Source organism: Pleurodeles waltl, chromosome 12, assembly GCF_031143425.1.
Source record: "Pleurodeles waltl isolate 20211129_DDA chromosome 12, aPleWal1.hap1.20221129, whole genome shotgun sequence".
NCBI lineage: Eukaryota > Metazoa > Chordata > Amphibia > Caudata > Salamandridae > Pleurodeles > Pleurodeles waltl.
Window position 1 is genome coordinate 4,991,853 of NC_090451.1, and position 56,829 is coordinate 5,048,681.

General features: G+C 46.4%; 1 protein-coding gene and 1 long non-coding RNA gene across 3 annotated transcripts; one reads left to right on the top strand and one right to left on the bottom strand.

Annotated features, from left to right (window-relative positions):
• Positions 1-8,786: 8,786 nt before the first annotated feature.
• LOC138268373 (uncharacterized) lies at positions 8,787-49,153 on the top strand. Its single transcript, XR_011199987.1, has 3 exons — positions 8,787-8,871; positions 13,251-13,465; positions 48,754-49,153. It is a non-coding gene; the product is annotated as an uncharacterized lncRNA (long non-coding RNA).
• On the bottom strand, positions 27,441-32,447 carry LOC138268115 (uncharacterized). 2 transcript variants are annotated; one of them, XM_069217506.1, is made up of 3 exons: positions 30,747-32,447; positions 30,489-30,658; positions 27,441-27,821 (listed from the first exon to the last, which is right to left on the bottom strand). In XM_069217506.1, the coding sequence occupies exons 1-3, from the start codon at positions 30,871-30,873 to the stop codon at positions 27,624-27,626; spliced, it is 495 nt and encodes a 164-aa protein (XP_069073607.1). In that variant the 5' UTR covers positions 30,874-32,447; the 3' UTR covers positions 27,441-27,623. The 2 variants fall into 2 exon arrangements, with proteins under 2 accessions (XP_069073607.1, XP_069073606.1); XM_069217505.1 differs by having other exon boundaries at positions 27,441-30,658.
• Positions 49,154-56,829: the final 7,676 nt, after the last annotated feature.

The following is a 56,829-nucleotide window of genomic DNA, read 5'->3' on the forward strand; positions in this document are numbered from 1 at the left end:
ATGGCGGTAGCTAGGGACACTAGTTTGGCGTGTTGCACGATTAGTGTAAAAAATTTTGATGCTAACCCTGCAAAGCACATTGAGGTCCATTGAAAACAATGACGTGCCTCCTTTTAACGCCTGCTCTGTGCAGGCATTAAAAATGCTGCAAAAACTGGTGCAAAGAAATCTTTTAGATATCATTTCGCTATTTTTTCGGCCCCCCCTAACGGGGAAATGCCCCGTGAATACATTATGCCTGGCGCAGGCAGAATGTGGCGCAAGGGGTTACAAAGTGGCGCATTACATGCACTGTGCCACTTTGTAAATATGGCGCAGCAATTCTGGCCTCGTTGGACCTCATTAGCGTACAATAAATGACGCTAATGTGGCGCAAGGCCCTCTTAACTCTGGGCTCACGTTCCTCGCACCTTTTCCTCGCCTGACTTAAACATTAGCACAACCCTCGCAGTGGAGATCTTGGCCACTGGGGCAGTCCGGGCGGGTACCTGGTGCCCTCATGCAAGCAAGGGAAACGCATCCATGTCCTCTAACTAAGTAACAAATGACAACAGCTATTGGGTGTTGTGGACCTCACAAACCCACCGATCCGGGTACCACTGCACCTGCTGCACTATTAACAGGTACCACTAATCAAGTGACAGGGAAACAGGGCGATCACCCCAAAGAAGTTACTAGTATTGGTGGTCCGGGAGGCGGAGCTCTGCCCGGGTGCCTTCGAGGCACCTTCGAGGCGGGTGACTTTTTAACAGAAAGTTTGACCGCTGAGGTTGTGGGATTTCGCCTGACTTTAGTGACAAATGCCTGATCTTGCACTTGCGCTGACACATGAACTGTTTCTTTTTTACAGTCTGTATCACACTTGGCAGCGTCATAAACCAGCCTTGGCAGCGGTAAAGCAAGATTATGGGTGTCACGAAAAGTCCGAAGTGCCTGGAAACAGGAGTGTGGATTACCCTGCTCGCCGGAAGGAGCTGTACTCGAAAGTATGAATTATTTAATGATTTTTACATTAGCAACAGCTGCGTGTGGGTCACAGTAAAGAATACTTTCTTCCATCATTTTTCAAGAGCAAAACATCGCCTTCGCCACAACGTTGCATGCCTGGTCTTGGTACTCACTTTCAATCCATTGTGAAAGTCCTTGCACAGCTGACCTCGTGGCGCAACGGTAGCGCGCCTGACTCCAGATCAGAAGGTTGCGTGTTCAAATCACGTCGGGGTCAGGAGCGAATGTATTTTAGTCTTCTAAAATTAAAATCTTGTAGGTCGAACTACTTCCGAAACCAAAGTAGGAATTATTTTTAGCAAACACTCCTTTTATCTAAAAATAAACGTTGTATAATTATCTAAAAATAAATGCGGATTCATTTGCTAAGGATTTAAATGGAACAAATCTCCTACTTACCAAATGCTCCGGGTACCTAGAAGCCATGCATCAGTTACATTGGTTTTATACCTCTTTAATTTTCAAGAGTTTAAGATGCACTAGGCAACCAAAATAAAAAGCCTGAGATGCACCGAACAACCAAAATACACAATTCTGTATGATATTAACAGGTAATCAAGAGCGTAGGAGATAATACTTTCCTTGGGGGGGGGGGGCCTTGTGGATGTTTCAATCGACCCCATACAAATCGCCGGTTGTTTGCGAACTGCAAACTCCGATAAATGGACACAAGCATATAGATAGGGCGTGAAATAGGGAGAAAGGAAGGCATGTTCTCACAGTCTGAAAGTAGCTTTTATTGTTATTTACATTCATAAAGTAATTGCTCATATGTGAGAATAACATTAATTTGCCATGCGCACCAAGCAAATAAAGGTAGGAAGGTAAAAAGGAAGAACATATTCTTTGTGCCCAACACCCACCATGCCCCTCGCCTCATGCCAATTAGAACCGCAGCGGAGATATCAAAAGTGATCAGGTACAACAATTCTAAACTGTGCTCTGAAACCATAGTTCTAATAACATTTCTACTCCTTTGTGTGATCTTGGGCAGCTCAACTCCACACAGTAAAAACTGGGAGCATTTACACTGAAGAAGCTCTCAGAGTTACAGGCTATAAAAAAACAAGGGATTCTGTAATCCCTGTATAAACGGCAGTCATTAATTTATTTGGAATCGGCTATTTGTGATGCACCCCTTCAATGATTATAAAGAAAAAACATTCACTGATTATAAAGAAAAGACTTCACAAAATGGCTAATATAAGGTTATTAGAGTTCAGTTCTGACATCACAATGCCTTCTGCCAGAGCTAGCAGCAGATCAGATCACAGAGCATAATTAATGCAGCTGTTTAAAGCAACAAATGAAATGTTTTCTTTCTTCTGCTCTGTTTTAGTAGCTTATAGTGACAGAAGCTATGCACTAAGGGTTTAAGTGGTTTGTGGGAATATTGATGGTGTAACCATGTATTATGTGGGATAAAATACCCCCTGGCATACATGATAAGGATATTGCAAGTCACCTCAGAGTTCCATAACTTATAAACAGACATTGGCAAAACCAATAGGTCTCACGTATGCAAGAGATGTTGGCTTTGCCAATGTGGTTTAGCCATGTGTGCACTAGCGTGGCTACTGTTCAGCATGGTTAAAAGTAAATGACATAAAGGAGAATGGTGTACCATGTAATGTCATTGTTTGGTGTAATGTAGAGTGTCATAGCGTATGTGGAGTGTCGCAGAGTGGAGTAGTGTCATAGAGAAGAGTGTCATAGAGTGGAGTGGCAAAGTGGAAAGGCATAAAGAAGATTGTAGTGGCGTAGAGTGGACTAAAGTAATGTGGAGTGGCGTAGAGAGAGTTGAATAGAGTGTCACTGAGCATAGTACATTGTCGTATAGTGGACGTAAAGTGTCTTAGAGTGGAGTAGCATAGAGTGGAGTAGAGTATCGTAGATTGAAGTGGCATAGATGGGAGTGGCATAGAGTGGAGTAGTGTGCCATTAGAATAGAGTGGAGTAAAGTGGCACTGAGTGGCTTAGAGGGAGTTGTGGAGAGAGTCATAGAGTGGAGTAAAGTGGCATTGAGTGGCTTAGAGGGAGTTGTGGAGAGAGTCATAGAGTGGAGTGAAGTGTTGTACAGTGGCACAGAGTGGAGTAGAGTTTAGTTGAGTAGAGTGTCAGAGTGGAGTATCATGAAGTGTTGTAGAGTGGAGTGGTCTAGAGTGAAGTGGAGTGGAGTACAGTGGTGCAGGCTAGATTGACTTAGAGTGCAGTGGCACAGAGTACATTGTTGTAGAGTGAAGTGGTGTAGAGTGCATTGGTGTACAATGCACTGGTCTAGAGTAGAGTGGCGAAGTGCAGAGTGGAGTGGTACTGCATAGATTGCAGTGGCGTAGAGTGCTGTCGCCTAGAATAGTACAGAGTGGAGGAGAGTGGCATACAGTGCAGTTTTGTAGAGTAGATTGCTGCAGAGTAGAGTGAAGTGGCATAGAGTGGAGTGGTGCAGGGTAAAGTGTAGTGGCATAGAGTAGAGTGGTGTAGAGTACAGGGGTGCAGTGATGTAGAGTAGATTTGAGTGGTGCAGAGTGCATTGGCATAGAGTGCACTGGGATAGAGTGGAGTGGTACAGAGTAGAGTGCATTAACACAGAGTACAGTGGCCAAGTGCAGTGTTGTGAATTGGAGTGGCATGGAGTGGAGTGGTGCAGAGCAGGGTGGAGTGACTTAGACTGGAATGAGGTACGTTGCATTGGCATAGAGTTGAGTAGTACAAAGTAGATTAGAGAGGTGTAGAATGGAGTGATGCAGAGTAGAGTGGGGTGGAGTGGCGTAAAGTAGCACATGCATGGTGTGGTAGCGCACTGCCATCACAGACTACACATCTTACATTGAATTGACCATTACATTTGCACAGACATGCAGTTTTACTGAGAAAAGTAATAGATTTTCCAAGTAAATTATGAAAGAAAGTCTTAATTTTATTAAAGACATGGAGGCGAGTATTATGCTTATCTTTTCTTGCTTTATTTAAGTAGTAGCTGCAGTCACTAACACTAAACCAATCCCAAAAGGCAAGTGAACAAGAAGCCAATGGGAAAAACAGATCATGTAGTGCACCAATCAGATATAGGCAGTAATGTATGGTATACCTATCTTGACAGCAACCAGCCCTCTTTTCTTAAGTGAGAATAGTCATGAGAAAGTATTAAACATTGATAAAATACATGCAATAATGCCAACAACTGAAACTAATGAGACAAAGTCTTGAATCCAGTCCAAGTGGAAATCTTTAACATTTCTATCTGGAATTTGAAGACAAGGGTGACTGGAAGAAACCATCGCCGTGAGGAAACCCCAGCCCAAAGAAGGGTTGCAATGAAGTTTGTTAGGTGGAAGATGATGTTGTATTTTCTGAAACTAAAGGAGGGAAAGAGAGAAATAAGCACAGTTAATGAAATCATGAGGTAGGATAAAACTGGACTCCGTGTCTTTAATAAAATTACTTTCCTTCACAATTTACTTGGAAAATCTACATTTTATGACAAGACCAGAGGCTCATATTATGCTTGTTTAAAGCATATCAATATTCACAGACAATGCTGTATTAATAGGTTTGCATTAAAAGGTGCGAAATATAGAATCATTAGACCAATCAGCCGATCTCAGAATGTCCTCTAAGCATGAACCTGCCCAAAAGGCTTTGGAAGCCATTGCCCCCGGGACGAATGGGCTCCCAATTTAGAGGTATCGATACCGGCTAGGGTCATAACCCCATTAACCCATCAAGCTAGAGTGGGAGGCGAAACAGGTTTGTGTTTTATTTTTAAGGAGATGAGGAATTGGGTAACAGAGGACGTTCTGAGATGGAAAGTTCTACGTTCATACGATTTTAGGCAGTTTCCATCACATAGTTTAGGTTGATTGGGGAAAAAAAGATAAAAGACAGAAGAAATGTTGGTTTTGGTGTGTCTTGTAACATTGAAAAGAATACCATTAGGAGTGAAATGAAGGGGCAAAATATCTAAAAGCCTTTACATCTGAAACTCGTTTCCTAGAAATTAAACATAATAACATTGTTAATTTAGCAGAAAGCATTTTGAGAGATAATGAATCATTATCCGTCCAGGACAAAAACAACTGTAAAATAAGATTAACATCCCATAATTTGCTGTATTTAGGAATGGGGGATTAGAAAATGTTACCCCCATTAACAGACGGCATATAAGATGGTGTTCACTGACAGGCTTGCTGTTAATGAAAGGATGATTTATAGAAATAGCTGAACAATAGAGGTTGATTGTTCTATAAGATTTGCTTGAACCAGCGTGAGAAGCCAGGAAGTTGGCAATTAGAGAGATATCTGCTGAAAAAGGGATTGCAAGATTTTCCCAAACACCAGCTAGACCAAATGCACCAGGCTGATTTAAATGCCTTCGTTGTGCCTGGTGCCCATGACTTGCTGATATAGTTTGACGTTTCAGCTGAAATTCCTGGATAAGAGAGCAGAGACCTGTTATCTTCCAGGCTGAAAGATAAAGTGTGTTGTCGAGGACCAGGTCGTGAGGAAGACCCTGAAGGTTGAGGAGGAGCTCGGGAAAGGAAGGGAGAAGAATTGGGAAATCCATTACTAGTTTTAGGAGGGGAGGATACCAAACCTGTGATTTCCAGAAGGCAACCACCAACACTAAGTTGGCTTTTTGTCATCGCACCTGGGCGAGTACTCTGTTGGTCATCAGAAAGGGAGGGACAGCATAGTTTGTTGACAGGGACCAATCCTGAACAAAGGCGACTGTTGCTGAGGCCAGAGGATCCGTCTCCAACTGAAGAAGTGAGGAAGTTGGGAATTTAGGCTAGACGCAAAGAGATCTATGTGTAGTTGACCCTATTTCTGTGAAAGGGAATGGAAGACAGATGGATGAAGTTTCCAATCGCTGACGTTGCGCAGTTGGAGAGAATACCAATCTGCTACTGAATTGAATTCTCCTGGTAAGTATTCGGCTTGAACTGATATTTTGTTCTGGAGGCAGAACTCCCAGAAACCTTTTGCTAGCTCTGCTAACGGTTCCGATTTGGTAACGCCAAGACGATTGATGTACCTGACGGCAGATAGATTGTCCATCCGTAGAAGGATAGAACACTGAACCTTGTTCTTTGCAAATCTTTTTGATCACAATGGAGCCTGCAAGCATCTCTAAAAAACTGATGTGCAATGAAGACTCCTGTGGATACCATGTACCTCCAGTTGATACTTGACCACACCTTGCGCCCCAACCTGTTAGGCTTGCATCGGATTCTAACACAAGATCTGGGGCTGACGCAAAGATAGTTTTGCCGTTCCAAGCGTCCAGGTGATCTAGCCACCACTGAAGTTCTATACGGATTCTTGATCCAGGGGGATGGAATCTGAATAAGCAAGACCCTTGCGGAGGTGGCAAATTTTCAGTCTCTGAAGGGCCCGATAGTGGGGAGGACCTGGAAAAACTGCCTGAATTGAAGAAGAAAGCAGACCTACAGTCCTTGCAAGAGACCTGAGGGAGAGAGAAGGAAGGCGTAAAGATCGGGTTATCTCTGATTTTATAGCATTTACTTTTGACTCGGGCAGATGAAGAGTAGCTTCTGTGGAACTTACCAGAAAACTGAGGAATTCCATGACTTGAGATGGAGTCAGAATAGAGTTTTCGCTTATTATGAAGCCTAGGTTTGATAGAAGAGAAACAGTATATTGGATTTGTTTGTGAAGAGTCTGAATATTTTGACTCATTAAAAGGATATCGTCCAGATAGATTATTAGTCTGATGCCCTGGGCTTTGAGATGAGCCACCACAGGTTTCATTATTTTGGTAAAGCACCATGGGGCTAAGGAAAGATCAAATGGAAGGCAAGAGAGTTGATAAGTTTGATTTTGCCACCAAAATGGTAAAAATTTCCTGTGTTGGTGGTGAAGAAGAATAGTCAGGTAAGCGTCTTGAAGTTCGAGAAGTACCATCCAATCGTTCTGAAGTAAAGCATCCCTGAGATGCACAATAGTCTCCATTTTGAAGTGTCGATAGACCACAAATTGGTTGAATTGTTTTAAGTTTATGATTGGCCTCATTTTTTTGTTTTTCTTTTGAAACAGAAAGATGGAACTTAAAATCCCCGTTGGATGTCGATGGGTGATTTGAATTGCATGTATGCGAAGGAGAATTTGAATTTTTGGTGAAATTAGAGAGGACATATTAATGGATAAAGTTAGGGGTGGGGGCAGAGACATTTGAAAAGGTTTTTTGTAGCGTTCTATGGAATAGCCCTGAACCACACTTAAAACCCGAGGATCTGAAGTGATGTTTTCCCATCTGTGAAGAAAAAATGTTTAAACGACACCCTACGGAAAGATGGCCAAAATGGACACTTACTTGTGGGATAATGAGATCTGAAGTTCCACTGATTCCAACCTCTGAAGCCTCTTGTTCTTTGGGGGTAGAATTATGGACAGTATTCTTGTTGAGAAATAATGGAGGAGCCTCTGTAGCCTTGAGATCTGGCAAAGCTGGCGGTAAAGGAACTCCTTCCTCTACCGGCACTGACAAAAACACAATTGCTGTATACTTTTTTAAGAGACTGTTGAGCCTCATCCAGGGATGCAAACATTGTGATGTACTTGCTGGGTTCCTTGATGATGGAATCCCCGAACAATATACCACCAGATTTTGGCCCTGGATCAATAACAGCTATATTAGCTAATTTCGAATCCAGCTTAAGAAGTAACCCTTTGCGTCTCTCTTGTGTTATAACTGAGTTTGCATTTCCTAAAAGACAGAAGGCTCGCTTAACTCATCATGATAATTCCTCTGGGTCAATAGCGTAACTCTCCAGTCTTGCTAGCTCTGCCATGTCAAAAATGCAGGATAAAGGACCCACAATATCCAACATTTTATCTTGGCAGACGGACCAAGCTCTGTCCACCCCTTTACGAGGGTCTTTGCCGAATATGGTAAAGAAAGTAATCACATACGGGTCGATCACTGGAGTAGAGGTTAAATGTAGAGGTAAAGAAGGTCTGAGGCATTCGGAACAGAGCTTGGATCTGACTTGCATGTCCAACGGCAAGTGTAATTTTGCAGTAATATAATCTCACACATGGTCATGAGGGAAGCCACTCCGTGGAGTTAGGGTGGTGGATCAATTTGGGGTCAAACATGGGATTGCACTCTGAGTCCAGAACAGTTTTAGAATCAAAAGGGTCAACAGAGGGAGAAAAATGTTGTTTTTTAGAAACAGGTCGAGACCAGAAATCGGAGTGGTGCGTGTCATCTGCATCATCATTATCATCTGAATCGGGATCAACCAGGTCGTCATCCGTATCTTTGATAGTAGAAATCACAATCTTTTGTGCAGGAGATAGTAAGTGTTTGGTTTTGGACTTACTTTTGATGCCTGAAGTTTTCCCCTCCTGATTAGAAGGCCTGTGAGGAACTTCATCCTCTATCATTTGTGAGGCAGACTCACCATCCAAAAGCACAGAATTAGATTTAGATTGGGTATTTTGAGAAGCCACCATGGCTTTGTGCTTTCTGCTTTACCCCATAGATAGGGCCAGGTTAGATTGTGACATAAATGATGAAACAGTATTCGCAAATTGTTTGGAAACCTTGTTCATTGAGGATGACACCGCCTTAGCGACAGCGGAGTGAATACATTTATTCAAATTGCTTCTAAACTCCTCTTCGCTGTCATTGTTTTCACTGAAAAATGAACTAAAATCCATTTTGGTAAAGAAAGGGTTAACAACTAAAGGAAGTGTAATGGGAGAAGATTTGAGTCAGGGAAGGGTGAGAAAAAACGAATGCAGTCGATGGAGAGGGGTTTAACAGGCCGAAACAATCTGCGCCCTCAAAGGAAGGAAATGCGGTGCCGGAGCACACAAGTCAAGAGAGCCTACATGGTAAATAAAGGCTCTGAAAGCCTGGGCTCCCGAGAGCTGTAGAAACAACTGAGGAAGGAGTGAGAAGGCAGCACGAAGCCGACGTGTGTTTGAGGCAATAAGGAAAGGAGGCACTGCGTCGCTGAAGAGACGCTTGTGGTAACCGGGAGCCATTAGGGCAGACACCAAAGGTAACGGGAGGTACCGGGAGAGCCTGAAAACTCAGTATAACTTTGCAGATGCAACGAGAAATAAACTAATAATTGACTAAAATTCACCTTGCACAAGAGAAAACACACGTTTAAAGATAACATTTTAGAGTGTAACGGAAAATATACTTATCTTGACTGCGTGCAGCAAGAAAAGAGGGCTGTTTGCAGTCAAGATAGGTATACCTTACATTACTGCCTATGTCTGATTGGTGCACTAAATAATCTGTTTTTTTCCCATTGGCTGCTTGTTCACTTGCCTTTTGGGACAGGTTTAGTGTTCTTGACTGCAGCTACTATTCAAAGAAAGCAAGAAAAGATAAGCATAATATGAGTCTCCGGTCTTTGTCAGAAAATTAGTGCACAACTGTTATTGTGCGGAAATGTCATTACTTAGTTTATTGGTTTATTTTCACCATATTAAAATATTTGTTTCTACCATACATATTCTTAAACACCTGCACATTTCGTTTACACACATTTACATTTTTTTGTGTGGTAGAAAAAAATAACATCTACCAACCTTCCTCCAGCACACTCCCAGCAGCCAGCATGATTGTCATATACATCTTCTCACTTTGAAGCCAGAGTAGAAAAGATAAACACAAAACTCCATGGAACGACAAAGCTTGTCATTTGACCTTGGTCTTTGAAAGCACAGATAAGCACAGACAAGATATGAACAAGATGTAGATCCTGTTTACAGAAATCAAGCACTGGTGGAAGGATACAGTATACAGTAAAAAAGAAATGCTATACCAGAGGGACGAAATCAAGCTGGACAGCCTAAAACAGATACAGCTAGCAAACAGAAACAAAGTAAATGTGAGTTACAAACCAAAAGCTAATATTAAGCAATTGGCAGAATGCATTATCAGGGAAGCTTTCCAAATGTCCTTGAAATGTCGTAAGCAAACCACAAACCATACAGCTACATGCAGTGGTACGTTTCGACCTAATGAACTCATCCTTCAGCCTTGTTCTTCTATATGGTTATAGAACGTTTTATAATGTACGGCAGGGGGTACTTTATCCCTTATAGTAAGAACAGTGTACTGAAAGTTCTATCCGCATGCATGGCTGGGTGAAACTGCACTCTGACCTTCAAACCCCCATCTCCCGGACCTGTGCACCATCTGCCACCCTTACATCACTGGGAGGGGCGCTGTGTGAAATGGAATATTCATGATGAATCAATTATGATACACTTCAGAAGATTGGCTGAGAGACCTTGCCCTCTGTAACGCATAATAAAATATATGCAGCACTACCACTCCCTCCTTTGAGACTCAAAGATCCAACGATATCTGAGGACTGCTCTGAACCTTTTTATTCCACTCTGCTGAAGACGACGATGGTGAGCCATCGACCTCCTCTAGCCTAACCCACACATCATAGTAAGGATTCTATGCCCATGAAATTCTGCCACTATTCAGAGATGTGACAGATTAGAATCAATCAATCAATCAGGAATTTGTAAAGCGCACTACTCACCTGTGAGGGTCTCCATGTGCTGGATACAATATGACATCTAACCACTGCAACAATCAAACTGTGTCTTGCTAGGTAGGGCCTTTTACATGTGCTCTTATGGGCATGGGCTGCATTCACTGTATCTTTCTCTAATGTGACGTGTGCAGATTTATGCCCATGCACTGATGCAAACATTTTATTGCAGATGCCTTCGTCGGCTATCAACAGGGCCACTGGAACTATGTGTGTGTACGCTGCAGTGTATTTCACATAATTATGGATTTGCCGCATTTGCCACAAAATCCACCACCTGCTGCATAATCTGCAGATTTAATCAAATAAAAAATTCATATGGTTCAACAAATTACTAAAAACACAGTAAAACGTGTTTCAGCATTGTGATAGGCCCTTTTGGAAAAAGTTAACTGGTAACCTTTTTTGCTTGTTGCTATATTTAGGTGTTAAACTGCTACTAATGAGGTGCAACCTAATCCCACAGAGTGCTAAGAAGTGCAAAAATGACAAAATAATAAAATATTTTGATATACTACATCATTTGTCTCTTCTTGTCAAATAATTTAGTCAATCCTGTGACAAAATGTGGCCCTCTCCTACTGCATAATTCCAGTGGCTCTATCACCATTTTATCCACATGAAACTGTTTTTCTTTATTTGCCAATTGCTTCTGTCTGCACCCATGAAAATTTAAAATTAATAAAAAAATGATAATACAAAACAGAAAAAATAGTACACTTCAATATATTTCAATATGCTTAAGTATGTAACAAGAACAACATAAATAATAACGCTAGGCAAAACTGCCCAAAATGAAATGTGGTTTCTCCCCGTTTCCCATGCTCCAATCTATCCCTTCATTACAAAGATAAAAAACATCAAGCCTAGAAATAGAAACCCATCTAGCAGCTAAATTGTGTAGTGTAAAAATGTAAAATCTCGGCTCAATCCCACCTTCCCTGTTTCACCAAATGGTGTGATCTTAGGCAAATACTGTATTTCACAGTCTCCTTTCTAGCCTTCAGGCATCAGGCTAAATGAGAGCTGAGGCTCCCTCTTTATATCTTCCTCATTGTCCTGCAGGGCTTGTCTTCAAGATGGCAGGTGGGAGTAGGGCCGAGGATGGCATCAACATGCAAACACTGTTGTCTCCTCGACTCTCCCTTTGTTTTCACAGTTGCTTAAAGGGAGAAACTGTAAGCAGCAAAAATAGAAGGGCAGAGGGTGTAGTGGCCTCCCGACTCACCTTCATTCTGTGACCATCATATTGGTCACTGAAAACCAGAGGCAGTCAGCAGTTCAAGTGCAGGGCCATTACAAGTAGCGCTTTTGCGAGCTAATGGCCCTGCAAATCATAAAAGTTAAAGGGGTAATTATTTTGTCGCCTTGTCCCCCCACCCTCGTCCCCTGTGTCCTACACACTCCAAAATCTGGGGTGGGGGATACATCCCCTTTGTCCCCCACACTTCCTACACTCATGCAGGAAATATTAGGGTCAGACAAGGGCAGAAAATAAGCCCAGGCACCACAATAAAAGTGGCCCATGTTAGCGAATCAGATAGACAAATAACTGGGCTATGTTTGCAAATTGGTGCAGTTTTGAACTTGTTAGAACATGCAGCATATGTGTTTCCGAAGACTGCATGGATTTGTGGTTGTCGCAGGCAATCCATCAGTGGCAGCTGCCATATATAGATTGGTGGGGGGGCATTATTATAATAATAATTTAAAAAGTCACTTACCTTCTTTAGTTGCCAAGACGTCTTCCTCACTCCTGCATCTTCTGTCTTCAAAGCTGCAGCCCCAGGAAACTGCACTACCCAATCTGGCGCTGCTCTCATGCTGTTAAACAGCATAAGAGAAGCATCAAGATTGTAGGGAGTGGCCTCTCTCAACACTCTTAAGAGCACTGGAGGCCTGTGCTTTCTCTAACTTAGCTGTCCTTAGACAGCTGGGTTAGAGAAGTTTAAAGTGTGCATGTCAGGCTGGCCATCCAAAGATGGCCAGCCGAAAGGTCATGCACACTTTAAACATAATGCACAGCTCCCTGCTGCCACTCAGCAGCAATTGCCCTGCACGATCTTGACACTTGGTTCAGGATGGGTTGCTGAAAAATAAATTGGTAATAAATAAACTTTATTACCATTTTAGTTTTCAGCTGCTCTGGCCATTTTTCCAGGGGACAAAGCTCCTCCGCTCTCATGGAGGAGCCGCTCCTGCAATCTTTATTTTAAAATTATAGAAACTGTTAGAAATGGGGTCTGTAGTTGGCAGTCAGTTAACACCCTGACCAAGTAGCAAACCTCACTCTAGTCAGCATAAGAGAGATACACAGCTCAGATAACCCCTGCTCACCCTCTTGGTAGCTTGGCAGAAACAGTCAAGCTTATCTCAGAGACAATGTGTAAAGTATGTTTAAAACACTACAAAAAGAAACCACACCACTTTAGAAAAAAGGCAATATATATCTGAATCAAACTAGACCAAAACAACAAAGTCCTAAAAAATACACAAGTAAAGATATCAAATTTTAAAGTAAAAAGGGTCTTCATCCATAAGAATCAATGGGTGCCTTGTTTTAGCACAAAGTACCTGGTGTGCATAAAAAATAAAGCCACAGTGGCATGTGTGTGTTGGAAAAGCAAGCGATGCGTTGATTCCTTACTTGCAAGTGAGGCTGTGCTTTGATTCTTTCTCTGCCAGGTAAGCGATGAATCAATGCTTTCCTCGCAGGGAAGGGATGCATTGATTTCTGGACAAGAAGCCTAGGGTCTGTGCGGTGATGTTGAAGATTTTGACGCCCAGGGATGTTGCTATGAAAATCCGGACACACTGCAATGGCGAAGTCACGCTGAGTTTGTGATGTGTCGATTTCTGCATCCATGAGGCAGGCGCTGCAGTGATTTTACAGCCGCAAGGTAGGTAATGCGGCAATGTTTCTGCTGCTTGGCTGCAGTTTGTGGATCTTTACTCTGTTTCTGCCAGCGTTTCCTTCCAGGGGGCCAGGGACTGGATGTAGCACCTCTTGGCAAGTCAGGGGGTCTCAGCAAGAGAGCCCATGTGCTGGCAGATTAAGGGGGTTATTACAACTTTGGAGGAGGTGTTAATCCGTCCCAAAAGTGACGGTAAAGTGGCGGATATACCACCAGCCGTATTACGAGTTCCATAGGATATAATGGACTCGTAATACGGCTGGTGGTACATCCGTCACTTTACCGTCACTTTTGGGACGGATTAACACCTCCTCCAAAGTTGTAATAACCCCCTAAGTCTTTGATGGCCCTTAGACTTCTTGACAGGAGGCAAGCTCAGTCCAAGCACTTATAGAAACTTCACAAGCATGAAACACAGCAAAATCCAGTCTTTGTTCTCTTTCAGGCAGAAGCAGCAAGTGCAGCCCAACCCAGCAAAGCACAGACAGCAAAAGGGCTGTGCTCCTCCTCACAGCTCTTCAGCTCTTCTCTTTGGCAGAGGTTCCTCTTGATCCAGAAGTGTTCTAAAAGTCTGGGGTTTTGGGTCCACTACTTACACTTGTAGGAGGCTGGCCTGGCTTATAGTGGGTACCCTGTGGTTCTTACACCCTGTACCAGGTCCAGTTATCCCTTATTAGTAGAATATAGGTGTTTCTAGCAGCTTAGGCTGATAGAAGGTATCTATGGCAAAGCAGCTTAGGCTGAACTAGGAGATATGCAAAGCTCCTACTATACCACTTATATCATATGCACAATATCATAAGAAACACAATATTCAGAGTTACTCAAAATAAAGGTACTTTAGTTTTATGACAATATGCCACAAGTATCTCAGTGAGTACCCTCAGAGAGAAGGTAAGTAATATACACAAGTTATATATACACAAACCCAAAACAGGTAAGTAAGAGTAAGAAAAGTAATGCAAACAGTGTAGAATTACAACAGGATGCAATAGGTGAACATAGGCCTAGGGGCAACACAAACCATACACTCCAAAAGTGGGATGCGAATCACGAATGGACCCCATACCTATGGGAGCTTGTAGAGGGTTGCTGGGACTGTAAGAAAACAGTCAGGGAGTCCAAGATACCCCACTCCAAGACCCTGAAAAGTAGGAGTAAAGTACACCTACTACCCCAAAAGGACACAATAGTCATGATAGGGGGATTCTGCAAGAACCACAAACACCAGCAAAGCACTGAAGACGGATTCCTGGACCTGAGGACCTGCAAAGCAAGGGGACCAAGTCCAAGAGTCGCGATAGTGTCCAGGGGGCAGGAGCCCAGAAAACCCCGGATGAAGATGCAAGGAAGCTGCCTCCGGATGGAAGAAGCTTTGGATTCTGCAACAACGAAGAGAGCTAGGAAGTTCTCCTTTGGTTGAAAGATGTCCCACGTCGTGATGAAGGTTACAGATGTGATCCCATGCAGAAATACCGCAAACATGCCTTGCTAGCTGCAAGGGTCGTGGTAGAGGTTTTTGGGTGATGCTGGGGACCACGAAGGACCAGGATGTCGCCCCTTGGAGGAGGAGACAGAGGGGGCGCTCAGCAACTCAGAGAGCCCCCACAGAAGCAGGCAGCACCCGCAAAAGTACCCAAACAGGCATTTAGAAGATTTGTGAACCAGAGCTGGTTCAGAGTCACAAAGGAGGGTCCCACGATGCCAGAGGCCAACTCAGAGGGTTGAGCACTGCAGGACGGAGTGCTGGGGGCTCAGGCTAGGCTGTGCACAAAGGAAATCCTGGAAGAGTGCACAGGAGCCGGAGCAGCTGCAAATCACACAGTACATGGGTTTGCAGTCTAGCGTGGGGAGACAAGGACTTACCTCCACCAAACTTGGACTGAAGGATCACTGGACTGTGGGAGTCACTTGGATAGAGTTCCTGTGTTCCAGGTACCACGCTCGTCAGGATGAGAGGGGACCCAGAGGACGGGTGATGCAGTCTTTTGGTGCCTGTGTTCGCAGGGGGAAGATTCCGTCGACCCACAGGATATTTCTCCTTGGCTTCCAGTGCAGGGTGAAGGCAGGTGACCCCCAGAGCATGGACCACCAGGAAACAGTCGAGAAAGCCGGCAGGATGAGGCGCTACAATGTTGCTGGTAGTCGTCTTGCTACTTTGTTGCGGTTTCATAGGCGTCCTGGAGCAGTCAGCTGTCGATCCTTGGCAGAAGTCGAAGAGGGAAGTGCAGAGGAACTCTGGTGAGCTCTTGCATACGTTATCTGAAGAATTCCCCAGAGGAGAGACCCTAAATAGCCAAAAAAGGAGGTTTGGCTACCAAGAAAGGAGGATTGGCTACCAAGAGAGGTAAGAGCCTATCAGAGGGGGTCTCTGACGTCACCTGCTGGCACTGGCCACTCAGAACAGTCCAGTTTGCCCCCAACACCTCTGTTTCCAAGATGGCAGAGGTCCGGGACACATTGGAGAAGCTCTGGGCACCTTCCCTGGGAGGTACTGGTCAGGGGACTGGTCCCTCCCCTTTCCTTTGTCCAGTTTCGCGCCAGAGCAGGGCTGGGGGATCCCTTAACCGGTGTAGACTGGCTTATGCAGAGATGGGCACCATCTGTGCCCATCAAAGCATTTCCAGAGGCTGGGGGAGGCTACTCCTCCCCAGCCCTTCAAACCTATTTCCACAGGGAGAGGGTGTAACACCCTCTGTCAGAGGAAATCCTTTGTTCTGCCTTGCTGGGCCAAGGCTGCCTGGACCCCAGGAGGGCAGAAACCTGCCTGAGGGGTTGGCAGCAGCAGCAGCTGCAGTGGAAACCCCGGAAAGGCAGTTTGGCAGCACCCTCGTTCTGTGCTAGAGACCCGGGGGATAATGGAATTGTCTCGGGTGACAATTCCATGATCTTAGACATGTTACATGGCCATGTCCGGAGTTACCATTGTGACGCTATACATAGGTAGTGACCTATGTATAGTGCACGCGTGTAATGGTGTCCCCGCACTCACAAAGTCCGGGGAATTTGCCCTGAATGATGTGGGGGCTCCTTGGCTAGTGCCAGGGTGCCCACACACTAAGTAACTTGGCACCTAACCTTCACCAGGTGAAGGTTAGACATATAGGTGACTTATAAGTTACTTATGTGCAGTGAAAAATGGCTGTGAAATAACGTTATTTCACTCAGGCTGCAGTGGCAGGCCTGTGTAAGAATTGTCTGAGCTTCCCTATGGGTGGCAAAAGAAATGCTGCAGCCCATAGGGATCTCCTGGAACCCCAATACCCTGGGTACCTAAGTACCATGTACAAGGGAATTATATGGGTGTACCAGTGTGCCAATGAGAATTGGTAAATTTAGTCACTAGCCTGCAGTGACAACTTCAGAAAGCAGAGAGAGCATAAACACTGAGGTTCTGGTTAGCAGAGCCTCAGTGATACAGTTAGGTAACACACAGGTAACACATGCAGGGCACATACTATGAGCACATACTATGAGCACTGGGGTCCTGCCTAGCTTGATCCCAGTGACACAGGGGATAAAACATACATACATACAGTGAAAATGGGGGTAACATGCCAGGCAAGATGGTACTTTCCTACACAACCCCCCTCCCCCAAACGAAGGACAATAAGACTAGCCTTGTCCTGATGAGTCTTCATTGTCTAAGTGGAAATATCTGGAGAGTCCATCTGCATTGGAGTGGGTACTCCCAGGTCTATGTTCCACTGTATAGTCCATTCCCTGTAGAGATATGGACCACCTCAACAATTTAGGATTTTCACCTTTCATTTGTTTTAGCCAAAGTAGAGGTTTGTGGTCTGTCTGAACAATAAAGTGAGTGCCAAACAGGTATGGCCTCAACTTTTGCAGTGCCCAAACCACAGCAAAGGCCTCCCTCTCTATGGTAGACCAACGCTTTTCTCTAGGGGTCAACCTTCTGCTGATAAAAGCAACTGGTTGATCCTGGCCCTCAGAATTCAGTTGTGATAAGACTGCCCCAACCCCTAATTCAGATGCATCAGTTTGAACAATGAATTTCTTGGAGTAACATGGGCTTTTTAGGACAGGTGCAGAGCACATGGCCTGTTTGAGCTCCTCAAAAGCTTTCTGACAGCTAGCTGTCCATAACACCTTCTTAGGCATTTTCTTGCTTGTGAGATCATTAAGAGGGGCTGCTATGGAACCATAATTCTTGATGAATCTCCTGTAGTACCCTGTGAGGCCTAAAAAGGCTCTAACCTGGGTTTGAGATGTAGGGGGAACCCAATCCATGATTTTGCCCTGTAGTGGTGCAATCTGTTCTCCACCAACCAGGTGGCCCAGATAAACCACTTTCCCCTGCCCTATCTGGCACTTTGAGGCCTTGATTGTGAGGCCTGCCTTATGCAGGGCCTCCAAAGCTTTCCAAAGGTGGACCAGGTGCTCATCCCAGGTTGAGCTAAAGACAGCAATAACATCAAGATATGCTGCACTGAAAGCTTCCAACCCTTGCAGGACTGTGTTCACCAACCTCTGAAAAGTGGCAGGTGCATTTTTTAAACCAAAGGGCATTACTGTGAATTGGTAGTGCCCTCCTATGGTAGAAAATGCAGTCTTTGGTTTAGCATCTTCTGCCAATCTGATCTGCCAATACCCTGCAGTCAGATCAAAAGTGCTAAGATACTTGGCAGAAGCCAATGTGTCAGTGAGCTCATCTGCCCTGGGTATAGGGTGAGCATCAGTTTCTGTTACCTGATTGAGCCCTCTGTAATCTACACAAAACCTAATCTCCCTCTTTCCATCTTTGGTGTGAGGTCTTGGTACAAGCACCCCTGGGCTAGCCCATGGGCTTTCAGAAGGTTCAATCACCCCCAAATCCAACATTGTCTGCACCTCTTGTTTAATGTAGTCTCTGACATGGTCAGGCTGCCTATACATTTTAGTTTTGAAAGGCAGGCTGTCACCAGTGTCAATAGTGTGTTCACACCAGGATGTGTTACCTGGTACAAGTGAAAGAGGTCTGAACATTGGCTTAGGAGATTGTCTAACTGCAGAACAGAAAGACAACTGCATCAATCTGCTAAAACTACTCCCTCCACTAAGGCATCTGCTTCAGTGGTGGAGAAGAGATCAGGGAGTGGGTCACTCTCTTCTTCATGTCCCTCATCTGTTGCCATGAGCAGGGTGAGATCAGCCCTGTCATAGTAGGGTTTCAGGCGGTTGACATGAATCACCCTATGGGGACTCCTGGCAGTGCCCAGGTCTACCAAATAGGTAACCTCACCCTTTTTCTCAACAATTAGATGGGGTCCAATCCATTTGTCTTGGAGTGCTCTTGGTGCCACAGGCTCCAATACCCACACCTTCTGCCCTGGTTGGTACTGGATCAGAACAGCCTTCTGGCCATGCCATTGCTTTTTCAGCTCCTGGCTAGCCTGAAGGTTTTTACTGGCCTTTTTCATGTACTCAGCCATTCTGGTTCTTAAGCCAAGTACATAATCCACTATGTCCTGTTTAGGAGCTTTTAAAGGTTGTTCCCAACCCTCCTTCACAAGAGTAAGTGGACCTCTTACAGGGTGCCCATAGAGGAGTTAAAAGGGGCTGAAGCCCACTCCTTTTTGGGGTACCTCCCTGTAAGCAAAAAGGAGGCAAGGTAACAGGACATCCCATCTCCTCCTGAGTTTTTCAGGGTGTCCCATTATCATTCCTTTGAGAGTTTTATTAAACCTCTCAACCAGACCATTTGTTTGTGGATGGTAAGGGGTGGTGAACTTGTAGGTAACACCACACTCCTTCCACATTGCTCTTAAGTATGCAGACATGAAGTTGCCAACTCTGTCTGATACTACCTCTTTAGGAAAACCCACCCTAGAAAAGATTCCCAGGAGGGCCTTTGCCACTGCAGGAGCTGCAATGGTCCTTAAAGGTATGGCTTCAGGATACCTTGCAGCAAGGTCCACTACCACCAAGATAAATCTATTGCCTGAAGCAGTAGGAGGGTCAAGGGGGCAAACTATGTCAACACCTACCCTTTCAAATGGCACCCCAACCACTGGAAGTGGAATTAGAGGGGCCTTTGGAGTGCCACCAGTCTTGTCACTGGCTTGGCAGGTCACACGGGACTTACAAAAGTCTTTGGTGTCCTCTGAGATATGAGGCCATTGAAACAAGGGGACAAGTCTTTCCCAAGTTTTCGTCTGGCCCAAATGCCCAGCCAAAGGAATGTCATGTGCTAGAGTGAGAAGAAACTCTCTGTACTGCAGGGGAATGACCAATCTCCTGGCTGTTCCAGGTTTTGGGTCCCTTGACTCTGTGTACAAGAGGTTATCTTCCCAGTATACTCTATGACTGTCACTGACATCCCCATTTTGCTGCTTGACAGCTTGCTGTCTGAGACCCTCTAAAGTAGGACTGGTATGCTGTGCCACACTCAGCTTGTCCCTGGCAGGCCCCCCTCCACCCAAAAGCTCAGCAGTGTCTGCTGCCAGCTCCTCTGGTGTAGGTTCTGCACAAGGAGGAAATTCCTCTTCCTCAGAAGGGGAATCATCTGTAGAGGGAGGGATAATGGGTAGGGATTTACCCTTTGTACCCCTAGCTGTAGGGAGCACTTGGTCCATTGTTCCAGGATCCAACTTACCCTGTCCTTTTTGCTTTTTGGCCTTAGCCCTGGTTAAAGCAAAAATATGCCCAGGAATGACCAGCATTGCTGCATGGGCCTCCAACTCCACTTATGCCCAAGCTGATGTCTCCAAATCATTCCCTAGTAGACAGTCTACAGGTAAATCTGTGGCTACCACAACTTTCTTTGGACCAGTAACCCCCCCCACCCCCCCCCCCCCAGTTGAGATTCACAACAGGCATGGGGTGGCTAAGAGTGTTGTTATGAGCGTCTGTCACTTGGTACTGCTGACCAAGTAGGTGTTGCTCAGGGTGGACCAGTTTTTCTATCACCATAGTGACACTGGCTCCTGTGTCCCTGTAGGCCTGAACCTCAACACCATTTATTAGGGGAAGTTGCTTGTACTTATCCATATTAAGGGGAGAAGCAACCAAGGTGGCAAAATCAATGCAACCATCAGAGACTAAAACAGCCTCTGTGGTCTCCCTTACAAGACCAACCCCAACTACATTGCCAATAGTGAGCCCAGCTACACCCTTGGATTGGCTATAAGTAGTAGATTTCCCACCACCACTGCTATTACTAGGGGCACTAGAATTTGCAGCAGGGGTTGTGGTGGTGGGAGGTTTGGTGTTTTTCTTTGGGCAGCTGGAATCAGTTGCCCAATGGCCTTTGACTTTACACAAATAACACCAAGGCTTTTTAGGTTGATTATTAGAAGAGGATTTGGACCCACCACCCCCAGAGGATTTTTGTGGGCCTGATGAAGACTCAAAATGTTTACTTTTGTCCCACCCTTCTCAGAAGACTTACCATCCTTCTTCTTGCCATTCTTGTCACCCCCTGTATGAACTTTTCTGTTCACCATTGTTCTGACCCACTTGTCTGCCTTCTTTCCCAATTCTTGGGGAGAGGTCAGATCCGAGTCCACTAGGTATTGGTGCAACAAGTCAGACACACTGTTGTTCAGAATATGCTCTCTCAGGATAAGATTGTACAGGCTTTCATAGTCAGATACCTTACTGCCATGTAACCACCCCTCCAAGGCCTTCACTGAACAGTCCACAAAATCTGTCCAGTCTTAAGAAGACTCTTTTCTGGTGTCTCTGAACTTAATCCTGTATTGTTAAGCCAAATGCATCCAAGAGTGCATCTTTCAAAACTTTGTAGTTGTTGGCTTCCCTTTCTCTAACAGTAATGAGCCTATCCCTACCCTTTCCATTGAAAGATAGTGACAAAATAGCAGCCCACTGCCTTTGAGGGACCAACTGTACCATACAGGCCCTCTCAAGTGCAGCAAACCACTTATTAATGTCATCCCCCTCCTTGTTAGGGGGGACTATCTTGTGCAGATTCCTGGAAACTTGCTCTCTAACAGGATTGCTATCAGGAATACTGCTGCTACCACCATGGTGAACTAACCCCAACCTCTGTCTTTCCTTCTCTATGTCTAGGGATTCCCTAAGGCCAGCTGCTGCTGTTTAAGCTTCAGTATGGTCTCTTCAACCCTCAACTTTTTGAGTTCCCTTTCTAACAAGTTATCCTCAGGGTGGGTGGGTTGGGAATGCTTTGACACAGATGAAATTTGGGAAGTTTCAGAGGGGGACCTGTCCCTAACTGTCTGGACCCTGGTAACCTGGCCTCTAGGGATAAAGGATGCCCTACTGTTATGGGAACATCTATCACTGCCAGCATCACTAGGTGCCCTGTTAGGGGGCAGTCCCTTGTCAGAACCCTCCCCAGCTTCTCCAGGGGACTCCTCTGAATCAGACTGGGAAGCTTCTCCCTTTTCTAACCTCTCATTTGATGGTCCAGACTGGTTCTGGTCATCTACAACAAGCATATTAAAGAGAAACTCTTTTGTAGGGTTCTTTCCTATACTCAAACCTCTATCCAGGCAGAGACCCCTCAAACTTTTATAGTTCAGGCTATCATATGTTGCATTAACAGTCTTGAGAGTGGACTCTACAACAGACATGATACTAAAGGTTTAAGGATAGTGAGAAAAGAAAAAAGTTTTAGAACTTTTGAAAGCACAGAAAAAAACCTTTTTCTAACTTTGAGAAAACTTTTAGATGTTTTAAGAAACTTTTCAGAACTTTGTAAAAAGTTTTAGAGTAGAAAAGTAAACTTTTTTGGTTAAGTGTACATATACTGAACTGTTTGGTATATGATTCTCTTATGAAAAGTACAAAATGACAAAGTGGTAAAGCAGTTGCACGTACTTATCCCACTGCTGCACCACCAATGTAGGAGGCTGGCCTGGCTTATAGTGGGTACCCTGTGGTTCTTACACCCTGTACCAGGTCCGGTTATCCCTTATTAGTAGAATATAGGTGTTTCTAGCAGCTTAGGCTGATAAAAGGTAGCTATGGCAAAGCAGCTTAGGCTGAACTAGGAGATATGCAAAGCTCCTACTATACCACTTATATCATATGCACAATATCATAAGAAAACACAATATTCAGAGTTACTAAAAATAAAGGTACTTTAGTTTTATGACAATATGCCACAAGTATCTCAGTGAGTACCCTCAGAGAGAAGATAAGTAATATACACAAGTTATATGTACACAAACCCAAAACAGGTAAGTAAGAGTAAGAAAAGTAATGCAAACAGTGTAGAATTACAACAGGATGCAATAGGTGAACATAGGCCTAGGGGCAACACAAACCATACACTCCAAAAGTGGGATGCGAATCACAAATGGACCCCATACCTATGGGAGCTTGTAGAGGGTCGCTGGGACTGTAAGAAAACAGGCAGGGAGTCCAAGATACCCCACCCCAAGACCCTGAAAAGTAGGAGTAAAGTACACCTACTACCCCAAAAGGACACAATAGTCATGATAGGGGGATTCTGCAAGAACCACAAACACCAGCAAAGCACTGAAGACGGATTCCTGGACCTGAGGACCTGCAAAGCAAGGGGACCAAGTCCAAGAGTCGCGATAGTGTCCGGGGGGCAGGAGCCCAGAAAACCCCGGATGAAGGTGCAAGGAAGCTGCCTCCGGATGGAAGAAGCTTTGGATTCTGCAACAACGAAGAGAGCTAGGAAGTTCTCCTTTGGTTGAAAGATGTCCCACGTCTTGATGAAGGTTACAGATGTGATCCCATGCAGAAATACCGCAAACATGCCTTGCTAGCTGCAAGGGTCGTGGTAGAGGTTTTTGGGTGATGCTGGGGACCACGAAGGACCAGGATGTCGCCCCTTGGAGAAGGAGACAGAGGGGGCGCTCAGCAACTCAGAGAGCCCCCACAGAAGCAGGCAGCACCCGCAGAAGTACCCAAACAGGCATTTAGAAGATTTGTGAACCAGAGCTTGTTCAGAGTCACAAAGGAGGGTCCCACGACGCCAGAGGCCAACTCAGAGGGTTGAACACTGCAGGACAGAGTGCTGGGGGCCCAGGCTAGGCTGTGCACAAAGGAAATCCTGGAAGAGTGCACAGGAGCCGGAGCAGCTGCAAATCACACAGTACACGGGTTTGCAGTCTAGCGTGGGGAGGCAAGGACTTACCTCCACCAAACTTGGACTGAAGGATCACTGGACTGTGGGAGTCACTTGGATAGAGTTCCTGTGTTCCAGGTACCACGCTTATCAGGATGAGAGGGGACCCAGAGGACGGGTGATGCAGTCTTTTGGTGCCTGTGTTCGCAGGGGGAAGATTCCGTCGACCCACGGGATATTTCTCCTTGGCTTCCAGTGCAGGGTGAAGGCAGGTGACCCCCAGAGCATGGACCACCAGGAAACAATCGAGAAAACCGGCAGGATGAGGCGCTACAATGTTGCTGGTAGTCGTCTTGCTACTTTGTTGCGGTTTTGTAGGCGTCCTGGAGCAGTCAGCTGTCGATCCTTGGCAGACGTCGAAGAGGGAAGTGCAGAGGAACTCTGGTGAGCTCTTGCATTCGTTATCTGAAGAATTCCCCAGAGGAGAGACCCTAAATAGCCAAAAAAGGAGGTTTGGCTACCAAGAAAGGAGGATTGGCTACCAAGAGAGGTAAGAGCCTATCAGAGGGGGTCTCTGACGTCACCTGCTGGCACTGGCCACTCAGAACAGTCCAGTGTGCCCCCAACACCTCTGTTTCCAAGATGGCAGAGGTCTGGGACACATTGGAGAAGCTCTGGGCACCTCCCCTGGGAGGTGCAGGTCAGGGGAGTGGCCACTCCCGTTTCCTTTGTCCAGTTTCGCACCAGAGCAGGGATGGGGGATCCCTTAACCGGTGTAGACTGGCTTATGCAGAGATGGGCACCATCTGTGCCCATCAAAGCATTTCCAGAGGCTGGGGGAGGCTACTCCTCCCGAGCCCTTAAAACCTATTTCCAAAGGGAGAGGGTGTAACACCCTCTCTCAGAGGAAATCCTTTGTTCTGCCTTGCTGGGCCAGGGCTGCCTGGACCCCAGGAGGGCAGAAACCTGCCTGAGGGGTTGGCAGCAGCAGCAGCAGCAGCTGCAGTGGAAACCCCGGAAAGGCAGTTTGGCAGCACCCTGGTTCTGTGCTAGAGACCCGGGGGATAATGGAATTGTCTCAGGTGACAATTCCATGATCTTAGACATGTTACATGGCCATGTCCGGAGTTACCATTGTGACACTATACATAGGTAGTGACCTATGTATAGTGCACGCGTGTAATGGTGTCCCCGCACAAACAAAGTCCGGGGAATTTGCCCTGAATGATGTGGGGGCTCCTTGGCTAGTGCCAGGCTGCCCACACACTAAGTAACGTGGCACCTAACCTTCACCAGGTGAAGGTTAGACATATAGGTGACTTATAAGTTACTTATGTGCAGTGAAAAATGGCTGTGAAATAACGTGGACGTTATTTCACTCAGGCTGCAGTGGCAGGCCTGTGTAAGAATTGTCTGAGCTTCCCTATGGGTGGCAAAAGAAATGCTGCAGCCCATAGGGATCTCCTGGAACCCCAATACCCTGGGTACCTAAGTACCATGTACAAGGGAATTATATGGGTGTACCAGTGTGCCAATGAGAATTGGTAAATTTAGTCACTAGCCTGCATTGACAAATTTAGAAAGCAGAGAGAGCATAAACACTGAGGTTGTGGTTAGCAGAGCCTCAGTGATACAGTTAGGCACCACACAGGGAACACATACAGGGCACATACTATGAGCACTGGGGTCCTGCCTAGCAGGATCCCAGTGAAACAGGGGCTAAAACATACATACATACAGTGAAAATGGGGGTAACATGCCAGGCAAGATGGTACTTTCCTACAACACTCATTTCTGCCTTTGAAGTAGGCAAACTTCAATGGGAAGTCTTTGCAGTGCACAATACCTTGCCTCTTCCTTGCCCTGCCCTAGTCACACTCTAGGAGGTTGGAGACTGTACTGTGCGGGGACAGGAACAGCCCTTTCGAGTGCAAGTATCATCTCTTCCCTCCCACCTTAGCCCAAGAAGACTTATCAGGATATCAGTACACACCTAGGCTCTCTTTGTGTCACAGTCTAGAGTGAATTCACAAATAGCCCAACTGTCAGTCTGACCCAGACATAGATTCAGGAGCCAAGCAGAGGCACAGAATGGTCAAGCAAGAAAATGACCACTTTCTAAAAGTGGCATTTTCAAACAGACAATCTAGAAACCAACTATCCCAAAAGATGTATTTTGAAATTGTGAGTTCAGAGCCCCCAAACTCCACATCTCTATCTGCTCCCAATGGGAAACTGCATTGAAAAGGTATTTAAAGACAATCCCTGTGTTAACTAATGGAAATATATGCCTTGCAATAGTGGAAACCGAATTTGGCAGTATTTCAATCAATCAATCAGCATTTACAAAGCATGACTTACCACCTGGGGGTCTCAAGGCGCTAGCTGGTGGTCGCGGACCAGTCGAAGGGGCATGTCTTGAGGTCCTTCCTGAACTGAGTCAGCGAGGGGGACTACCTGAGGTGGAGCAGCATCATGTTCCATGTCTGTGCAGCGAGGTAGAAGAAGGATCTTCCTCCAGCCATGTTCTTCCGGATCCCTTTGATGGTGGCGAGGGCCAGTTGAGCAGAGCAGATTTTCCTGGAGAGTGTGTAAAAGGAGAGGCAGTAGTTGAGCTAGGTGGGTCCACTGTGGTGAAGGGCCTTGTACAAGTGTGTCAGGAGCTTGAAAGTGATGCGTTTGTTGACAGAGAGCCAGTTTAGATCTCTCAAAAGTGCAGAGATGTGTCTGTGGTGGGGGATGTCCAGGATCAGTCTGGCTGTGGCGTTCTATATTCTCTGAAGTCTAGTTTAGAGTTTCTTGATGATTCTGGCATAGAGTGCGTTGCCATAGTCGAGTTTACTGCTAAGGAGTGCATGGGTGACTGTCCTTCTTGCGTCAATGGGTATCCACTTGAATATCTTTCAGAACAGGCAGAGTGTGGAAGCACGGTGATGAGACGGCGTAGACTTGGCGGGCCATGGACAGTGACGAGTCGAGAATGATGCAGAGATTCCGTGCGTGGTCGGTAGGAGATGGGGCAGTTCTGAGGGTGATGGGCCACCAGGAGTCGTTCAGGGCAGTGGTTGTGGGCCCAAGATGAGGATCTCCTTCTTGTCCAAGTTGAGCTTGAGGCAGCTGTCTCGCATCCAGTCAGTGACTGCCATTGTTCTGTTGTGAAAGTTATTTTTGGCTGTTGATGGTTCGTCGGTGAGGGAGAGAATGAGCTGTGTGTTGGCAGCGTCTGAGACGATTTTGAGCCCGTGCTGTCTGACAATCTTGGCGAGCGGGGTCATGTAGATGTTGAAGAGGGTGGGGATCCGGGAAGAGCCCTGGGGAACTCCGCTCCTGGTTTCTGTCAGCTTTGAGTTGAAAGGTGGGAGCCTCTCAGTTGAGCGACCCCCTCCCACCTCCCTCTTCTTCTTAATGGCGCGCGGTGAAGGGGTGACTTCACTGATCTCTGGTCAGTGTGAGCATCGCTCCACCGCGCAGCCCAACCTGTTGCTGCTGCTTCCCTTCCTCCTCTGAGTCTGCCTGCCTCTGAGGTGTTTGAGGCCCTCCTCCACCCGCAGGCACCCACCTGCGCCTCATCTCTGGCAGCCAGTGGTGGCCTTCTGTCTCTCTCACTCAAATTATTTCTAGCTGTAACGGATCAAAAGTTACTAAAAATGCAGCAACATGTGTTCTGGCACGGTGGAAGTCCCCTTGCAAAGTTTAACTGATCATCTTTCATTTGCTTATTTCCATATTTATTTGCTACACTGAAACTAATGAGGAGAAATATTTGCCCAAGCAGTATAACCATGGTTAAAAATGACATACTTTTGAATTAATACCATCAAAAAATGTGCTGCATCATGCCACATAATTTGCCCTTTCTTGCAGCATAATGTAGATTTTCCAAGTAGTTTATGATGGAAAGTCTTAATTTTATTAAAGACACGGAGGCGAGTATTATGCTTTCTTTTCCTGCTTTATTTTAAATAGCAGCCAAGAGGAAAAGCACCAATCCCAGAGGATTGCAAACAAGCAACCAATGGGATAACGAAACTAAGAACGTTGACCAATCAATGCAGTGCATCACATAAGGTATACCTATCCTGACTGCAGGCAGCCCTCTTTTCGGTTGCGAGACAGTCAAGAAACAGATTTAAACAAAGGTACTATACAACAAATCAAACATATTGCTAGAATTAGAGCAAAAAAGTATTGAATTCTGTCCAAATTAGGAGTGTACAGGTCCGAGGTTAGTGAAAGACGTGGTGAACAAGATCCTCGTGAAGGAAAGGCATCCGCTGACTTAAGTTGAGGAGGATGTTGAAGCGTTGGTATTGGCTAGAAAGGGAGGGAGATAACAAGATTAATACAATAAGTGGTGGGATAATACTCGCCTCCGTGTCTTTAATAAAATTAAGACTTTCCATCATAAACTACTTGGAAAATCTACATTTTATGACAAGACCGGAGGCTCCTATTATGCTTGTTTAAAGCATGTCAATTACAATAGAAGTTGCTGAATTAACAGGTTTACAATAAAATGTACGAAAGGTAGAATCATTAGACCAATCTGCCGATCTTAGAATATCCTCCAATCTTGAACCAGCCCAAAAGGCTTTTGATGCCATGGCACCTCTAGCAGAATGGGCGCCAAATTTTGAAGTATCAATGCCCGCTAGAGACATTACCCATTTGACCCAACGAGCCAAGGTAGGAGAAGAGACCGGTTTATAAGGTTTCCTAAAGGAGATTAACAGTTGGGAAGCAGAAGATGTTCTAAGATCGGCCGTTTTTTGTTCATAAACCTTTAAACAGTTTCCTACGCAGAGTTTTGGTTGATTTGGAAAAAAGGGATAAAACACAGAGGTAATATTGGTTTTGGTACGACGGGACACATTGAACAGAATACCAGACGGAGTGAATTGACGAGCCGAGATATCTAAGGCTCTTACATCTGACAAACGTTTTATAGAGACAAGACACAGCAACATTGTTAATTTGGCTGAAAGCATTTTCAGAGATAAGGAGTCATTATCTTGCCAAGAGATAAACATTTGAAGGACTAGGTTGACGTCCCATATGGTGGAGTATTTGGGAATTGGAGGATTGGAAAATTTCACTCCTTTTAATAGACGACAAATCATAGGATGTTCTTCTACTGATTTCCCGTTTATAAGAGGAAGATGTAGCGACAATGCTGATCTATATAGATTAATGGTTCTGTAAGATTTGCCTGCGCTAGCCTGAGAGGCAAGGAAATTAGCTATTAAGGTTAGATCTGTTGAAAAGGGATCGCATGATTTTCCCAGACACCAGCTAGACCAGATAGACCAAGCTGACTTGTATGCTTTGGAAGTGCCTGGAGCCCAGGAGCTGTTGATATAAGCTGAAGCTTCGAGTGAAATTCCTGGATAAGACGATGAAGACCTGAGACTTTCCAAGCGGATAGAAACAGGGTTTTGTTGACAATGAGATCGTGGGGAAGACCTTGAGGATTGAGAAGTAGTGAGGGAAAAGAGGGTAGCAGGACGGGAAAGTCGACGGCTAACTCCAGGAGAGTGGGAAACCATACTTGAGCTTGCCAGAACGGGACTATTAAGACTATAGTGGCTTTTTGTCGTCGGAGATGATTGAGGACTCTGTTTATCATTATGAACGGAGGGAATGCATAGTGCGTTGCAGGATGCCACTGTTGGAGAAAGGCATCGGTCGCTAACGCATGAGGGTCTGGTCTCCAGCTGAAGAAACGAGGTAGTTGAGTGTTCAGACGGGATGCAAACAGGTCTGTGTGGAAGGGACCCCATTTGTGATGGATAGAGTTGAAAACTGAAGAGTGAAGTTTCCAGTCGCTGTAATCTGAAAGGTGACGAGAAAACCAATCTGATACTGAGTTGAGAGAACCTGGTAAGTATTCTGCTTGAACTGAAATTTTTTCTGTGAAGGCAGAAATCCCAAAAGCTTTTTGCTAGTTCTGCTAGTGGTTTGGATTTAGTACCGCCAAGGTGATTTATATATCTTACCGCTGTAAGATTGTCCATACGAAGAAGTACGGAACAAGAAACTTTGTTTTTGGTGAAAGTCCTTATTGCAAAGGATCCTGCAAGCATCTCTAAATAATTGATGTGCAATGAAGACTCCTGTCGAGACCATGTGCCTCCAGTCGATACGTGACCACACCTTGCGCCCCAACCTGTTAGGCTTGCATCGGATTCTAACACAAGATCTGGGACTGAGGCAAAGATGGTCCTGCCGTTCCAGGCTTCGAGGTGATCCAGCCACCATTGGAGTTCTGTACGGGATTCGAGATCGAGGGGGATGAAATCTGAATAAGCAAGACCCTTGCGAAGAAGACGAATTTTTAAACTCTGAAGAGCCCGATAGTGAAGAGGACCTGGAAAGATTGCTTGAATTGAAGAAGAAAGAAGACCTACAATTCTTGCAAGAGACCTGAGGGAGAGAGAAGTCTGCTGTAAAGATAGGGTTATCTCGGATTTGATGTGTTTTATTTTTGAGATCGGGAGTTGAAGGAGACCTTGAGGGGAATTGATCAGGAATCCTAAGAATTCCATCTCCTGTGAAGGGGTAAAAATTGACTTCTGCTGATTTACTAGAAAGCCTAGGTCTGAAAGAAGAGAGATGGTGTAAGCGAGTTGGGACTTCAGAATAGAAATGTCTTGATGCATTAGAAGAATATCGTCTAAGTATATTATTAATCTGAAACCTTGAGATCGAAGAAGAGCTTATGAAGGCTGAAGGAAGGGGAAATGCCGGTTGAATAGCCTGTTTTTGAAGGAGCTCTTGTATTTCTGCAGAGATTAAGTCTGACATTTCTTTTGAAAATTTGAGAGGGAGCAGTGGGAAGTTTTGATAGGGAATCTCGTAAAATTCTATTAAATAACCTTTGATTGTGTTGAGTACCCAGGGATCTGAGGTAATCTCTATCCATTTGTGGAGAAACAATTTTAGACGACCCCCTACAGAAGGATGGCCAGAAGGAAGGTTTACCTGAATTGTTGTAGGATCTGCGTTGGCTCCTCCCTCTGTATCCTCTGGAGTGCTGGGGATAGAACTGGGGACGAAAGTCTTGTTGCTGTTGTTGCTGGTAAGCAAATGATCCTCTGAAGCCTTGGTTTCTGGAAGGGCGGTCGGTGGAGCGGCTTCTGCCTCTACCGGCCCTGACAAAAACCCGAGAATTAAAAACCTTTTTAAGTGATTGTTGGGCTTTGTTAATTGAAGCAAAAGTGGTAACATATTTTTTTTTACTTAGTTCCTTGATGAAATTGTCCCCGAACAGTAAGCCATCGGCTTTAGCTCCTGGATCTTTAGGCGCCAAATTTGCAAGTTTAGGGTCCAGTTTAAGCAGAAGACCTTTACGGCGTTCATGCGTCATGGCTGAGTTGGCATTACCCAACAAGCAAAAAGCTCTCTGAATCCAGAGAGAGAGTTCTTCTGGGTCAATAGACTCATCATTGGTTCTAGCTGATTCAGCTAAATCAAAAATGCGGGATAACGGTCCGACCAGATCCAGTACTTTATCTTGACATAGAGCCCATGCTCTGTCCACCCCTTTGCGTGGGTCTTTGCCAAAGTTGGAGAAGAATGTTAGGAGGGACGGGTCTAAGGCAGGGGTATCGGTAATGTGTAACGGGAGAGAAGGTCTGGGACATTCAGCTCGTAGTCTTGAACGAACTTGTTTGTCTAGAGGAAGTCGCAATTTAGCTTAAAATATATTTTGCTACATGATTGGAGGGAACCCATTCTGTAGAATTAGGATGGTGGATTAGCCCAGGGTCAAACATAAGGTTGCCGTCAGAATCTAAGAGGGGGCATGGGATTGGCTAGATGAAGTTAATTTTGATTTTTTAGGGAGAGGTCCGATCCAAAAATTAGAGTAGTTATCGTCCTCAATGTCTCACGAGGAGACATTAGAGTCAGCATCGTCGACGATATCTTTAATATCCTCAATCACAATTTTTTGGGTCTTGGGGACATTTTTTTACTTACTTTTACATTTTTGACCCAAATTTTTATTCCCCTCCGAACTGGGAGGCCTTTGAGGGACTTTGTCCTCTATCCCGTGTGAGTTTGACTCACCAACCATAAGCGCAGACGAGTCGTTAGATTGACTTTGAGAAGCCTCCGGGGCTTTGCGCTTTCTGCTTTCCCCCGCAGAAGGGGCCTTTTGTGATTGGGATAAACATGAGGACATAGTGCACTGAATTTGGAAATTTTATCCATAGAAGCAGAAACTGCTTTTTTAACAGAGGATTGAATGAAGTTATTTAAATTATAGGAGAAATCTTCTTCAGAATCTTCATTAGATTTGAAATAATCTGAGAAATCCATAGCTATGGAGAGTGAGAGAAAAAAGGTATTTAAAACGGTATTTAAAAGGATTAAATGTAAATAACAAGCTTAAAGATTAATGGAGTGTGACTCACCAAGAGAAAATCAGGGAAATCCTTGAAAAGAATAAATGCCGGTTCTTAGTGAACAGCCTAAGCTGTAATTGTTCTATAAATGCGAGGGTAACTGAAAAAATCAATAAAGCTTTCAAGCTTTAATTTGTGGCTGAATAATGTTTCAATGCCAGTCTAATTGAGTCAATAAGCGTTTTCAAGCTCTTGACTTGTGTCTGTAAAGCGGAGCGAAAAGAGGAAGTGAAACCAGCTGAAAAAATCAATAAAAGCTTTCAAAGCTTTTATCCCACGGCTCTCCGGAATGAAAGGAATGTAGTCCTCCTGAAGCCTGCTGCCAAATGGAGGTCGCGTCAGCCGGCGTTCAAGATAGAACGTTCACGGCAGCGCGCCTCACGAGCAGAAATGACTGAAAGAAAATTAAGCGTTTACGCGCTAAACAATTCAACAGAATAGATACACGCTGGGCACAATACAATAAATAGAATAATACGCTTATAAATAGAGATGGAAAATAATATATATATAAGGTAAAGACAAATATTATGAGGAGCAATGAAAGATATACTTATCTTGACTGCGAGCAGCAAGAAAAGAGGGCTGCCTGCAGTCAGGATAGGTATACCTTATGTGATGCACTGCATTGATTGGTCAACGTTCTTAGTTTCGTTATCCCATTGGTTGCTTGTTTGCAATCCTCTGGGATTGGTGCTTTTCCTCTTGGCTGCTATTTAAAATAAAGCAGGAAAAGAAAGCATAATAGGAGCCTCCGGTCTTGTCATAAAATTTGGTGCTACGTTGCCCCATAATTTCTGTGGCCCTCATTAAAATCTAGTCCGACCCGGTAAATTTCCGTTGTCTTCAAGCCCTCACTCACTGTTTGTACTGTAACTCTTCTTTGGATACTTCAGGTGAAGGACACTAGAGGGCGCGGTGATGTTAGTATATGGCCGACAACGGTTATTCATTCTTCCAAGTTGCAGAATGAAAATAAAATATGACGTTTTCAGCAGAATTATTGCTTGGTTTTGTACATGGTGTAGTCAGATAGTGATTTCCAAAGTTGAAATCTATTGTATTTGTTTTTTGCGTTTGTAAGAAAACGATCAAGAACGTAACATAAATAAAGCGCGATGAAATATACGAGAACTATGCGAGTATTGTATTAAATGTAAAAGACAATAAAGCACAGAGTTAATACACAGCTACTCAAGAGTTAAAACACAGATAATCAAGAAATGTAAAGGTAAAATATATTGTTAGAAGTTAAAAATTGTTAGCAGAGGATGGTTTCGATCCATCGACCTCTGGGTTATGGGCCCAGCACGCTTCCGCTGCGCCACTCTGCTCCTATCTGTAACGTGCACATGCCTACATTCTTATAGGATAAAAAACTGGGCAGTCGTAGTGTCACAGATGTATCACGCCACAGAGCGGAAATCGTTGAAAGTGAAGCACATGTGGTTGCACTTATGTGTGTGTGTGTGTGTGGGGGGGGGAATAGCCCATATATATTTCCAATAGCGCGTAAACTAATCTTTGAAAACAAACGTAGTACTCTTTACGTAAAAGATTCTGCCTGCTTTGTTCCTGCAAATTGCTTAGATCGTCCCACAAATTGTAACTTTTCTGCAGCTTTTGAAATATTTTACTGGTACGTTGAGTTACTTACTGACCACAAACTCTCATAGAACGCTCTTCACCATAAGACGGCTGGAGTGTGGCCATTTGAACAGGGCCCTTTGAGAACAACGACCTCTCCTTCCCCTGGAGTCTCCCCCTCTCTACATTGCACGTGTTGCTCCCCAGTGACCCATCACTCGAGAGAGCCGGAATTCACTGTCCCAGGACAGGACGGAGGCTGAAGTCTGCATACGGGGGTTTGGGTAAAAGATGCAGCTGGTTTCTGCTTGAGTGAAGGTGATGGCTCCAGTCAGCGCTGCTCAGCCTCCCTGGGGAGCTGGAAGAAACGGGAAATCTGCGGCTCTTAGAAGGATCATGGAGTGGAAAGCTCTGTGCACATTAGGCCCACAATTGCTCTGCTGTGACAGACAACTGCACAGCATGTTTCCAGCTACTGCTCATATCGAGACCAGTAGAACTAAAAGGCAGGAAGCGTTGGTGGTATAGTGGTGAGCATAGCTGCCTTCCAAGCAATTGACCCGGGTTCGATTCCCGGCCAACGCAGTACATTTTCTTGATTACAAAATAATAATACCAACTATGTTTTTTCAGAGCAAATTATTTTAGCCTGTCTAATATTAACATAGTACAGAAATGTTTTATTTGATAACGGCAATTGGGAGAGAAATGCACTTCTTTCTATGATTCAAATGAAAGTGGGGGGGAGAGGTGAAGGAGTTTGGGGGATACAGATTTATAAGGGAGAGAGAGGCATCACTCAGGTTGCATTATTAGCCACCAAGTTATGTTATAGATCTTCTCGCGCAGGGCTGTACTGATGGCTAACCATCTTGCTGAATCTCTGCAGGTTCTAAACTTAACACCGCCAAGGAAATGCATTCAGAAAGCTATAAGCAGGGCCACTGGAATTATGCGGCAGGAGAGGGCCAAATTATGTGGTAGGGTTTAGTAAATTATGCGCAACAAAAAGACAAATTTTATGACAAGACCGGAGGCTCCTATTATGCTTTCTTTTCCTGCTTTATTTTAATAGCAGCCAAGAGGAAAACACCAATCCCAGAGGTTTGCGCAACAAGCAACCAATAGGAGGTAAGACTAATAACATTAACCAATCAGTATACTGTATCAGGTAACATATACCAATCCTGACTGCAGGCAGCCCTCTTTTCTTGCTGCGCGCAGTCAAGATAAGTATATCTTTACTTGTTCCATACATTTCGATAAATTATCGTATCTTGTTTGGGTTAATATGTTGTTTTAACTTTAGCGTGTATGTTTATGACCTTCCTTAACGTGGAATCTTGCTAGCGCGCCTTCTCGCAGCGCGTAGGCTATTTTTAGCTGTTTCTTTTCAATACGCGAAGAGAACGGCCGCCCGCAGGGTCTCCCTTTCAGCTTGCTCGCGTCGCTACGAACGTTCTATTGTGAACGCCGGCTGACGCGAGTGCTAATCAGCACATTCTCCGCATTCCTGAGCGCATTCCTTCGGAAGCGCTCCTTCTACTGAAGACGCCTGCAGTGTTTTACCCGCTTTCACCGCCACGGAGCTCCGTTCCTCACCCTTATTCGCTTCAGTGTTTCTTGGCCTCATTCTACTCAGTTTTTTTCCAGTGTTCTGGTGAGTCACACAACGTCTATTCTCAGAGTCCGCCCTTATTTCTTAACCCTTACTTACCAGTTTTTGCCTCTTCCTTTCAGCAACATGGAATTTTCAAATTTCTTCACAGAAAATGATGATTCTGATGAAAAATTTTTTACTAACCTAAATAACTTTATTCAATCATCAGTCAAAAAAGCAGTTTCTGCTTCAATGGGAAAGATTTCCAAACAAATCCAATCTACAGTTTCATCCTGTTTGTCCCAATCACAACTGGCCCATTCTGCGGGGGAAAGCAGAAAGCGCAAAGCCTCGGAGGCTTCTCCTAATCAGGCTAACGCCTCATCTGCGCTATTGGAAAGTGAGCCAAGCTCACACAGGACAGAGGACGAAGTTCCTCAAAGGCCTCCTAGTACGGAGGGGAACAAAATTATGGGTACTAAAAGTAAACTAAAGTAAAAAACGTCACTAAGACCCATAAAATTGTGATTGCGGACATTAGAGACACTGATGACGATGATGACAATGGCTTCAATGTCTCTTCTTCTGAGAATGAGGATGACAACTCCTCAAATTTTTGGATTGGCCCCCCCCCTACAAAAAATCCAAGTCAACATCATCCGATCAATCCCCTCTCCTAGATTCAGATGGTAACCCCATGTTCGACCCCAGTCTAATTCACCACCCAAACTCAACCGAATGGTTACCTTCCGACCACGTTGCAAGTTACATTCTGGCAAAATTACGTCTTCCTCTAGACAAACAGGTACGAGCCAAGCTTCGCTCAGAATGTCCCAGGCCCTCCCTCCCCTTAAACATTACTGCCACCGCGTCTATAGATCCGTCCCTTTTAACTTTTTTCTCCAAATTTGCGAAAGACCCCCGTAAAAGGGTGGACAGAGCCTGGGCCTTGTGTCAGGATAAAGTCCTTGATTTGGTCGGTCCCCTATCCCGTATTTTTGACCTAGCTGAATCCGCTAGAATGAATGATGAATCCATCGACCCCGAAGAACTCTCCCTCTGGATCCAGAGAGGCTTTTGTTTGCTGGGAAATGCGAACGCAGCCATGACGCACGAGCGTCGTAAAGGACTACTGCTCAAACGAGATCCTAAACTGGCTAACTTAGCAGCTATGGACCCAGGATCTAAAGCTGATGGTTTACTCTTCGGAGATAATTTTATCAAAGAACTCCGCAAATATGTCACCACCTTTGCTTCATTAGACAAAGCCCAACAATCAATTTAAAAAGTTTTTAACTCACGAGTATTTGCCAGGGCCGGTAGAGGAAGAAGCCGCTCCACCGGCCGGTCCTTCAGGAACCAAGGCTTCCGAGGCTCCTATAGTTACCAACAACAACAACAGCAACAGGACTTTCACCCACAATTTTATCCCCAGCGTGCCAGGAGATACAGAGGAAGGAACCATCGCAGGTCCTACAATAACTCAGGTAAGCCAACATTGTGGCCATCTTTCTATAGGGGGTAGTCTAAAAAAATTTCTCCACAAATGGAAAGAAATTACATCAGATCCCTGGGTTCTCAACACTATCAAAGGCTACTTAATAGAACTTTACGAAACTCCCTTCCAACCGTCCCCTCTTCTTCCCCTCAGATTTTCAGAAGAAATGTCAAATCTTATCGATTCAGAAATCCAAGATCTACTTCAAAAACGTGCTATCCAACCAGCTCGTCCGCTCCACTCAGGCTTCATAAGCCCCCTCTTTCTAGTAATCAGAAAAAACAAGAAAATAAGACCGGTCATCAACCTCAAGCAATTCAATCAGTTTGTCATCTACAGACACTTCAAAATGGAAACGATTCTCCATCTAAGAGATTCGCTTCTCCTCAACGACTGGATGGTCCGTCTAGACCTGCAAGACACTTAACAGTCCCTATTCTTCACTCCCACAGAAAGTTTCTCCAATTCCAATGGAAATATCGCACCTATCAGTTCACTTCTCTGCCCTTCGGTCTTTCCTCGGCCCCTTGGTGTTTCACCAAGTTAATGAAACCTATTGTAGCTCTTCTCCGATCTCAGGGTTTCAGACTCATAATCTATCTGGACGATATCCTTCTTATGCACCAAGATATTTTGACACTTCGGTCCCAACTCTCTTTCACAATCTCACTACTATCAGACCTAGGCTTCTTAATCAACAACGATAAATCAATGTTTATCCCATCACAAACAACGGAATTCCTAGGTTTTCTAATCAATTCCTCTCAAGGCCTTCTACAACTCCCGGCCTCAAAAATAAAAAAAATCAAATCAGAGATAACTCTATCTTTACAGCAGACTTCTCTCTCCCTCAGGTCTCTTGCAAAAATTGTAGGTCTTCTTTCTTCTTCGATTCAAGCAATCTTCCCAGGTCCCCTGCACTACCGAGCGCTCCAAAGATTGAAAATCAGACACTTGCGCAAAGGTCTTGCTTATTCAGATTTCATCCCCCTCAACCTCGAATCCCGTACAGAACTCCAATGGTGGCTTGATCATCTAGAAGCCTGGAATGGCAGGACCATCTTTGCCTCAGCCCCAGATCTTGTATTAGAATCCAACGCAAGTCTAACAGGCTGGGGCGCAAGGTGTGGACAGATATCGACTGGAGGCACATGGTCTCGACAGGAGTCTTCATTGCACATCAACTATTTAGAGATGCTTGCAGGCTCCTTTGCAATAAAAGCCTTCACCAAAAACAGAGGGGGTGATTCTAACCCTGGCGGTCGGTGATAAAGCGGCGGCCAACCCGCCAACAGGCCGGCGGTCAAAAAAATGCAATTCTGACCCTGGCGGGAACCGCCAACACATGCCGCCGCTTTAACACTCCGACCGCCACGGCGGAACAAACAAACAGCGCGGCGGTCACCGCCAACAGCCAGGCGGCAGACAATGTACCGCCCACCCTATCACGACCCACCAATCCGCCACCTTTTCCGGGGCGGGAGCACCGCCGATAAAAACACGGCGGAAACAGACATTTTCAATGGAAAACGCTCACCTCTACGCACTCCACGTGGAAGGAGGACAGCATGGAACCCGAATTGAACATCATACCTGCTCTCGTCTACCTGCTCACCTACCACGAGTATGAACTCCGGCGCAGACGTCAACGGTGAGTACTGCACCTACGACACACGGGAGGGGGGAGGACGAAAGGTTACGGGCACACACATATGCGACCCCCCCAATATGTACACACCAATACAGAGCAACAAGTCACAGTGACACCACCCAAACACCCGTAAAAAATACAATGACATAACCAAATTTGGAATAAATATTTATGTACAAAAAAAGCTCCTGAAAATTATTGTCCAACCGTGAAAAATATTTACAATAAAAATAAATATATACACATCAGTGTATAACTGAAGTAACAAGTCCTGCACATCCTACGAATTTAACATGTCCGTGGGCCAATGTTTTGCGAAACAAGGGCAAAGCCCACACAGGAGACCTGAGTCCTTTGGAGAGAACACTGCAGGGGCATCTGATGTAAAAACTACAGGCACCTCAGGGGGAAGGGAAGGGGGGAGCACCACAGCCACATGAGTCCACGACGCCAGATCCACGAGGAGCCACCATGCCCACTGCACCATCCTGGGGAGTGCAAAGCCACAGTCTCTCAAGTCTCTACAGTGGGTGGGCTGCCCACTGTACCATCCTGGGGAGTGCAAAGCCACAGTCTCTCAATGTCTCTACAGTGGGTGGGCTGCCCACTGTACCATCCTGGGGAGTGCAAAGCCACAGTCTCTCAATGTCTCTACAGTGGGTGGGCTGCCCACTGTACCATCCTGGGGAGTGCAAAGCCACAGTCTCTCAATGTCTCTACAGTGGGTGGGCTGCCCACTGTACCATCCTGGGGAGTGCAAAGCCACAGTCTCTCAATGTCTCTACAGTGGGTGGGCTGCCCACTGTACCATCCTGGGGAGTGCAAAGCCACAGTCTCTCAAGTCTCTACAGTGGGTGGGCTGCCCACTGTACCATCCTGGGGAGTGCAAAGCCACAGTTCTCAAGTCTCTACAGTGGGTGGATTGCCCACTGTACCATCCTGGGGAGTGCAAAGCCACAGTCCATCAGGTGGATGACAGTCTCCACTGGTCAAGGAGGAGGCATGGTGGGCACAGTGAACCATAAACAGTGCTTGAGACGGCGGTGCCCAGCGGAGCGGTGCTTGAGATGAAGGGCCCAGCGGAGCGGTGCTTGAGATGAAGGGCCCAGCGGAGCGGTGCTTGAGATGAAGGGCCCAGCGGAGCGGTGCTTGAGATGGCGATGCCCAGCGGAGCGGTGCTTGAGATGAAGGGCCCAGCGGAGCGGTGCTTGACATGGCGATGCCCAGCGGAGCGGTGCTTGAGATGAAGAGCCCAGCGGAGCGGTGCTTGAGATGAAGGGCCCAGCGGAGCGGTGCTTGACAGGAAGGGCCCAGCGGAGCGGTGCTTGAGATGAAGGGCCCAGCGGAGCGGTGCTTGAGATGGCGATGCCCAGCGGAGCGGTGCTTGACATGGCGATGCCCAGCAGAGCGGTGCTTGAGATGAAGGGCCCAGCGGAGCGGTGCTTGAGATGAAGGGCCCAGCGGAGCGGTGCTTGAGATGAAGGGCCCAGCGGAGCAGTGCTTGAGATGAAGGGCCCAGCAGAGCGGTGCTTGAGATGAAGGGCCCAGCGGAGCGGTGCTCTTCTGCACGGCGGGCCCTGTTCAGCGGTACCTGTCTTCACGGCGGGGCCCTGTTCAGCGGTACCTGTCTTCACGGCGGGGCCCTGTTCAGCGGTGCTCTTCTGCACGGCGGGCCCTTTTCAGCGGTACCTGTCTTCACGGCGGGCCCTGTTCAGCGGTACCTGTCTTCACGGCGGGGCCCTGTTCAGCGGTGCTCTTCTGCACGGCGGGCCCTGTTCAGCGGTACCTGTCTTCACGGCGGGGCCCTGTTCAGCGGTGCTCTTCTGCACGGCGGGCCCTGTTCAGCGGTACCTGTCTTCACGGCGGGGCCCTGTTCAGTGGTGCTCTTCTGCACGGCGGGCCCTGTTCAGCGGTACCTGTCTTCACGGCGGGGCCCTGTTCAGCGGTGCTCTTCTGCACGGCGGGCCCTGTTCAGCGGTGCTCTTCTGCACGGCGGGCCCTGTTCAGCGGTACCTGTCTTCACGGCGGGCCCTGTTCAGCGGTACCTGTCTTCACGGCGGGGCCCTGTTCAGCGGTGCTCTTCTGCACGGCGGGCCCTGTTCAGCGGTACCTGTCTTCACGGCGGGGCCCTGTTCAGCGGTACCCATCCAGTAGGTCAAGGGAGCCAGACCTGGGCTGGACTCCCTGCTCAGTCGCCCTCGGACCGTGACGTTTCTGGACCCTTCGGGGACGGAGTCCTGGGCTCTTTAGTGTCCTCCTTCGCAGCTGGGATGTGACATGTGGGGCCCACCTGCTCCGCGCTCCTGCTGCCCTTCCGCTCCTTAGATGGGGCTCTCGGGCCCTTGCCTCCCCTAGATGTTGTGGCTGGTGAAGTGGGCGCACATTGCTCCTTGGGGGCAGCCGTGTCAGTCCTCGCACGGCGGCCCTTGTGTTTGCGGGTCCTCTTGCCGGGGGGGGGCTGGATGTGTCCTTGCTGCTGATCGAAGTGTCACTGCTGGCAAAGGGTGGACTCCAGTACCCATGCACAACAGTGACACTCGAAGCTGGGCTGGTGGTGGCTGTGGTGCTCTTGGGACTCTTTGCAGATGGAGGGGGTAGGTCATCGGAGGGAAAGAGGTTAAGATTAGACAGGAAAAGTTTTTTAGGTCCAAGGTAAAGGGTAGGAGAAGTGGTGATGGGAGTAGAGGAAGAGGATGTGGTTGTAGGAGAGTCTGGTGTGCTGTCATTGGGTGAAGGTGCTGGTGCTGTAGGCTGTCGTGAGGTGGATGGCTGTTGGGTGGGTGTCTGCCTGCGTTTGTGTGTCTTGGAAGAGGGGGTGACAGACACAGTGGGAGAGGACACAGGGGACGTGTAAATGCCAGTGGGGGTGGTGACTGCACGTGTGAGGACTGTAGTGGAGGGTGAGGTGGTGATGGAAGCACTGGCTGATGTTGGGGTGCATGCAGGTGTGAGTGTAGACGTCACAGGGAGGGAGGAGGAAGACGAGGAGGAGGGGGACACAGAGGTGGTAGTGACTGTTGGAGTGTCTGCATCTGTGTGTTGCTTGGGTGAGTGTTTGTGGGATCTGTGGTGCTTGTGTCTGGATGAGCTGCCCTTGGGTGTTGAGGTGTGTGCAGGCTGGTCTGATGGTGTGGATGGGATAGGCTGAGGAACAGGAGACAGAGACAGGCTGGAGGCAGACAGAAGAGGGAGGCTGGAAACAGGGACAATGGCTGCCGTCAGTGCTGAGGCCAGAGCAGTGAACGCTCGTTGTTGGGCAGCCTGATCCGAATGAATGCCCTCCAGGTACGCATTGCTCTGTTGCACCTCCCTTTGCACACCCTGGATGGCATTAAAAAGGGTAGTCTGCCCAACAATGAGCGTCCTCACGAGGTCAATGAGCTCCGCACTGAGGGCAGCAGGGGTAACAGAGGCAGGGGCTGAGGTGCCTGGGGCGAAGGAGACGCGCGCCTTCCTGGGCGAACGGGCACGGAGCGAAGACTGAGGGGCTGCTGGGAGGGCGGTGCTGGTGCGCTGGGTGGCGGCTGTACCTGTAGAGGCGGGGGGCACGGATGTTGCCGCCACCGCTGGGGAGCACCCATCCGAGGACGTGTCTGTGTCGCTTGTCTCACCACCGGTCCCCGTTGTGGTGCTCCCCTCGCCCTCCGGATCCCTGGTGCCCTCGGTGTCTGTTCCTGGGCCCACCGGGGCCTTGTGACCTGCAGCTCCCTCGTGCTCCGATGCCAGATCTCCTCCGCCTGATGATGCTAATGCACACATGCACAAGAAGATGAAGAAAAAGGGTGGGGGGAGAAAAAAGAAGACCAGGTTGAGTGCATGCAATGTCAACACCGTTGGCGGAGAGGACAGACACAGGAGCCTCATGCACTAAGCCGCGCATTCGGGGTACACTACTCAGTACTACTGACTAGGACAACAGGTCAAGAGACGTCAAACGCGCACATGGGTGATGCTGGACCATCAATGGCTGTACTTGTCACCCTACAGAGGTGGGGGCCGGGGGCACAGGGCCATGCCTAAGGGAGAGGACTATACTACAGAAAGCGCCCTGGCCTAATGTCACCCACAGCCCTCCTCCCCCACCCAGACGCCTCCACTGCGCATAAAGATAGGAGAATGTGCTGATACTCACCCCCTTGTGTCTGCTGTGATGTCTTCAAGCGCCCATCCAAATCAGGGTAGGCCACCGCCAGGATCCGGGACATCAGGGGGGTCATGGTGCGACTGGCACCCCTCCTAGGTTGGGAGGCCATCCCCAGCAGTGATTCTGCGGTCTTCCTTGTTCCGCGGCGGATGACCTCCCACCTCTTGCGGCAGTGGGTGCCCCGTCTGTTGTGGACCCCCAAGTTCCGGACTTCCTTGGCGATGGCACGCCAAATATCGATTTTCTGATGGGCGCTCACCTGTTTGACATGTACAGGGTGGGAAAGAGAAAACGTCACATTTCTGCATGTTTGGAGTACATGGCCCCCCCTCCCCAACCTTGCCATGTGGCCCATTCTCTCATCTGTCATGCGTTGCACTCCTCATTTCCTCCCCACCCCACCAACTTACATCCCCCCCACTCCACACAGGCATAACCCATTCAATGTGCACTCAGTGTACTCACCTGTTGGTCTGGAGGACCGTAGAGTAGCGCATACTGGGGGAGGACCCCATCCACAAGTTTGTCCAACTCTTCAGACGTGAAGGCAGGGGCCCTTTCCCCAGTCGCAGCAGCCATTGTCACTTCCAGACCGAGTTCACAGCAGCACTTGCAGTATAGGTCCTCTCCTGTGGATGATCAGGTCTCGAGTGATTAAGCAGATAGGAAATGGCGGTCACGCCCGCGGCGGTGCGTACCGCGACCGCCGGCGCACATCGTCATTGGCTCCTGAATCCCATAGGCTTCAATGTTAACCAATGCGTCTTCGCACAGCGGTCTTCGACCGCCTACCGCCACGGTGTGCCCCGCAAGCGCAGTGACCTCACATCCCATTGTCCCACTTCACAGGTCAGGCAGCCGCCATTTCAAGGGCCCACATGGCTTAATTTCTAATGCGTCACACAGGGCTAGGCCTTGCTTTGGCACACATACAAACATAGCAACCCATACATTTACCTGTACTGTGCAAGCTGTGTTGTACGTACCTGTGAGTGGATTGACTCTGTACTCCATATTCTCCTTCCTAGGCACCGTCCGCTGGGACTTGCGATGAGAAGGAGGAATCCTCGCGTGTACGGGCCGCTGGTGGACCTGTCGACAATGGAAGAACGCCATATAATACTACGATACCGACTTGACCGAGCCACCATCCATGAACTGTGTGCCCAGCTGGAGCCAGCCCTGATGTCCCCCATCCGCCAACCCACAGGAATTCCCCCTCTAGTGCAGGTTCTGTCTGTCCTCCATTTTTTTGCAAGTGGCTCATTCCAGACAACAGTGGCCATGTCATCTGGAATGTCTCAGCCTATGTTTTCCGAGATCTTGTCCAGAGTGTTGTCTGCCCTGATGAAACTCATGCGGAGCTACATCATTTTCCCAGAGGAGGCTGATTTGCCTACTGTGAAAGCTGATTTCTATGCCCTTGGACACATCCCCAACATCATTGGTGCAATTGATGGGACCCATGTGGCTTTAGTCCCCCCAAATGACGATGAACAGGTGTACAGGAACAGGAAGAATTATCATTCTATGAATGTGCAGGTGGTCTGTTTGGCTGACCAGTACATCTCCCATGTAAATGCCAAGTTCCCTGGGTCAGTGCATGACGCGTATGTTATGCGATATAGCAGCATTCCCTATGTGATGGAACAGCTACAGAGACAGCGTGTGTGGCTAATAGGTGACTCTGGTTACCCCAACCTGCCGTGGCTATTGACCCCAGTGAGGAATCCCAGGACCAGGGCAGAGGAACGGTACAATGAGGCCCATGGGCGTACTAGGAGGGTGATTGAGCGAACCTTTGGCCTCCTGAAGGCCAGATTTAGGTGCCTGCATATGACTGGTGGATCCCTAATGTACTCACCAAAGAAGGTGTGCCATATCATCGTGGCGTGCTGTATGCTTCACAACCTGGCTTTGCAACGCCAGGTGCCTTTCCTGCAGGAGGATGGTCCAGATGGTGGTGTTGTAGAAGCCGTGGAGCCTGTGGAGGGTGAAGAGGAGGAAGACGAAGAGGACGACACAGACAATAGGGACAGAGTGATACAACAGTATTTCCAGTAGCCCACAGGTAAGAATCACCCACGCCATTTCACAATTGCTTATAGCCTCCTGCATCTGTACTTTCTGTAGTTCCCCCCAGTTCTTTTTAACTAATTTTTGGTTTTCCCTTCCCTTCTCAGTGCTGTATGACTCAGTGCGTGACTTCTGCTTGGTTTGCCCATGAACTACATCGTATTGACATTGGTATGTTGTCATCACTAATTGACAGAACAGATATTGAACAGTAATGTGTAATACATTTGTTAAGAATACAGCATGACTCCAAATTGATTTGTGTGCAATATGTGATTTATTTACAGTGCTAGATATTGGTACATGTGATTATAAGGGTGATGGGTGGGGGTGGAGTAATGTCCATGGCAGAGTCCAGTTCTCAGTCTCACAGGTGCATTGTCCTTTTGCCTGTGGAAGGATGGAGCAGAGGCAGTTCATGGTTGGACAGGGTGGCAATGTGGGACAGTGGGAAGACTTCAGGGGGTATGTCCTGCTGGCGGGGGTCTTGACATCCTACTCTGTCGTTTTTTTGGATCTCAGGCTCCTCTTACGGGGTGGTTGTTCTTCAGCAGGAGGTGGGGTTCTGGTGGGCTGTCGTGGTGTTGGGGCCTCCTGTCCACTAGCGCCGGCGGAGGTGGTAGGCTGTTCCTGGTCCGGGCTAGTGACAGGGGCCCTGTGTGGTGCCACATGGTCCCGCAACGTGTCTTCGATCCTGTTGAGGGCCAGGACGATGGTCCCCATTGCGGTCCCGATGTTTCTCAGCTCGTCCCTGAACCCCATGTAGCGTTCCTCCTGCTGTGCCTGGATCTCAGTGAACCTGGCCAGTACCGTCGCCATCGTCTCTTGGGAGTGGTGGTAGGCCCCCATGATGGTGGTGAGGGCCTCTTGGAGAGTGGGTTCCCTGGGCCTCTCCTCCCCCCCTGTCGCACAGCAGCCCTCCGAGCTGCCCGGTTTCCCCCGGCCTCTGTCCCCTGGACGGTGTGCCCACTACCACTGCCCCCAGGTCCCTGTTGTTGTTGGGGTGTTGGGTTAGCCTGGGTGCCCTGTAGTGGCAGACACACCGCTGATTGACCTGTCCTAGAGACAGAGGCATGGGCCCGCTGGGTGGGAGCTGTGCTGGTGTTGCCAGAGGGGGTCGGGTCTGGTGTGGCCTGTGGCTGCCTGAGGGGAACCGACTGCCCAGAGGTCCCAGATGGTCCGGGCTGGTCATCAGGTTCAGTGTCGACAGAGCTGCTGTCCTCACTGTGGGCCTGTTCCGGGGGTGGGATGGACATTTCTGGACCCTCCTGAGCGGTGTGTTGGCGTTCGGGTCCTGCATGGGGTAAGAGAGTTTGGTTATTGTTTCTGTGTGTGCAATAGCGTGCGTGTTATGGGTGCCCTTGTCCCCCAGTGCAGGCATTCCCTTGAGGGAGGTGTTGTGAGGGTAGTTAGTGGGGGGGGGATGGGTAAGTGCAGTGGTCATGCTTAGGTGATGGGTGTCCATGGTTTGTGTTGGCATGCAGGGGTTGGTGTTGGGATGGGTGGGTTGTGCTGGTGAGACATTCTCAGGGAAGATGTGTGCTGGGGGGTTGGGGGTGAGGGTGGGGGTGTGGGTTGGCATGCTGGTGGGTGGGGGGGATATAGTAGTTGAGATTGGACTTACCAGAGTCCATTCCTCCGGCTACTCCAGCGAGGCCCTGAGGATGCAGGATGTTCAAGACCTCTTGCTCCCATGATGTAAATTCGGGAGGGGTGGATGGGGGTCCGCCGCCAGTCTTCTGGACCGCGATGTTGTGCCTGGAGACCATCGAGCGGACCTTCCCCCGTAGGTTGTTCCATCGTTTATGGATGCCCTCCCTATTCCTGGGATGCTGTCCCACCGCGTTGACCCTGTCCACGATCCGCTGCCATAGCTCCGCCTTCCTAGCTATACTGGTGTGCTGCACCTGTGAGCCGAAGAGCTGGGGTTCCACTCTTAGGATTTCCTCCACCATGACCCGGAGTTCTTGGTCCGAAAACCGTGGGTGCCTTTGGGGTGCCATGGGGTGGTGTGGGTGAGGTGTGGGGTGGTGTATGTGATGATGAGTATGTTGGTGTGTGGTACTTTGTGCTACTATGTGGTGTGTGTGATGGTGTAGTGTGCCTCAGTGTGTATTGCTATATATTGTTTGCTGTGTCTCTCTCTCCTTCGTCAAAATTTGGGTTGTAGGGGTTTGTGGGTGATGTGGGTGTGTGTTTTATAGTTGGTTGATTGTGTGGGAGTGGTGTGTGTATGTGTATCAGGTGTGTGTATTTCGAATTGTCCAATGTGGCTGTGTTTTGGTGCTGGGTGTGTATTTTGACCGCAGCGGTGTGTAGCGCCAATGGAATACCGCGTTTGAAAGACCGCCGCGTGGATTCGTGGGTCAGAATGGCATGGGTGTATTTCTGTTGGCGTGACGGTGGGGGTTTGGTCATCTCCAGTTTATCGCTGCCCGCTGATGTGGCGGGCTGCAGTGGAGGTCGGATTTTTGGAGGTTTGGCCGTTGTGGGTCAGAATGACCGTGGCGGCGTACCGCGGCGGTGTTATGGCGGTCTTCTGACCGGCGGTAAGCGCCTTTTACCGCCGAGGTCAGAATGACCCCCAGAGTCTCTTGTTCCGTTCTTCTTTGTATGGACAATCTGACAGCTGTAAAATACATCAATCATCTCGGCGGTACCAAGTCCAAACCCCTTTCAGATCTAGCAAAAAGCTTTTGGGAATTTTGTCTTCATCAAAAAATTTCAGTTCAAGCAGAATACTTACCAGGTTCTCTCAACTCAGTTGCAGACTGGTATTCTCGTCATCTTTCTGATTACAGCGACTGGATGCTTCACTCCTCAGTTTTCACGTCTATCCATCGCAAATGGGGTCCATTTCAGATAGATCTCTTCGCTTCCCGCTTGAATGCTCAACTTCCTCGCTTCTTCAGCTGGAGATCCGATCCGCACGCCCTGGCGACTGATGCATTTCTCCAACAATGGAATCATGCAATAAACTTTGCATTCCCTCCTTTTATCATGATAAACAGAGTCCTCAACCAACTTTGCCGTCAAAGAGCCACACTAGTTCTAGTAGCCCCATTGTGGCAAGCCCAAGTGTGGTACCCCACTCTCCTAGATTTAGCCATCGACTTCCCGGTTCTTCTACCCTCCTTTCCCTCCCTCCTTCTGAACCCTCAAGGTCTCCCTCACGACCTCATTCTCAACAAAACTCTTCTCCTATCCGCCTGGAAGGTTTCAGGTCTTCCTCATCTTACCCAGGAATTTCACTCGAGGCTTCAACCTATATCAACAATTCCTAGGCCCCAGGCACGTCCAAGGCTTACAAATCAGCTTGGTCCATCTGGTCTAGCTGGTGTTTGGGAAAATCACGCGATCCCTTTTCAGCAGATCTAACCCTAATAGCTAACTTTCTTGCTTCCCAAGCTAGCGCCGGCAAATCTTACAGAACCATCAATCTCTATAGATCAGCTATATCCCTACACCACCCGTTTATAAACGGAAAACCTGTAGGTGAACACCCTGTTATTTGTCGTCTATTAAAAGGAGTAAAATTCTCCAATCCCCCAATCCCCAAGTATTCCACTTTATGGGATGTGAATCTTGTTTTGCAAATGTTCGTTTCATGGCAGGATAACGATTTCTTATCTTTGAAAATGCTTTCAGCCAAACTAACAATGTTACTTTGTCTTGTGTCTATCAAACGTCTTTCTGACGTCAAAGCTCTAGATATTTCGGCTCGTCACTTCACTCCTACTGGTGTTATGTTCAATGTCTCTCGTCGTACAAAAACTAATATTACTTCTGTTTTCTATCCCTTCTTTCCAAATCACCCAAAACTTTGTGTGGGAAACTGTTTAAAAGTTTATGAACAAAAAACGGCCGATCTTAGAACATCTTCCGCTTCCCAACTGTTGATTTCCTTCAGAAAACCCCATAAACCTGTATCTTCCCCTACCTTAGCTCGTTGGGTCAAGTGGGTGATGTCCCTAGCAGGCATCGATACTTCAAAATTTGGTGCCCATTCTGCTAGAGGCGCCATGGCGTCAAAAGCTTTCTGGGCTGGATCACGCTTGGAAGATATTCTAAGATCGGCAGATTGGTCAAACAATGCTACCTTTCGTACTTTTTATTGTAAACCTGTTAGTACAGCATCTTCTGTAGTAGTTAACATGCTTTAAACAAGCATAATAGGAGCCTCCTGTCTTGTCATAAAAAGTCTTATTTTTATTAAAGACACTGAGGCGAGTATTATCCCACCGCTTATTGTACTAACGTTGTTTTTTCCCACCCTCTCTAGTTAATACCAACGCTCCAGCATCCTCTTCAACCTAATGCATTGGATGCCAATTCTCCTCGAAGGACTCGTTCGCCGCAACGTCCATTGATCTTGGATCCCTGCATCCATCATCCTGTCAAGCCATCCTATTCACCTAACTTGGACAGAATTCAAGACTTTTTTGCTCTAATCCTGGCAATATGTTTAATTTGTTGTATAGTGCCTTTATTCAATTCTGTTTCTTGACTGTCTCGCAACCGAAAAGAGGGCTGCCTGCAGTCAGGATTGGTATATGTTACCTGATACAGTATACTGATTGGTTAATGTTATTAGTCTTACCTCCCATCGGTTGCTTGTTGCGCAAACCTCTGGGATTGGTGTTTTCCTCTTGGCTGCTATTAAAATAAAGCAGGAAAAGAAAGCATAATACTCGCCTCCGTGTCTTTAATAAAATTAAGACTTTCCATCATAAAATACTTGGAAAATCTACATTATGTGGCATAATGCAGCATATTTTGAACTAGTATTACATCATTATTTCATAATTTTTAAACTCAGTAACACTGTCTGGGCACTGGTTGCACCTCATAAGTACAATCTTTAGTACCCAAATATAGTAATAAGCAAAAAAAGGTGACCAGTCTAGCTTTGCAAAGGACCTTTTACTACGTGTCAACTTGTGTCGCTGCATTTTTGGTAAATTTGTAACCGTTTGTGCTAGAAGCACATTTTTTTGCTAAAAGCTACAGATTATACAGATATAATGGAGCACCTGGAGTGGATGTGACTGAATTTAGGGGCAGATTTAAGGAAAGTGGCGCTGAACCTAGTGGAGTGCCACTTTCCTTGCACCTCTTAGCGCCCCCTACTGCCACCATGTGTGCACTGTATCTAAGATACAGCACACCATGGTGCAGGGTAGGGGGCAAAAGTGTCAACATTTTTGATGCTATTGATATACTGTTCAGGGTTAGCACCCACATTGTGTGGTGCTAACCATGAACAGTATATAGGGGCCCATTGTAAACGATGGTGTGCCCCTTTAAGTGCCGAAAAAATGACTCTTGGTGTTATTTTTTCAGCGCCCCCTAATGGGGGAATGCCCCCTCTGTATACATTATGCATGGTATATGCATAATGTAGCACAAAGGGTTACAAAGTGTTACACTGAAAGCATTTCACCACTTTGTGAATATGGTGCGGAGAAAAGACCACCTTAGCATAAAACAAATGACGCTAAGGTGGCGCTAGGCCCTCTCACATCTGGGCCTTAGTGCATGAGCAGAAGCAGGAGGAAAGAGAAAGCGAGGGTTAGGGTGAGGGCGAAGCCAGGGACGTAGCTTTGGGGGGGTGGTTTGGCGCGTTACGCCCCCCTAAAAATGTATTCTGTAGTAAATAGTTGGGTACAAGGGCTTTCAGTCAGATATGATGAAGTCTGTTGGATTTCACCTTTCATTACATGCCCACTCAGATGAAACACACACACTTTCTCCATCTCTCTCATCTGTTTTGAAGGCTTTAAAAATGTTGATCAGTTTGAAAAATGTTGTGTTTTAACTACCCCTAAAAATCCGTCCTCCTCTCTCTTTCCACTGCCTCTTATGCCCTCTTATGTTGTGCTTCTCATATAATGAATTTTAACAAGATATCCCAGCAAGACTGTTAAGAAATCTGATGCATACTTTCCCCCAATCTTAATGATCAAGCTACGCCCCTGGGCGCGGCTGGAGGCTTGCAGGAGATGCAGCCCGCAGTCCACTGTTTGGCCGAAGCAGCAAAGCAGTGGCTGTGGCTGGGCGACCCTCCTAAAGCGACCTGGCTGAGCAGCAGGACACAGCTAACCAGTGGTTTGGCACTCTGGTGCCCAACAGTGCCAGAGAAGCCCATTTAGCCGCCACCGCCGAAGCCCAAGCTTCAAGCCCAAGGAAGCTGCCACAAGAAGCACAAGAGCTAAGCAGTGACATGGCGGTAAGTGCACAGGCACAGGATGGCTCCCTGCCTTGAGTGGAGGTGACCGCAGTAAGATCAGTGCAGCTTGCTTGCAGAGGGAGAGACACCTATACTGCCTGAGTCACCCATTATTGCCCTTTTTGTACAAAATTATCCCCACATTGTCTAAATCTGCGATCGTTGTCACCCACAGAGTCCTACTCGTCACCCCCTGAGTAGCACCCCCAATGGCCACGTTGGCTGAATGCCCCAATTTGCCCACTAATCTAACCTGTCCCAATGCACCTTGGGTGCACTCAGGTGCCCGCTTAGAAAAACTGCAAGAATAGCTGGGGCAGACTCGGTGGGTCATTGGAGATTGTAGTCACCCGGAAGGGGGTCTGGTGCAGAGGATAGAACGAAGAGGACAAAGAGGAGTGTAAGGGGTGGACCGTGCTGTCGGGGCAGAAACTATCCTAATATCATTCCAACTGGTCCACTGCACTGCAAATGGGTTCAACCTCCCCAAGTTTCCCCAAGTGTTGTCTACTTCAGAGATTGCCTCTGAAGGCAAGGTCCCAAGCCAAGGAAGTCTGGAAGAGGAGATAGTTAGCTGTGCTTGTGCCCTCTCATCCTGATAAGGAGCTGAACGATCTCCAAGGGTTGGACGGGCTGCCATCGCGTCGCCTCAAGACCTCGCACATCCAAAGGCTGGGAGAAGGCAGCGGCAGAAGACATATCAAGCGGCCTATTAAACATCTATCAAATGCAAAGTGCAAAGAATAAATCTCAAAATCTAATACAGGTAAAAAGGAGCCTGAAAGGCCACACTCTGTGCTGGACCAGGAGTAAGGGATAGCCAAGCTTGTTTTTTGCAGGTTGTTCTCATAAACCCCTCCGAACCCAACCAAAATCCAACCTCTACTTGTCTAAACATCAATCAAAAACTAATCAAACTGCAACAAAAGGCCAGTCTTTCGCTGGCCTCTACCAAATGGACTGTAGTCCAGTAAGTCACCTCTCAGCCAGCCTCCCAAGATGAGATCAGGAAGACCTGGTAACCAATATTCCACAAAGCCTATAAAAGACCAACTCAGAGAAAAGCAAACCAAGATATTAAGACAGTTAAATCCTGTGACAGAAGAACTCCTCTAGGGTGTACCCTTTTGACACCGCCAATAGTGACATTCTTCGGCAAAGCCAACTCAAACCACAAATTTACATTCCTCAAAGTCCCCATGTCAGCAATAGACCCTACACCAGAGGGAATTCCAGAGCTGCCTCACTCCTTAACACCTCAGAAGATGAAATCAGGAAATCAGGTTCAACAGTTGTTTCCCAAGTAAGCCCAATACAAAAGTTTGTTTGCACCAGCGGAAAGTCCCCTACACTGCTGTTCGATCCAAAACCTAATGCAATTTTGGTTGAAGCTCCGGTCCGCGTGTTGTGTAGCCATTTTAGTTATAGCTCCATGCACATTATTTTAGCAAGACCAGGCCTGCAGCTGTGCACTTTACCCTAGATATATTTTATTCAGCTTCGTTTATTATTTTAACAATAGCCACATTTGCGGTCTTGTTTTATTTCTCTCTAGCTAGCTGTTCTTTGCCTAGGCCAGCACTGCCTTTTACTCTCTGCTTCTCTCAAGGCTGCAGTAAGATAGCTTGCCGGTAAACGTGGTAACGCTTTGTCTCTGGTATTCATAGAAACATGCACATCCTTATATAGGGATATTTTCCCAGAACATCAGCTGTTTCATTATAAAAACACTTCTCTGTCCCATACACGTTAGATGGAGATTCCAGCCAGATGACAACAACTGTATGCTGATTGCTGAATGCCTCGCTACAGCTGCTTATGTAGACTTCAGGCCTCTTTCTCAGGTATGAGGGATGATGTCTTCCCAGAGGAACCTGAAGGGCAGAACTAGAGCTGTGCTCTAATATAGCCTAGGTAGGAATTAGTCTATTGACCCTAATGACAATATGGTAGCATTATTTTTATGCTTTACTCTCCTTGTCACAATTTTAATCCCGTCATGCTTTATCGTCCTGGTTATTGCAGTACATGCTTTGCTTTATTATCTAAGATGCAGTTGCTTCATTAAAACGTTATTGAAACATACTGTATACTGCCTCTGATTGTCCTTATATATGTGAGACTAATATAACTGAGAGATACGATCTGAGTGTCTTGTGCCCAATCATCCCTGCTCTTGGGTGGAGATGAGGCACTGCTAGTTAGCCAGAACAAAACCCAGATTGGGCCGCCAGGTGTCACCTGTAATGGGTTAGACTCAGTCTCCCACACCGCAGGCGATTCTGCCACTCAAATCCAGTAGTCTCATTAGAATAATGAGAGTCTACATGACACATGTACCTAATCAATTGCGCTCCACCCCACATATAGCCTGTGAGAAGACTTTAAATCAAGATAGTCAATGTTACACTAACCATGGAATCATGGCAGATGCTAAGGTGAAGGTCAGCTCATGGTCGTGTTCAATTTCTATCTCAAACAATATGGACCTAGTGCAGGCACTGGAAAATAGGATTGAGAGAGCGTAGCTTTTATGCTCAATATTAACATGAAATGTTTATGAACTAATGCGTAATAATGGCGCATAGAAAATTTATTAATGTGCTTTTGCTAAACGTGCGCTTGAAGTGTGCCCACGGGGAGTGGCCGCCAATTTATACAATGATTAATACAACTGACTAATGATGTAGAATTAATGTATTAATGTATGGTTTTACACTAAATATTAACGGTTATATGTTAAAGTTTTGCAAATAAATCATTAGGCCTTAGTTAGCATGAGTCGAGGCCTAGCTGCCCGGTTTCATATTAAATGTGTTTTTCTAACGTACAGTGTGCTGACTTGCTGAAGGGCATGAACTCGTACTTTTCCAAAAGCTAGAAGATGAGTGTAACCGTTGTAGATCCGTTCTCATGAAATTCGACTTGCTCAAGAAAACATTCTTGCTGAATGCATCAGTGTGGACTAGATATAGGTACAAGGTCGCCTGAACCGGTACAGACAATGGAACCACTGACTAGAGATGCGAAAAGGACCACGAGAGTATGAAATCATACCGGACATTCTACCCGTTGGAGACGTCAATCACATGAACCAATAAACTATGTGAGAACTGTTATGGGGTGACAATTTTGATGAAATCACTGGAAACCTATTGGATGGAGATAGTGGGGTGCCAACCTCACCCAATCCGAAATTAGGGGACTGTACAACAGAAAAGGGATAAAAACCTATGATACAAGGAGCCATTAGGAGATGCCATTGCAAACTTTTGGTATGACCCAGACACTTTGTCACGCTGCCGAGAGACTTTGCTGTTTGGTTCTTCAAACCATCCTTGCCCTTATCTTGCCCGTTATATACTTTACCTCCTTATGAGGGAAGTGTCCCTTTATACCCGTCTCGTTGGATTCCTTGACTGATGGCAAATCAACTGATGTCCTGAGGACGAAGACAGAATCTGTATGTTGACCCAATACGGAGGATAACTATATGACAATGAAATTGTAATTGCCTGTTTGCTTTTCTTTTCTAGGTACCAACTGCTTCTTTTGTCAGAGATCTTAGTTAGAGGTTTTCCAAATTGATGTTACTAAATTGTTTTGCATGAAGCCCAACATGCCAATGCTAATTCGAGGTTAGTTAAGGGGTTCATTAAACGGACGCAAATAGACAAATGACTGAATCGAGGCTTTGTTGAATAATGTTCTAATGATACTCTGCTAAGGATAACCTATGTTGACGTCCTGCTATATTCTAATGTACGTGATCTTTGCTTTGATGAAATCTTATCAGAGTTGCCATATTGTGACAATGTTAATGTGTTTCATGGTTTTGAGACTAATAAACTTACTAGTAGAATTGTAATCAGTAGGGAATAAACATCATAAAATTGTACTAAACTGGTGTGGTTATTCATGACTGAAAGGTCATGGTGGTTTCTGAGTTTTATTAATGTCATTGATTAATTTGAATTGTCTTGTTACGGTGAATATTGATGACGTTATTGACATATTGATTGACATGCTGATTAGCTATCTCCTCCTAAGGTGTCTTCAATCAGGGTCAAAAGATTAATTGGCCTAAAACGAGTCCCAGAGTGAATAAATTAGTCATAAAGGGACGCGTTAACAGGATGATAACCCTAGACAAGAGCTTCAGCCTAGAACCTATGCCTAGTACAACAAACAATAATGGTACAATGCTAGTGAGGACGGAAAATGAAGATGGAGGCACCAGCCCAGAACAAACACTATGTGCAATAAACAAAAACAACATAAATACACATTTTGCAAATCAAAATGCTGGTCAAGAGACACCAGAGAAAGCACAAACAAGTACAAGAACAAGGGATTATACTCCCCAGGAATGCCCAGAGGGCAAGGAAAGAATTCCACACAATAGCTCTGCTAACGCGTCCCTTTATGATAATTTATCACACATCAGGACTCGTTTTAGGCCAATGAATCTTTTGACCCAGTTGAGAGACACCTTAGGACGAGATAGCTAATCAATATATCAATCAATACATCAATAATGTCATCAATATTTATCACGACAATGCATTTCACTTTAGTCAAAGTCATTAATCAATTCAAAGATGCTACCATGACCTTTCAGCCATGAATAACCACACCTTGTTTAGTAGAATTTTATGAGTTTTATTCCCTATTAATGACAGTCTATTAGCAAATGCGTTCATCACAACACCAAGAAACATTATAGCATAGTTACAATATGGCAACTTTGGTAAGCTTTCATTAAAGAGAGAATCACAAACATCAGAATATAACACGGCGTGAACATAGATCAATTTAGCAGCGTGTCAATAACGCGTCAGTTCAACAAAGCATAATCTTGGTCTTTTGTCTATTTGCGTCATTTTGATGAACACCTGTCCTAACCACTGATTAGCGTTCGCATGTTGGGCTTCATGCTAAATATTTAGAACACCAATTTGGAAAACATCTAGCTAAAGTCTCTGTCAAAAGCAAGCAGTTGGTACCTAGAAAGGAAAAGCAAACAGACAAGTCACAAATGCATTGTCATAATTACCCTCCAAAGTTTAGGTCAACGCACAGGTTCAGTCTTCGTCCTCAGGACTTCAGTCAAATCGCCATCAGTCAGAACTCAGCTCCGGGGCAAAAGGGCACTTTCCTCATAAGGAGGTAAAGTGTAAAGTGGACAATTCTAAGGACGAGGATGGTTTTAAGTAACCCACCAAGTCACCAAACAGAGTGACAGAGTTTCTGGATAAAATCAATAGCATTCCCTAACCCACCTAATTGAGTCCGCGTGACATGGGTTTTTATCCCTTTTTCGTTGTACATTCCCCCAAATTTCTATTGGGCACTTGCTATACCCCACTATCTTTAACCTATCATAGAACACATTAGGTAATTCTACTTTTCAACCCATATTATTTTACAAGTCTGTGATTGGTCTCCGTAATTGACGTCTTCAGAGGGGGTACGTTCGGTGTGATTTCATCCTTCTGTAATTCTTTGCACATCTTTTGGTCAGCAGTTCCATTGTCTTCACCGGTTTGAATGACCTTGTACATTACATTAATCTACATTGTTTCAATTCACTTTTAAAATTTAGTCGGTGGACAAGGGGAGATGGTGAGAACGGATCTAACATGGTTACATTCATCTTCCAAGTTTGAAGAAAAAGAACAAGCAGGGTCATGGCCCCTTGTGAGTCAGCACGCTGGAAAAATAGAAAAATGCATTTAATATGAGAGCCAGGCAGCTAAGCTCCGGCTCATGCTAATTTAAGGCCTATGAGGATTTCAATACAGATTTAATAACGCAAATGTTAGTATAAACTTATTTAAACATAATATAAACACTTTGGTCATTATTATTAGTCTATGTATACATTGGTGGCCACTCATCGTGGACACAATTCAAACGCATGTCTAAGCAAAATTACTATTATTATTATAGTTTCTATGTGACAGCATCATACCTTAATTCATAAACATTTCATGTTAATATAGATTATATCAACTACGTTCTCTCAGCTCCAGTACAGATAGGTACAATAAACGTAACCAATTTAAAGCCTTTGAGATGGAGTAACAGTTCAATAAAAGATCTTGCCATCCTGGCCAGAGACCTCTT

Coding starts and splice junctions, on each gene's coding strand:
- LOC138268115 (XM_069217505.1), bottom strand. CDS start 30,873: ATGACGCATGAACGCCGTAAAGGTCTTCTGCTTAAACTGGACCCTAAA. Junction 30,659..30,746: donor CAATTTCATCAAGGAACTAA/GTAAAAAAAAAT, acceptor GGTTTTTGTCAG/GGCCGGTAGAGGCAGAAGCC.